General features: G+C 33.1%; 4 protein-coding genes and 2 long non-coding RNA genes across 7 annotated transcripts; 3 read left to right on the forward strand and 3 right to left on the reverse strand.

Annotated features, from left to right (window-relative positions):
- The first annotated feature begins 789 nt into the window (after positions 1 to 789).
- On the forward strand, positions 790 to 2,446 carry LOC129874074 (polygalacturonase-like). Its single transcript, XM_055949300.1, has 4 exons — positions 790 to 1,343; positions 1,502 to 1,791; positions 1,884 to 2,112; positions 2,207 to 2,446. The coding sequence occupies exons 1-4, from the start codon at positions 903 to 905 to the stop codon at positions 2,423 to 2,425; spliced, it is 1,179 nt and encodes a 392-aa protein (XP_055805275.1). The 5' UTR covers positions 790 to 902; the 3' UTR covers positions 2,426 to 2,446.
- A 15,131-nt stretch (positions 2,447 to 17,577) lies between these two features.
- Positions 17,578 to 21,137, reverse strand: LOC129873979 (senescence-associated carboxylesterase 101-like). The gene is made up of 4 exons (XM_055949187.1): positions 20,943 to 21,137; positions 20,474 to 20,825; positions 18,679 to 19,236; positions 17,578 to 18,505 (listed from the first exon to the last, which is right to left on the reverse strand). Exons 1-4 carry the CDS (start codon positions 20,957 to 20,959, stop codon positions 17,702 to 17,704), a joined length of 1,731 nt encoding a protein of 576 aa, XP_055805162.1. The 5' UTR covers positions 20,960 to 21,137; the 3' UTR covers positions 17,578 to 17,701.
- Positions 21,138 to 32,958: 11,821 nt separating this feature from the next.
- On the forward strand, positions 32,959 to 43,134 carry LOC129875252 (DNA repair protein UVH3). Of its 2 annotated transcripts, XM_055950705.1 has the most exons (16): positions 32,959 to 33,294; positions 33,374 to 33,624; positions 34,098 to 34,267; positions 34,399 to 34,516; positions 34,859 to 34,936; positions 35,061 to 35,114; positions 35,594 to 35,778; positions 35,882 to 37,595; positions 39,049 to 39,243; positions 39,671 to 39,756; positions 39,957 to 40,236; positions 40,333 to 40,469; positions 40,558 to 40,642; positions 40,968 to 41,498; positions 42,179 to 42,886; positions 43,028 to 43,134. In XM_055950705.1, the coding sequence occupies exons 1-15, from the start codon at positions 33,207 to 33,209 to the stop codon at positions 42,863 to 42,865; spliced, it is 4,659 nt and encodes a 1,552-aa protein (XP_055806680.1). In that variant the 5' UTR covers positions 32,959 to 33,206; the 3' UTR covers positions 42,866 to 42,886; positions 43,028 to 43,134. The 2 variants fall into 2 exon arrangements, with proteins under 2 accessions (XP_055806680.1, XP_055806679.1); XM_055950704.1 differs by having other exon boundaries at positions 32,960 to 33,294; positions 42,179 to 43,134.
- Positions 43,135 to 47,181: 4,047 nt separating this feature from the next.
- Positions 47,182 to 49,130, forward strand: LOC129875147 (RING-H2 finger protein ATL46-like). Its single transcript, XM_055950584.1, has one exon. It carries the CDS (start codon positions 47,780 to 47,782, stop codon positions 48,941 to 48,943), a length of 1,164 nt encoding a protein of 387 aa, XP_055806559.1. The 5' UTR covers positions 47,182 to 47,779; the 3' UTR covers positions 48,944 to 49,130.
- Positions 49,131 to 52,431: 3,301 nt separating this feature from the next.
- Positions 52,432 to 54,865, reverse strand: LOC129874302 (uncharacterized). The gene is made up of 3 exons (XR_008762870.1): positions 54,807 to 54,865; positions 54,582 to 54,653; positions 52,432 to 54,296 (listed from the first exon to the last, which is right to left on the reverse strand). It is a non-coding gene; the product is annotated as an uncharacterized LOC129874302 (long non-coding RNA).
- A 782-nt stretch (positions 54,866 to 55,647) lies between these two features.
- On the reverse strand, positions 55,648 to 58,224 carry LOC129873638 (uncharacterized). The gene is made up of 3 exons (XR_008762733.1): positions 57,858 to 58,224; positions 56,895 to 56,945; positions 55,648 to 55,804 (listed from the first exon to the last, which is right to left on the reverse strand). It is a non-coding gene; the product is annotated as an uncharacterized LOC129873638 (long non-coding RNA).
- Between the last annotated feature and the right edge of the window lie 13,865 nt (positions 58,225 to 72,089).

A 72,089-nucleotide genomic window follows, 5' to 3' on the forward strand; every position in this document is an offset into this window, starting at 1 on the left:
AAAATGTGCCACATAAATTGAAACAGGTGAAATATATAAAAAGTCAGTACATAAATGTTGTAAATTTGATGTGCGACTTGACTATTTCAAAGCCACCTAGCTAGGGAGTTAGGACAATTGCCATCTTCAGATATATCTATAATGCATCCTAAAGTCCACTTTTATTTGGGTTCTGAGTTTTGAACAAGCATGTTATTACTTCTAAGTTGTAAATACTTCAACCATGTGGTTAATTCCATGCATGTGATGCTTAAACAAAACTATAGCTCCCAAATACCTAGTAGCCTATAATTCCTTATAGACTCCCAAATTAATCCATATGAGTACCACAAATTAAATAAGCTCTTTATCCATAAACAATTTATAGTCAACTTAGGATAAATCTATTCGAACTTGAAATAGTACTATAGCTACCTAATGACTTAGCTCCTAATTCATTCGTAAGCAGTTGGCTATCTAGATATGTCAATATCAATGGTGATCCATTATTTCGAATTAATTCTATGAATGTAATGTTATTTTGCCAAAAATTGGCTACATAAGCATTTTGAAGCAAGTGGGAAGAGGAAGGTTGCAAAACGTTATTTTTCAATGTTTGTAACACAACTAGGTGTCAACAATTGCCAACTCCATGTGATTGCATATGTTGGATAGTTATCTGAAGCCTTATTTTCCCAAATACCCAACATGACCAAATATGAAGAAAATTAACCTAACTTTCATTGAAGTCTAAAATTAAGCAACAATTAAAAATCTTTACATTCATGAAAGTACAACGTGAAATCTAATTCACTCAGCCTATAAATACCCCTCTAAACTGCTTCAATTCCTCATCACCTCCATTTATAATTTGATCAGTTCCTTCCAAAAGCTTTAATTTGTAGCAATTTCTCCTTGGCAAAATGAGTCCCTTAGCAATTTTTTCACTTTTCTTCCTCTTCATATTCAACTCATCATTAGCAGCAAATACCAATAATATGTACAATGTCCAAAATTATGGAGCAAAATCCAATGGAAAAACTGATTCATCAAAAGCCTTTTTGAGTGCATGGGCAGTAGCCTGTGCTTCTACTACCCCCTCCACTATTTATGTGCCACGTGGAAATTACTTGATTCACAATGCATACTTCAATGGACAAACATGCAAGAGCAAGGCTATTACTATGCGCATTGATGGGACTCTCTTAGCTCCCTCGGATTATAATGTGATTGGCAATTTCGAAAATTGGATAAAGTTTGAAAAAGTCAACAGCGTTTCCATCTATGGTGGAACCTTTGATGGTCAAGGTTCTGGTCTTTGGAATTGCAAGAATTCCAACAAGAATTGCCCTAAGGGGACTACGGTTCGTTAAGTTTTCCATGGAAAATGTTTTTCATTGTTTGACATTATGAATAAAAACTATATTCCGAAAACATATCCATAGTGCCAAAGAAAGAATTGAATATTATGTCAAACTAGCAAAATCACCTCTTTCTAATTTTACGTTAAATTTTTGTGCAGGCATTGACTTTTCACAACTCAAACAATATTATAATGAGTGGAGTAACTGTACAAAATAGTCAAATGTTTCAAATTTTGGTAGACGAATGTCGTAACGTGAAACTACAAGGAGTGAAGATATTTGCTCCAGGAAATAGTCCCAACACTGACGGAGTTCATGTAAAATTATCATCAGGAGTTAGTATTATGAACTCACATATTGGTACTGGAGATGACTGTATCTCTATCGGCCCTGGAAATTCTAACTTATGGATTGAAGGCATTGCTTGTGGCCCTGGCCATGGAATAAGGTTTGAAACTTAACATAAAATTTATATTTATTAAAATGTATTTATTTATCTTTTTAACTAAAATGTATGTCCAAAACTTAACGTTGTCGCAGCATTGGAAGTTTAGGCTGGAAACAGCAAGAGTTAGGAGTCCAAAATGTGACAGTTAAGAGTGTGACTTTCACTGGAACAACAAATGGTGTGAGAGTGAAAACTTGGGCAAGGCCTAGCAATGGCTTTGTTAGAGGTGTTCTCTATCAACATATTGTTATGGTTAATGTTAAAAACCCAATAATAATTGATCAAAATTATTGCCCTAATCATGAAAGTTGTCCTCATCAGGTATTGATTAAACAAATTGTAATTTATTTATAACACTAGATCATGTTCCCTTACCTTATTAATCTAATTATATTGTTGCTTTTTTTCTTTTTAGGGGTCAGGTATAAAAATAAGTGATGTGACATATGAAGACATACGTGGAACATCGGCTACAGAAGTTGCAGTGAAACTTGACTGTAGCAAAACTAATCCATGTAGCGGCATAACACTTGAAGATGTGAATCTTAGTTACAAAAATCAACCGACTCAAGCTTCATGTGTTAATGCTAGAGGAAGAGTTTCTGGTTTAGAAAAACCTACCAATTGCTTATAAAAAAAAGATTAGATAATAATTTGTTTGTATAATATCATACGAATGAAACTAAAATTGTGATTATATTATAAGAATATTTGATTGTATGTACTACCTCATGTATCAAATATTAATGTTAAATGAAATGTATCGCATTTCTATTGTTATGATAAAAAAAATCACCTAATTTTCCAGCTCGTACGAATTTTTTTTTACTAATTTACCAAATTTGGCCCTAATTAAACTCTGTTTTTCTTATCAATCTATTTATTTGTCCTCTCAAATTAACAACATCACTATTCACTTGTTCCAATTCCACTTTTAAAAAATGACTTCAATTAATAATTGCTCGGAACAGCTTGAAAAAATAAGTACTATAGCATAATTCCTTCCTATATATCTCATAAAGGCATCAAAGTGAGTTCAAAATCACACAATGAAAGAGGGGAAAATCACAAGTTTTAAAAAAAATAGGAAGTTTTTTTTTTGAGAAAAATGTTTTTTTTTTGTTACCATTTTCGAAAGTAATAGAAAAGTAGGACGAAAGACGATGGAACAAAAGAGAGAGACTTATGATTTAAAGTTTTCAAGTTCGAAATATTTGTGTACGTGTTGCCAATTCTTCGTCAAAATTATTTAGTGAAGCTTATTAAACCTGGGTTTGAGCGGGCAAATCTTTACAAAAGAATGCTTGAAATTGGTAAAATGTCTTTGAAGATTCTACTTCTAATTATCTGTGCTTAATTTGGTTGAAGTGTTATCATTCTCTGTTGTGCTATGTGTAGAAATTCTGATCCAACACCATATAATAAGTTTTGTCTTTCATTGGCATGTGATGTATATGGCTTGTCAATAATATTGGTTGTAACATGTAATTAATACAAGCTTGGACTTTCAATATTTGCTTGAATGTTATTATTAGTTTCATATATTTGGCACCATGTAGACAAAAAGTCTTAGTTATTCATTCTGATTAAGGCAGCTGAACTTTTTTTTTTTAGTCCATTACTATTTGTGACGGATTTAATTTGACCTTTATCATGTCAAATATTTTGTGATGAATTAGCAAAATTCGTTTCTAATTGAGACGTCGTCACAAATCTATCACAAGCATTGGTGACAGACTCATTATCACAAAAAAAAATCATGAAGATCGAGAAGTTATCACAAATTTGAATTTGTGATGGAACTGCGACAGATTCTATTTTTTCTTGTAGTGCATAAAAGTCTCACATATTCTTATTTACATTCTACACACCTCAATAGTAATAAAATTATACTAATGAATAACAACAAAATCAAAATATGTATTAATTTTTCATGAAACCACTGATTATAACAGTATGAAAAGAGCAGAGAAAGAGAATTTACCTTAGTGTTGCAGGAAGATGATGACGGCTCGACTGAATAAGTGAAAGTGATTAAAAATAATTTAGCTTGAAACTGAGAAGTTTGAAGCCAAAATTGCAAAGCAGAACCCCATCATTGTTATAGAAAACAAGAAAAATATAAGGGATCCACTTGTCCCTTTTTAAAAAAATATCAAGACGTGAATAATTTTCTCTCCTCATTCTTTTCAAGTAATTTTTTAGTAGGTCAACGATTCACTCATGAATTAATGGATAAAATTGGTAAATAGCCATTTTTAACATTTGCTATTAAATATTAGTCATTATTTTAAAAATTATTAATGTTTTCAGTAGGTCAACTGTTCTCTGTTTCAATTTGTTTGATTTATTTTTTTTAGTCCCGTTTTAAAAAAGAATAATCTTTTTTTCTTTTTAGCAATTTTTTAATTTCAATTTTCTATATGACATATTTAAAATCATAAGATTAAAAAAAAATTAATACATTTAACATATCTTTAATTTTAAGATCATAAAATTCAAAATCTTTTTTTTATTTTCTTAAACTCTGTATCAACTTAAAATAGGCCAAACAAAGTATTATATTTAGATTTTAGATGAGAGCCAAAACTCGCTGTACTGTACTTGTAAGTTGTTGCAGCTTACAGTTTGCAGCGTGCAAATAGAGCCAAACGTATCGTTGTTGAGGGGAATTGTTCATTCTCTGTTTCGCCATTTCTGTGACTCAGATATCTCTTTTGTAGTTGTACTACCTTTTTTTTTTTCGTTCTAATTTATATGTCACTGTTTAATTTGACATAAAATCTATGAAAAAAGTTAACTGTTTGAAATTTATAATGTAAGAGAAATATTAAATATTTATGTAGCTATATATTTAACTTAATCACAACATTATAAAAGGAAATGTTAGACCTGTTACTATGAATTATCTTTCTCTAACTTTGACAAAATCAAATTGATTTTCAGAAATAATTTTGGGCAATATGCAATTGATTCTCAAAAGCAGGGATGTTAAACAAGATCTTGTTAGACTAATGGGTCTAAGTTTAGAGAAGCAACCGGGTGAGGCCACTTTGGGAATAAGTATCTATTTATTAGCTTAGCCCAAAGTATTTCACCTCATCAATAATTTAGTTGATATATAGTTCAAATTAATCAATGAAAAATTATATTAAAATATTTTTTTATTTTTTATTTGATATATTATATATATTCATAATAATAAAAAATATTATTTACTAAATATTTACAAAAGAATAAATAAGGTGATGAAAACTTAGTAAGAATTTAGGACGTTGAATTATAACCTGCATTTTAGTCTATTTCATCTTAATTAACACTTTGGGTTGATGAATATAACTTATTCATATATTAACTCAATTTATTTATATCCGCTCAAAGTTCAATGATCCATATGACACCTCTAATGAGATTAAATGATTGTTTACGGTAAATTCTCTCTGGTCATTTGCATTTCTTCCCCTATTTAATTAGAGAAAACTACATAAATTGAATCCATTAGTAAAACTATTTACCTAAATTAGACCCAACTTAAACTATTTAATAAATTTTACCTAAATCTCATAGTGATTTTTCTCAATTACACTCTATTCCTACTCTTTTAAAAACTACCCAAAATCTCTTTTTTTTTGTGGAATCCGGATACATCACGTACATCCTAATACATCACATAAAGTGATGTATCCGACTAATTCATCGCGTAAAGTTATGCATCAGACGTCTTGATACACCACGTAAATGATGTATCCAATCGATATATCGCGTAAAGTGATGTATCTGACGTCCTGATACATCACGTAAATTGATGTATCCGATCGATACATCGTGTATAGTGATGTATCAGAGAATAGGAAAGAATAAAGATTTTTGTAATTTTTTTAAATGGTACGGAATTTTAGAGAATATGGTAAAATAAGTTGTGTATTTAGGTAATTTTTTCCTTAATGAACTCATGGCCCAAAATATTTACGCACCTACCCAACTTTCTCTTTTCTTATTTCGCGCATAACATAAGCATCACAACTATGAATTAATTCTCTGTGATACTCCGTTGGTATATTGATACCATATCGATATCATATAGGACTGAGGTTAATCCTCTGTGATACTCCGACTGTATATTGATATCCTATCGGTATCATATATGATTGAGCTGTTTTTTAAGAAATAAACAAGAAACAATTAAGAGAAATTATGAAAGTCACAATTTTATTTATTAAACTCTAAATTAGTAATATATATATATATATATATATATATATATATATATATATATATATTTATAATTTTCTTTCTCTTATTGCAATAAAATTGTATCTAAATGATGACTCTTTATAAACTGTTTTTAAATTAACACTACTAGAAAAATGTAAATTACCTGGGGATTCTATTTGGAGATTTTTTCCGCAGAAATTTCGGATTTTCATGCGAAAATATGAAAATTTTGAATTCTAGAATTTATTACATGAAAAAATATTTCCCCCGAAAAATTGGTAGTTAAATTTGACGCCATTTGACGCAAAACTGTTACCTGGGAAATTATTTGGGGCGACTAATTTGCAAGTACCATTTTTATAGGTAAATTCGCAAGTAATTAACAAAAACTAATTTATTTGTCAATTTGTATGAAAATCCAAAGTTACTTACAGATTTAGCTAGGGATACTTACTGGGGGATTTACCTAGGGATATTTTTTATCTGTGATATTACATGGAGATTAAGTTATACGAATTTTGCTGGAGATTTATTTCCTAAGAATTTACGTGGAAATTTTATACGTGTGTGAATTTAGCTGAGATTTTTTGGGGAAAACTTACTTGTAAATATGCATACGGAAAAATTTACAGAGAAATCACATTGCCGCAATTTTAGCTGGAAATTTTTACCTAAAAGTATTTTATTTGGAGATTTACGTGAAAATATTTAAAGAAATTAAAATTATAATAATATAAAAAAGATAATGACATCATAAATGAATTTTATTGTTAAATATTTACTTTTTATTTCCAAGTCAAATAAATTATTATATAATAATATCACTCTAATAAGGTGTTAAAAAGAAAAGGTATAAAATAACACTTGAATTATCATACTTAATTAATTTAATTATTTATAGAAATTCCATGCACATTTATCATTTTTTTAAAAAAAATTATATGTAGTTAAAATTTAATTCCATATAAGAATCAATGGTCACATATTACAAATCATAAAATTATATGGCTACTTAATGATCTAGTAGAAAAATAACCATCTTCAATGATACATGTTCTAAATAGAAAAATCTCCTTTTTGATAACAAACGTGGACAGAGATTTCATCTAAAATATTTATCCTTATTTCTAAAATTCATTAAAAAAAATAAACACATAAAACCTTTTTATTTACAATTTTAATTTGCCTAAGTCTAAAATAAAAATTTGGGGTAGTGAAAGAAGAAGGAAAAATATGGGAGAAGATTAAAAGATGGGAAATCAAACTCCACCAACAAACTAAAAGTTCATGTGTGTGTGTCTGTGCGTGTATATATAGGTTATATAATTTCTTTTTATATGATTTATTTTTATTCTATTTGTGTTCTTCCTTCTAAAATAAGTGCTGAGTTTTTAAGATTTTGTTCCATAAAGGTAAAAATATATATTGTATTTACATTAAATAAATTAATGCAAAACATATGAAAATATTATAAAATCTTAACGATAAATAACTAAACAATAAAGTAGAAGCCTACTATATGATCTTAAGGAAAGTTAGTAAACATATATTTTGCAAATCTCAAATAAGTATTGTCTTTTTATTTTTATGATATACTGCTTCTTTATTTTAATTGCAGTATTATTATTGAGTTCTTTTTGAAATCCAAGAAATAAAATGTAAGTTAAGGCACAAATGTATATGGTAGTTTTATGCAAGTTTTTTGGGAGAAAAATAAAAAAAACCTCATTTCTTTTTTTAATCTTGCAAGAAAAATATTATGGGCATTTCGTGTTTATATATTACTATTTCTTATCATTATCCTTTGAAATTAGTAACTCTTATTTATGTATCTGGTCTAAACAAAATGTGTGCATTTCATGAAGTTTAAAATAAATAAAAGGAAAGTACTAATAATTTTCTCACAACTATCTTAATTAGTTAAATCGGAAACAACCGTCCTATCTTGGTAGAAGTCAGGTCTACGTACACTTTATCCTCTCCAAACCTCACGTTGTGAAATTTCACTGGGTCGTTGTTGCTGTTGTTATTGTTGTTGTTGTATCTTAATTAGTTAAATGTTACATCATATTACATAGAAAACTTTTCGTTTTCTATATTTCATTACATTCTTATTGAGTAATACTTAATATATAATTGCAATAGAGAAAAAGGAATAATTATATTAGACATATTAAATTATTTTACCTCATAAAATTAAACTATGCATCTAATAATCTTCATTATAGATCTTTTTTCTACAAAATCAAATTAAAAAAGACAAAAAAATGACAAATCAAAAAGACAAAAGATGAAGCATAAGGAAAAATGAAAATAAAATAATCATCATATAAGTCTCAAAATAGATTTTTATAAGAGTGATTTTAAGTTGTCATCAATTTATATATTAAATTATTTAAGGATTATGAATATGAAAAGTTAGGAGCTATGAACATTATTAATATTAATTAAGAGTAGAATTTATGTATTAAGGAGATGATTTTATAAAATAAAATAATTGAATGAAATGAGAGAAAAGGCCAAAAAAAAAAGAAAAAAATAAATATAAATGGAGGCCATAAAGAGGTATCACGTCACCTTGTCTATGATCCTCCTTTATATATATATATATATAGATTGGGTTTCTTCCGGTTGTGGGCGGGTAAGGTATGTGGTGTGCATCTATTTGTGTTAAATCAACTAAAATAATAATTAATAGGGACATAATAATAAGAAGAACACATACTAACAAAAAATAATTAGGGGTATATCCAGAAAGCACTATAGTAAAACTAACATACGGAGAAATTAAATTAGAAACAAAACAATTATTGTTCTTTTGTTGCGGAATTGACTTGCAAAAACAATCGCTAGAAATTTTTTATCACCAATTTTTAGCGAAAAATTCTTGCAGACTTCTAGTATTTTTTTGCAAGAAAATCCGCAAGTAATTTACCTGTAGAATCAAAATCCCCAAATAATTTATTTGGGGATTTTAAAATCCCCAAGTAATAATTACCTACGAAGGTATTTTCATCGAATTTATTTTGATAGAAAAATACGGAGAAAGCTTAGTTACCTACGAATTTTCGTATATAATTCCTAGGAAAATATCCAAGTAATTCACACTTTTTTGGTAGTGTAAAATATTGAAAGATTGAAACATATATCAATGGTACAATGACAATATGTAGATATACCGTAATGGTATCATGCATGATTGAATAATCTCATCGAATGACTGAAGCAAACCTCAATGAAAACACTGCTCAGTTACTCTTTGATACCACCAGAATATATTATTCTTTGATGGTAACAAGGAGGAAGAAGCAGTCTTTCAATGAAGTTGTTGTTCAGTTACTTCTTGATACCATCAGAGTATATTCATATACTGTAAGATATTGTAATGGTATCAAAGAGGAAAAAAAGAGTGGACGCTGATGTTAGCGTCCGCAAATTTAAAATAAAAAAGGGTATAAAAGTAATGAGGTATTTATAGGTAAATATTTTATTTTTTGGGTTATAAGTGTTCTTTTTACATTTAATTATACGAATTTTTAACTTTTCTCTCTTAAAATAAATATTTTCTCTATCTCAATTTATGTGATGTAGTTTAACTTGATATAAATTTACGATTTTTTTTTTAAGAAAAATATTATTTTTAAAATTTATAGTTTAAAATAAGTCATAGATATTTATATGACTATAAATTATTTCATTAATAAAATTTATCAATTATGTCATTAAAAATAAAATGATCATCTTTAAATTTAATAAAGTAAATATAAAAATATACTATTTATTTTTTAAAACCGACTAAAAAGATAAATGATCATATAAATTAGAGGACAGGAAGTAGCTATTTTACGAAACATAAATTTTAAATTATACTTCACACTTAAAATTTATAAATCACGGTAGACATAAATTTAATTTTTGAAAGGCAAAAAATAAAAATAAAGATAAAAATTAAGGATTAGCAAAACGATAAAATTAAACATTTAAACTAACATTTGTATAAGCAAAATAAAAAACAACTAAACTAAGAATCCGTATGAATTGACTTATAAATTGCTATTTAGCTTTTTTGAGTGTTTAATTAATTAATTTAAAATTATTTTATATTTAAAATAATTTTTTAAAAAATAATTAAATTTATTTGACTTAACTTATTTAAAAAAAGGTAAATAAAATCACCGGGTAAGTAAATGAACAGAGTGCACGAAAAACATTGAGAAGGTGGAGACTATCATATCTCTTTCTGACCCTTTTATATTCCCTACTGCCTAACTTTCAACCCCCAAAACCAAAAGTAATCATCATGTTTTCTGAATCATCATCATCAACACCACCTAAACCTTACTTCTTTCACCGCCCTCATCATTGTTCCCACCACCAGTATTTCAAAACATCATCATTATTGAAGAACAATAATAATACTCGTCAGAAAAAACGTGGTGCTGGACATGATGTTTATATTCACGATGATGATGATGACGAAGAAGAAGAAATTAGAATGGAGAGTATTAATTGCTAATTGATTTGGATCTCTCTTGCAAGAGTTTGAATGAATCACTCTTTCTAAAGTCACTTTTTTCCTTTGTGGGGAATCAAGCTTCCTGGTCCGATCCCTTTGCTATTTCAAGCAAACTCATCACTTTTTTCTACTATTAGCTACTAGATCTCGCTTCTGGGATACTCAAACTAGAAGAAGAACGTTTTGCTAACTTCTATATATCTGCAGGTGGGTTTAATTTGTTGTATTTATTTGCTTTTTTTTTCAGAAGTTTTTAGGTGTGTGGTGTTGGTGAAGTTTTTAAATGGATCTGTTGTATCCTAATGGTATCCATCTCTTAATTAATTATATTCACAAATGTTTTTGTTATTCATAACATAGATCGATCTTCAATATATTATATATCATGATGAGAAATGAAGTTATTATAATCAAATATCAATTTAGGGTTTTATTTAATTAGATGCTGATTAAAAAGATCTCACTAAAGTACCTTGTATATATCTATGTATTATTACTTTTGTTGTAACTTGTAACGTATGATTAGCTTTGCTTAGGCAAAACGTGTATTATTATTGTATGAAAAGATCAACAAAGTACGCATCCTTTGAATTCTTAGATTTTTAGACTTGTCTAAGTATAGTCATATGTATTAGGGAACATGTTTGGGGTTTAGATCCATGATTAAGAAGAAGAAATATAATCACTGGGGTCGTCTTGGTACATGATTAGTAATTATTGATGTAGCAAATTACCGAACAAATCGAAATAGTACTAACCATTCATCTTTGGAAGTAATTAAATGATATTCGTGAGCTGTTGTCATATAGTAGGCGTGATAGGATAAGCAAAGGTCATTTTATGAATTGGAAACCTCAAGGATTATTTTATCCCATCTATATTCTTCATTCAATTGATAAGATAAAATAATTTTGAAATTAGCTAATACTTCAAATTAAATATGAATAAATTTCATCTTGAAGTTTCTTTTATCTCACTTATCAAACGATTCCTCAGTAATAATTCTTGGACTTATTGAGATAATGGTAAGAGTCATTGGAATTAGTTCCAATGGCCAGGCAACAGATTTGAACTTTCAGGTGGTGATTTTGGCTTTACGTGTGGTTGGTTGGGTTTTTTGCCATTATGTTCATCATTATATACCCCACGATGTGGGATTTGAATTTCACTGGGTTGTTGTTGTTATGTTCATCATTATGTAGTACGCGTGGATCTATTTATGTTGCTGGGATTGCTTTGAGCCTTGAGGATCATAATGTAAATACGTATATGAATATGGGATGCATGTTTGAGTTAATATAGAATTGTAGATGAAGGACTAGGGGTATAAGCTAGTACGACAAATACCTACTCGTACGTACGTCTTGTTTTCATCCATTCATATTTGTTAGAACCTGCAATCATCTCATTTAATTTAAAAGTCTAAGATGTTATACGAAATACACTTCTAAAATTACTTATTATGTATGTTTTAAGTATTTCTCCACATACAGATTTGATTTTTTTCATGGGTAAAGTATGTAGAAATTCTTTTGGTAATAGATGGTGTGAGAGTCGAACACATGAACTTTGCTTGCTAATTTGGTATTATATTGAATCTATGATTATCTCATCTTAGAAGCTTGAGTTATTAAAGAAATTAATCCTAGTTTTAAGTTACTTAGTGAGATAACTATCCAGTTTGGCAGTTCAGAGCAAAAAAAATTTACTCCATCAATATTAGCCCAACTCATTATATGTTACGATATTAGACCTAAATCTTTTTTCTATTATAAAGTGGCTAAGCTTCTTGAGTTCTTTCGTTCGAATCCTCATCAATAAAGTGAGTTTAGATAGTCAATTAATTGACCTACTAATTTAAAGCTTCCTTCTCTCTACTTCGTGTTTCTCCAAGTTTGCTTCTCCTGTCAAATTTATATGTACAAAGAGGGGCATATTTTACATCTTAATAATTAATAGTGTACAAAAGTAAAAATGGAGAAGGAATCTAAAAGGGCAAAAATACAATTAATAAATTTTATCCTCCTACATATATAAATTAGCTTACAAAAAAAAAATGGGGTTCTTTATATCGAATCCAAATGGAAGGCATTTGCCATTTATCAATAATAAAAGAACCTTCAGGATTTTTAGGCATTTGATAGAAGTCAATGTAGATGATTGAAATTGATGGAAGCTTTGGTTATCCCACTAAAACACAATGTCCTCTATATCTCTTCTTAGTTTCTTGTTGTAAGGAGCCCTCTCCTTAATCAAATTATGGACTACCAAAGAATTTATGTTCTTAATAAAATCTTGAAGACCATGATTAACGACGCCAAGTTCACACCCAAATGCCTTCATCTCTGCTATATCATTATTATCATAATGTATAGGGACAAACAAATCAAATAACATCTAATTGTAAGTGAATAAAAATTACTTTAGTTGAAGTTATACGTGAAATTTAGAAATAATAGTTACTATTATATAGAAATATCAAGATTCTTTATTTTTTTTACCGTTAAAAAAAGACCTCAAGCGTCAACAAGTGAATAATCAACACCAATATGTCCACTCCGTATTTTGTGCTAATTAAATGATACTCTCTCCGTTCCTTTCGTTTCTTAATTCTTTTCTTTTTAGTTGCAATGATAAGATTTTGCACAATTTTTGAGAAAATATTAATTAAGAGTATTATTTAATTAATATATCTCTTATTAATTCTATAACTTTTAATTATTTTATGTGTTTGTTAATTTTAGAATAATTAATGTTAAAGGCAAAGTTGAAAAAAGACAATTAATTCTCTCTTGATTGTATAAATTGACAACGACAAACATTTTTAGTATAAATGACAACCAATATGAAACGGGAGGAGTATATGAGAAAGGGATTTGAAGAGTTAAAATGGAACATAATTAAAGTCACCAAGTGTCAAAATAAAAATCGAAGGCAAGTTAAAGGAGTTGTCTATATGTATTTGGCCCCTAAAAAGTAAGGATATATAATACATAAATGTGTCATTTAATTTGATCTTAATTAACATTCATATTCTTCAATTTTGAGTGTGCACAAGTAGACACATGCGTTCTCAAGTTAAAAAATACGTTTATGAATTTATGAACAAAAACATGCATGTATTTGGCTCACTGCTTTCATGAGTGTACGAGTGTATCAGTACTCACTGCTGGCTAATTGCTTCTCAGTGTACTGTGTAAGCACTAATCCTTCCTTTTTCGATGTGGACGAATTTCCTTCTCATGTGTGCAATTAGTGTTTTTTTGTTCTCTGGTGTCTATATAGTAGTATGTCTTTTTCAAAAAAGTTGATGCCATTAAATTCAAAAAGTTTTGCTTTTTCTGGTACAATGGAGAGAACCATATTGTTTTGAGTCCATAAATATATATATCATCATATCTTGTTAATTTCTTTTTCTGCTTCTTTCCGTTTTACGAGATGTGAGAGTGTTTGTTATTTAGTGCATATATATCCTGAGACCAATTCACGAAAGTAGGTACTCAAATAAGACATGTGGATTTAAAGTTTTGATTTGAAATCAGTTTTTATTTATAAAAATTGAACAAAAAGCAGAATTTTAATTTTAAGTTTGTACTTTTTATTTTTTAAGTATTAATAAAATTGATCTATAAATTTAAATTTTATATATAAAAAAATCATGAAGGAAGTCTTGGAGTAACTAGTAAAATTGTTGTCATGTGATCAGGAGGTCACGGGTTTAAGCCTTGGAAACAGCCTCTGACAGAAATGCAAAGTAAGGCTGCGTACAATAGACCCTTGTGGTCGGGCTCTTTCCTGGACCCTGCGCATATCGGGTGCTTAAGTGCACCGGACTGCCCTTTATATATAAAAAATCATCATTCATTACTAAAATATATTTATTAGAAATCTGTTACTTCCATAAAATCACCGTTTCCAAATTTTGATAGTTTTTATAAATTGCGAAATTTTCAGAATATAAGAAAAATATAAATTTCGAAATTTAAATTACATGTTCAAATGAAATTTCAACTTTAAATTATTCTAATTTAAAATGGTCATATCCAAACAGGCCCTCTTAAGATGTAGTGTTTGATATGGAGGAAACCAATCTTTTCATGTTTGATTGGTTGACCATATTTTTAAAGAAAAAAAATTCTCTAGAAAATAAATTTATTAAAAATAAAAAAAATGAATTTCCAACTAAGGAAAACAAGATGTTGTTTTCATTTTTCTTTTTTTATCCCTCAATGGGAAGAAAAGAGCATCCATCCTTTTTGTTTTCTTAGTGCCTTGAACCCACGATCATAGGATTAAAGGTGAGTAGTGTTTATCATTTGAACAATTTTTCTTACTAGAAAACAAGTTTCATGAATAGTATATACATTAATTATATCTCTTTTGTACCCCTATAGCCCCCCATCCTCACCGTACCCCTCTATCCCCAACCCCAAAGGATTTGCCTTCGATAATATAAAATAATTTTAGAATAATATTTTTTGTTTATGTATTAAGGAGTAGAAAAAAAATAAAAAATTTATTTATTTATTCAAAAGAACATTTTTCATAAAAATATATTTTTTTCCATACCATACACACCCTTTAAACTCCTCATCGAGTCATGAAGCTTCTTCTAGTAATTGAGTACTTCCACCATGCCAACCGATTGATATCCTGTGGAAGAAGCAAATTTCCAATTATTAGGATTTGAAAATGTTTTGACATGTCCATCCCCCAATATAGAGGTGGAGTCAACTAACTCATGATATAGTTTGGACAGGTAGAGAAAGTATGAAATTTTTAGCTAATTCATTATTAAATATTTATTGATTTAGCTAAATAAAATTAGCATGAATTTTTTGTTGTTTAGCTACAAAATTTTATGTGTCAGCTAATTCTTTATTTTCCAGTACCAATTGTACTCACTGCTTATCATCATTACCTAGCTTATGGCTCCCTACTGTCGACAGCTTTTTCTCTTTTACACTTCACACCATTCATATACACGTCAAAAGATTAATTTCGATGTACTTATAAAGGTGTCGAAAATATTTATATAATTATATCAACTTTGCAACGTAATTATATATATAGTTAGATATCTATGATAAATATATTACTCAATCGGTCGAGCTAGCTAGTAAAAATGATGATTAAACTGCTATATATATATATCATTAACTAAAATTTATTTGCGATGTTTAGTTTGTTTATACGACTTAAATATATATATATATATATATATATATATATATATATATATATATATATATATATTTCTCATGAGTAATTAAATCTCAAGAAGATTTATATATAGAAATGAGCAGACTTTTAGGCACTACTAGAATTTGGAAATGAAGTATCTTTTTCTTAGATAACGAATTGACTTTTTTAAGTGTATATTATAAAATATAAATGGGGATAGAGAACTACGTTGCTCTTTCCTGCTTGGTCTTTAAAGACAAACACATGCATTGAACATTGGAATGAAAATTGTCTTTTAGATCCTCCATTGCTCCATCACCACTAAAACCACAATTTTTTTTACACTATCACCACAAAATTCTCCTACACTTTATTTGGATGGTTGTTACGTATTGTTTCATAATGTATCGTATTATATTGTATTGTATTGTATCATATTATATTATTTTAATGAATATAGTGTTTGGATAGATTGTATCGTTCTCCGTCGTTACATAATATCATACCTCTATGATTTGAATGATAAACTTACAAAAAAAAGTAGAGTATGGGGTAAAGCTACTCAGAAAATGTAGGAAAAAAGATGAAATATAATTATTAAATGATAAATAAAGAAAAAATGAGAAGAAAATATTAAGGCAACAACGCGATACACCAAATCGGTCGTTACCTAACGATGGATTTAAACGATATGATACAATATAATTTAAATAACAATCAAAACAAACATTGTATTTAGACTAACAATACAATAAAATACAACAGGCAACAACCATCCAAACAAGGTGGTTCATCAGTGCAAAAAAATTATTCAAACTCCAATCTTGAAATCGCAATAAAATTCGGATCTGAACATCTTAATAAATAGTTTTTTGAGTGGGTTGGTTTGTATTCATTAGAAACACCTAGATGAAGAGGATGATTGTAGGTGGAGGTGGACTAGTTTGGAGTTAAATTTCAGTTCCATAGTCGACTGGAAAAACATTATCTCGACAAAATATATCACGTGTATATATCGTGTATATCATTGATCATACCCATATTTTCATGGATATAAGTGTGATATACATGATATATAGGAGATACAAGGGGATATACACGGATGGAATTGTTTTCAACCTCGAGTTTTTAATTTGAAAATCGTAATATTCAAGCTTCTTAAGATATTACGGCCAAAAAGTAAAATCCATTCTTTTTTGGGGTACTACAGATAAAACTTCATTAACTAAACAGGAATGTAACGTTACAGGAAGTACGCACAGACCTATTTGGTATACAATATATGTTCACATGTCAATCTTATAAAGTTATGCAAGTGTAGTTAACAATAACTACCATTTTAAGTAGGGCTGTACAGGGCAAATCGATAAACCACACCAAATCGACAAACCGAACCAAACCGAAAAAAAATCCGACTAGTGGTTTGGTTTGACTTGATTTGGTGTTTGAAAAAAAACCCGACCATTATAGGGTTGGTTTGATTTTAACTAAAAAAAAGTCAAACCGAACCCAAACCGACCCGATTATAGATATACTACTTTTAAATTATGTTATACATAAAAATATTTATTAAAATGTAATTTATAAAAAAAAATTAAAAATTTTTCATAATTTTTGTTTTCTTTCTTACATTTAGATTTGGACTTGAGAAGCCCTCAAGTCTTCTCAAGTCCAAATCTAAATAATATACAAAAAAAGCTCATCTTATAAAGTTATATTATAAAGTTAAAACTTCAAACAATATTCTGCCTCCATCTTATATGTTGATATTTTGTACTAAAACTCTTTTTAAGAAGCACTGCTCTGTGTTTTTTATTAGATACTATGAAAAATCCGAAAAACCCAAAAAAATCTGAAAAACCCGAGAAAAATTGATATCGAAAAACCCGACTTTTATTGATTTGGTTTGGTTTATAGATTTAATAACCCAACACAAATGATTTGATTTGGTTTGTAAAAAATCCGAATCAACCCGGTCTATGTACACCCCTAATTTTAAGCATAACTTTGATATTCTTCATTTTCCATGTAAAAGGCCAAAGGCAAATTACTCAAACAGCTTAGAATATCTTGCCTATATTCTTGCCACCACTTCATGAAGCTACAATGAGGCTGGAAAATCTCAGAGGATGCTGAATAGCTCCTTATCAAACTCATTGTATATTCCCCAAAATTAGCCAAATACGCTCTCGAATTTTCCTTCTCTTCTGGACTGCCTTCTCTCAGTCTTGTGGAACTTATAATAGCTTCCTCCACATATGCCCAAAAGCAAGAATCCTCGGTGAGGCTAACAGACTTCCTTCTATTGTTACCACTTCCAGACGGTTTGTCTTCTATCATCCATTTCTCTAACTGTTTATAGTGCTCAGATCTTCCGAGATTTACATAGTCTCTGTTCCCTGATTTCATATAGTATTCAGCTATGTCGAGTGGTTCGACCATCCTTCTATAGTTTGTCCCTGCATAAAGCCAACGAGTACGAAAAGCTGCCTCCTCTTTTTGTGGCATTTTCTCTACTTCTGCAACCATTATTTTCCAGTATTTAGTGAGGGTTCTTTGGTGCTTGACAATTTCTTGTCTGCTTTTGACTGCATCCCTGCTTCGTGACCCGCTGCATTTGAAACTATCATAGTAGCCTCCTTCATTCAGGGTTACTTTCTTGTAGCACTCTAGCCAAGCCATAGCTTCTTTCATTTTGTTTAGCTTCTTGCCAGGATCGAAGGCATTCCTCTTCTTTGAGAAAGATTCTTCCACTCTTTCCTTCACTTTGTTCCTAAGAGAGCTCATGTTACTTCTGTGCTGCCACGACCAATATATGCATATACAAGTTAGAAGAAAAGAAAAAAAAGGTTTAGAAACAAATTCTAAAAGTTTTACGAACATTATCTCTATTGATTTCCTTTTCATTCAACTTTAGCTCAAGATAAAGGGAAACTATACTTGCTTGCACTTTAGGGGTAAGTTTATTTTACCTGTCCAATTCTGATTGCTTCTAGTTGTAGATTGATGCCTGCTTGGAGTTGATTCACTATAAAGTCACACAGCTGAGAAGTTCCCTTACAGATTACTCTATGCTTGAGGTGTTCCAAAACCTGCTCATAGTCGAAATGCAAGAAACCATTGTCCTGGTGTGGGCTATTTGAGTTCATTTCCGTCATAAGATCCAAAACTGATTCAGGTTCCTCAAAACAAGAGCAGTCTGAATCTGAGCACAGCAGAAACATACCGAATGGCTTGAAAATACAAGATTGAGGAGTAGAACCAGTAAAGCCATTAGTAGGTGAAATTAAAAATCTTGGGATTGGATCTTGGTTTGAGACTACGTGCAAGAAGCTTGAATTCCATGATGGACGTTCTGATATGGCTTGTTGCAGGCCACTGTCACCAAGAAGGGGTGAACCAAACGTGATGCAAGTGGGACGCTTATTATTGTCCTTTGGAGAAATGTTAAGTAGCCAGAGAGTGAATAGAGATGCCACAGAACCTCCCAAAGAAAGTCCAGTGATTATTAGAGGACTGAAACTGTCCAACTGCACTCAAGCAGAATGAACAAAATATCAACATGAATAATATGAATAACAACGCTACTGCATCCCTAACTAACACCATAAAATCAATGCTTCAGACATAAGTAAGTTTTGGTCTCATAAAAGAGTTTCAAGTTCTCTATAAAAAAAAGGGCAGCTCGGTACACTAAAGCTCTCGTTATGCGCAGGGTCCGGAAAAGGGCCCGACCACAAGGGTCTATTGTACGCAACTTTACCTTGCATTTCTGCCAGATGTTGTTTCCAAGGTTGTTTCAAGTTCTCTATCTTGTCTAAATTTCCAGCATTACCATGTTAACATGATTCAAGGTATTCGAGTTTTTATTTTTCTGTTAGTTTACAGATATCATATAACTGCACAATTACGACAAAGTTTATAGGCGAACTAATACTAATAAAAAGACACATTTCTTATATGGCAACTGAAAAGAAGCTTAGGATTTGTAAATTAAAAAGGAGATTTCTTCTTTAGCACCAGAATCTAACCAATCTAAAGACTCTAGTTATTTATCTTATGCAAATTTATAGAGCCACTTAAATGTAACACTCAGTTTAACATAGTGCATTGAAACCACATAATTCTTCATTTTAAACTTCCATCTCTCTTTATTTCTTGGAGATACTATGGTCAACAGTCAATAATTCACATGGCAAGACTAAGAGCCGTTTGGATTGGCTTATAAGTTGCTTATCAGTTGTTTTCAACTTTTTTTAGTGTTTGGCTGGCCAACTTAAAGTCATTTTGTGCTTAAAATAAGCCTCAATAAATAGTTGAGTTTATTTGGATGAACTTATTTTAAACAGTTTATAAGTTGAAAACAGCTTATAAGTCAACAAAAAAGAGTTGGTCTGCACCTACTTTTTTTTAAAACTTATAAGCAGTTTTCAACTTATAAGCTGCTTAAAAATAAGTCAATCCAAACAGGCTATAAATAACTAAATGCTCACTGTGATTCAATTTCTTTGTCTTACTTTCTTTGTAGTTCGTTAAAAAAAAAAAAAGTTTTTTTCTTTTTGATAGTTTTACATGTGACATGCTTAAGACTATTAAATAACATTTTGAGTACATTGTATGTGTCTTTAGTTTAAGACAATAAAAATTCTTTCTACTTTCCTAAACTCCATATCAAGTTAAAACGAAACAAACAAATTGAAACTGGGGTAGTAACATCTAGCACAAGTAGGGAAAGCTCAAGAGAAATCACAAGGAATATTATAATACCTGTTCTTTGAGGGCAGAGAGCTCATTCAGTAATGAGGCAAACAGGATTATTGCTGCTTTGTCAACTGAGAAATGAGGGTTGACTTTGGTAGAAATGAAGTCAAAAGGAGATTGGGAACCTTTAAGAGCTTCTGAAGAGACCATTTCTTTCTGAACAGAACAAGTAGGAGAGGATACAAAAGCAACAATAGCACCATTTGAATGATATGGGTAAACTTTAAGCAAAATAGGAACAGAGTTAGTTGGATTGTTCAAATACATATGACTGTTAAGGTCAGAGATTCTTGACCAAGAATCATGCAGTAGATCTGAGCTCACCAACAAATTTGCCAATTCTTGGCCACTGCTGAACCTGTGGAACAAGAATTTGAAAAGTTATGTAAAACAATCTTGAGAAATAAAGCAAAAAGCTTTGAACTTTTTGTAGTATATGCAATTGAAAACATAAAAGAATAAAATTGCCACTCACAAGGGAAACTGGCTCATCTTCTTGGCCTTTGGAGAATTTGATAAATCCCTGAAGGCCTAGCTAGCATCTAATATAAGTATAGTAGTAGAAGATATTGGACAAGAAGTTAACATACAAGGTTGGCAAATGAGGGGGGGAAAAAGGTTGGCAAATGAGAAAGGAATGAGGAAAGTAGATGTAAAGAACAAGAAGTGAATGTGTGGTTTAATTCTTGATTTTCCTTAAAATCCCACTCTCCAAGTCTACAAGTATAGCTAATACTCTATTTACGTATTGACATGACATAAATTTTTTAAAAAGAAAATATTTTTAAAATTTATAATTTAAAACAAACTTATATTTATATGGCTGTAAATTACTATATTAAGATTTTAAAAATAATAATTTTTAGTCAAATTATTTGTAGTTATAGAAGAAAATTACTTTTACTTTAAGATAAACTGAAAATGAAATGTTAGTCACGTGAATTAGGACAGAGAGTATACATGAATAGTCGTAATTGAGAAATCTCAACAATAGTTCAATTAATTGACTAACTCAATTTTTGACTTATTGATAAAAAAATTTAATCCCACTTTATAATTTCCTCTCCGATTCCTCTTCCCCTCCCCCGGACACCAATAAAAATAAAAAAGAGAGAGCAGTCGTAATCAGTTAAACTTCGTAGATGTTTCGTGCTCAGATTCAGTTTCATCATTCTTCCAATCTTGAAGACATTTTTCTTCTCCAAGTTGAACAAGTCCTACACAAGTTAAATTATTGCCTAGTGTACTATGTAGACTTGAATTTGATAATTTGGGGAGGGGTTGGTGGGAGCAAAAGGATGATTCCATGATATTTAATTTTAAAGATGCAGGTACTAATATGAAGATAGTGAGTAATATATTTCTTTATATTTAACAATGTAAAAGCAAATCATATTTTATACTCTATGATATTCTAAAATTAAAACACACTTATTATGGTGTTTTATTCAACTTTTGAAAGGAGAGAGAAGTAGACTCGTATAGTCGTCTTATTTTAAAATCTAGTAGTATCACAACTACAATGATTGTAACATAAAGCATAAAGTAGAATTTCTGCATGTCACGACATAATTTTCAAAGGATATAAGCCAATTAATTAGTTTGAAGAAGTTGCACTCTAACTTCCGTCTGCATATATATCACATTATAACATGAATAGTCTCCAATATTCCACTAGGGATAACCAGTAACTCATATCCCTAGGTTTGTTTGGTTTGAATATAAATTATAATGGGATAAATTGTGATGAAATTATTTTTTATTGAGTGTTTGATTTGTTGCATTTAAAATAATATGCATTATGTAAATTTTAAGAATAAATTATTTGTTTATGAAAATATCTTTTATGAATATGAAAAGTGATGTATAAAAAGGATTTAAAGGAATATTTTTGCCGTTTACCTACTTTATCCTGGATTAAGTTATCCCGAGATTACTATACCACTCAAAAGGAAGGATAACTTATCCTAGTCATAATTATTAATACTGGGATAAGTTATCCATACTTTGTAACCAAACAAACAATTGAAGGTTACTAAAAATTTATCCCAAAACTATTTTATCTTATCCACCACACCAAACAACCCCTTATTGTTAATTTGTGGCTCCGGTGTTTACATCAAGCTAAATTGGTATCATAGATAAATAATAGATTAAGGTGATCATATATACTATTGATTAATATTGTTTGGACTATTCAAAAATATCTACATATGAACGACAAATGTCATGCGTTCATTGGCCGTAAGTTTTTTGGTCATTGAAATCTTCAAACTTAGTGTGGTATATGAAACAATCATGATATAACTATAGTTTTTATTAATAAAAATACAGAAGAAAAAAAGGTCACGGAATATTTTACATTTCATCATTTTTTAAATTAATTTTTTTAACTCATTGCTGAATGATCCCTAAATTAGCTCTGAATAGTACTCAACTACTCATAGAGTACCAAAACATATATGTAACTGGTGAAAACATGACAAGACAATATAACATGTGAAATTCTAAAACGATTCAAAAGAATAGATTCAAACTTGATCTAAAATACAAATTAGAGAAACAAGGAGATGACATGCTGATAAAACCAATGATGGGTCAAGTTGGACGAATTGGACTATGACCTATTATTTAGCACAATTTAAAAAATTTGATGTGAAATTTAAAATTTTAGTAATATGTATAAGTTTGAAACTAAAAAAATGATGGGTCAAGTTGGATTAATTGCACTATAACCTATTGTTTAGCTCATTTTAGTCTATTTCAACTTTGAGCAGGGTTGACAATGACCCATTTATTACTTATGCTCAGCTTGTAATCGTAGAGCCTGAGCTAGATGATTTGCCTCCATTCAAAATATATTAGGGGCTTTCGCTTTTGTCAGATTTAAAGTTGTATTAAAAGTCCTCCATCTCAAATTCCATCATCGCAGCTATTCAGTTACACACATATTACATATTTGGCTAATTATATAAAATGGTGTCAAATTAACACAATCAAACCTTACTCCATATGTTTAAAATGATACAAATTTTAGTTGAAGTGTCTAAGTAAAATTTTATATCAATATATGACTTCATTTCTAATTTTACTACACTACATGACACATACATACATGTAAAAGCATTTTCGATCATAATTCAATCATTTTATATAATTAAAACTATGCAAAAACATAACATTTAAATTAGTACCCATCGATAAGTGAAAATACATAAAGGTAACATTTTTTTTCTATTCATACATGTCACACGAGTGTTCACGGATTTCAACCCCAAAAGATTTATTACTACCTGTGTGAATTGAACGAACTTAAAAGTACAACCAGCTTAAGCTGGTTTTCCACCGATTTTTTAGTGTTCGTCCATTTCTAGCAAAGTCTAAAGGACATATTCGTTGCCGATTTTGGGTTCTGATGGAAGATACTGCTGAGGTTATACACCAAGTACACACGTGATTCTGCTCTTAAGAAGTGTACGCGCAATTCAGCTCTGGAAAAACTCCCTGAGGTCCAGAGAGAGATGAAGTTTATAGTCAACCTCTGCCTCTCAGATTTATGGAACCTCTGTGACACATAAAGAAATATCCAATCTAAACAAGTCTCGATAATGTTATACCCTGGAAATTTTCAAAAATATCCCTAGAGGATAACACACCCACATAACATATCATCTCTAACTTTTTTGGCCAATCTGAGGTTGGAATATCGATCAGGAGGAAAAATCATATGAAGAAGTGGTCTCGATTAAATTTTAAGCCACCCGGGTCAAAAAATAATTTTTCGAGGCAAAAGCAGCTTAACCAGAATAGTGCGCGACATGTCCGCGTCACGAATCTTCCCCCACCTAGTTCATTTTCTCACTCTGTTCATAAAAAGCATTTGACAAGTGCGTTATATGTGTCGCGTGACTTTTGTATATAAATTGCATTTGACAAATGAGATTTATGTGTATTTTTTTCATACGTTTTTCAATTTCATTGAGGGGCATTTTGGTCTTTTTCTCACCCCGCCTATACTTAACCTATGACTTATATACGTAGTTTCGACCTTATAAGGGTTTCTCAATCCATTCCTTAGACTTTTTACGCATTCAAGCAAAAAAAACTAGGGCTAAGGAAAGGAGAAAGGGCTAGGGTTCAAGAATTTCAAGCCAGAATCTTGCTAGTTTGATTGCCTGTCTTCATCCCAGGTATGTAAGGCTTTGGATTGAGTTAGTCCACGTGCCCTACATCTAAATTCTATCGATTTTTGAGAATGAGTTAAGTCTAACCTAGTTTCTTGAATTCTGAATGAGTTAACTCTTCTTCTATTGAGTTTCGTATAATTATGCATTGAGATTATCATTATTTTCTATCTCTCAATTGAGTGGAATTGTTGTTCATGGCTACTTTCCCATGAACTCTAGTTGATTTGATGATCATGACTTTTACATGTATATTTTGAGTTAAGATAATGACTTTTATGCACTGACAAAGAGAGTGATTTGAACTAATAGTGTGTATATATATTATTGAGTCTAAATGAGTATGAGAGTCGAGCATAATTGATTGAAATTGAGAAATAGTTTTGATGAGATGTGAATGATCTTGAAGACATATTTTACTGAAAGAACTTGATGATTTGAGCATGAGCAGTGATTTCAAATGAGTTTGAGATTTCATATGAATTGAGTTCTTGAGTCATTCACGATTTTATTGAGTTTTAAAGCATTATTTGTGAAAGTCTTAAATAAGCATTAGTAGAACATGAGTTGAGTTTGAAAGGTTCTTAAACTTCTATTATTTTGAACATGAGTATTTCAAGTATAAATGATTGTTTGAGATAGAGTTTTGAGAAGATTTGATTGAGTTGATAGCATGTTTTTTTAAATGAAAAAGCATGATGATTTGAGATAAGACTGAGTTTGAAAAGGGTCCAATGAAACCAGATGAGATGATTTGAATATTTTACCTGATAGATATGAACATCATATATATTGGAAGTAGTATTGAGCAACGATTTGGGTAAGAGTATAGTTACAACTCAAATTCCATGAACTACGTAGCCAGCGTAGGATGAATGGTTAAACCTCTTAAGTCCTAAAACGATAGACTTTGATTGATTGTGGATCTAATTATTGTAATTCGTCCCTTACATGTACATCACTCGCTCATATGATTATGGTTGTCAGTTAGAGAAACTCTCAAATAATAATACAAAATGAATGATTTGATTTGATTGAGATTGCATACGATTTTAAAAACTACAATTGAGTCAATTGAAAGACATTGCATATTTTTTTAACTTGGGTCTTTATTGAGTTGAGTTATTTTCAGGGCTGAGTCCCTTGAGTTGAGTTTAATATCTTTGAGTAAGTTTCCTTTCATCTATATTACGTACTCATACATTCCACGTACTAACGTTTATTTAGAACTGCATCGTTTAATGATGCAGAGACAGGCTCTAGAGATCGTCAACAGTCGCACCATTGAAGATATGTTCATATTCAGTTGATTGGTGAGTCTTCCCCTACATTCGGAGGATACCAATTATGGCATTCTAGCTTTGAGTTTAGTCTTTTTATTTTGCTTTGAGGTAGCTATAAACCTGTCATTGGCACCATTTAAACAGTAGCGACAGATGCTTTATAGACTAGATAGAGATGGGTTGTTTGAGTATTTCTATTCCTTAAATTGTTCTTGTGAGACTATTCTCATGACATAGATTGGAGTTTGATTTGTTGGCCTATGACCGCTCGTTCTTGAGTTGGATTGTTGATCCGATTTACCCACCTATTTATCTCTTTATTATAAGTCTTTTATTGACTGAATGAATGGACAGATATGTGATTAGGCCAAGTGGTTCTCTTAGGAGCCAGTAATGGTTTTTGAGTGCTGGCACGTCTAGGGTACTCTTTCGAGGCGTGATAAACTTGGTATCATAACACAGAGTTCAAGAGTCCTAGAGTGTCTATGAAGTCTTTTCTAGTACAGTCTTACTTGTGGGTGTGTCGTACACCAGATTATAATCAGGAGGCTATAAGACATTAGGAATTATTTCAGTTCTTTCATATTCTGAATTCATGCGATAGAGTTTAAATCTATAAAAGTTCTCTTCTTATTCGTTCGTTGCTCAAATCCGTCTGACTACCTCTCATACTCAAGGTGGTTAGAACAATAAATCTCAGATTCTTATTGATGAATTACTTCCAGATAAAGTATTTAGAGAGTAAAGGGATGACACCAGGCTCAAGAGTAGCCGATTAGTGTGCTTAAGTCTATTAATTCGAAAGAATACACTCTTATTCATTTGAATAGTCCATTGAGCCAAAGCAAGATATACTCCCAGACTTTTCTCCTTAAACCTTGCTTCAGATGTTATCTTTGAGAGGAAAATTATGTCTTAAATTGCTTAGTGTTACCACCCCAGAGAATGTGATTTGAGGTATTATAAGCAATAATTGGTAGAATTATCGTAGAGCTAGAAAAGTGGAGTTAAAGAGTAGAAACCAAATAGTAAGAAGGGTGGTCGGATGAGGCATGTAACTATAGTTATGTACCTATAAGGTATGATGGGGTCATAAGTAAAGTCCCTTTTGATTTTGACTAAAGAGTAGTAAGTATCGTCTAACTTTCATGATAAGAGGAAAAGTAAGAGTTGTCAGTTAGAATGAGTTAGAGTAAGAGTTGTCAGTTAGAATGAGTTAGAGTAAACTCGAACCAAGAGAGAAGTTTTATGTTGAGGTGTCTTTGTGTTAGTAAAGACCTAATATATGTGTTGAACGAAGGAAGGAGTAGTCATGAAATGATATATCTAAGCTAGGCTTATGATTTTGAATAGAAAGCCCCATGTTATTTAGAGGGATATGAATATAATTAGGGAATGAGGTGTAATAAATGGGTAAATAGTACTTAGGTTATGAAAGAAGACAAGGTGATGAATTATAATTAGACAGTTAGTGAGACGGGGGTCGATTACTTGTCATGAGTTCTTAGTAGGAGATTATTTCGTAATTTCAGCTAGTAGTTGTAAGTTGGTATAGTATATGAGCAGTGTGTGATATGAGTGTTAGTACTACACCCTAAGCTTGAAATTGAGATGAGTGGTGTAAAGAAAAAGGGGATAGCATTATGAGTGTGATAGTGCTGGTTTTAAGATTTGATTTAGTAGGCTTGACATGACGTATGTGAAAGATCAGGATATCACCTTGTAAGAAGTGTAATTCTAAGAGTGTGGTGTATGTGACCCTTAGATGAAAATAGTTAATTGAGGCTAAGTCATTTGGTAAGAAGAGGCTTAAGATGTGTATCCGATGTAAAATAAAGTTGTATGAGGCTCTAATTTTATGAGTTGCTTTGGATAACTAGTTAGTATCCTTTAGCTGCTAATTTGGAGAAGGTTGGATGTGAGTTTTTCTTTTTATTTAGTATCCATAAGAATTGGGTCGGAGGGAGGTATATATAGATAATGATGAGTCTTCTGCTATAGTTCAAGTTTCCTTCAACTAAGTTAGGAATATGTGAACCTAGAAGATGAGTGTTAGCTGGCTAAAGAAAAGAGGTTAGATCATAAGAATTAGAGAAAGTGGATGTGTATGCCAATAAGAGCAGCAAGTATAGAAAGATGCCTAAAAGATAAAAGGAACTTAAGAGAAGTATCTTAGAATGAGGCCCAGTAGAGTTTGGTATCTTCGGGTATAGTATAATCGGAGGGTTTAAGCGTACTTGTGAATAGTAATACTCAATCATGTGGAGCAGTGTTCTTATAGTTAAGTGTAGAAAATCAGTCCGCAGACTCAGAGTAGTGACCTTCGAGCTAAGGGGGATATGATGAGGTAATGAACTAAAGTGGATCTTGAGTTTTAAGAAGTGATGAGTTGACCAGGATAAGACATCAGTAATTTCCATCTCTTATATTTCTTATACTGTAGTCGAGGTGATACCATACACTTTTCATGTGTATGAGAGCCATATCCGTGGCTCAGACCCATGTACTTTATATTTATTCATATTCATGCTCGGCTCCTAAAGTGAGAAGTGCTAACTTCCTTCAGCAATCTCGATCTTATTCCTTGAATCTATGAATTTCCAGTCATATGTTATATGGGACATGATAAATGCTTTCATGTTTCAGAGTACGCTCAATTTCATAAACCCGTGATAGGATTTAAAAGGCTAGTGAGATCATGTTACATTATGAATGTTCTCGGATTAGATTTCTTGAATGAATCATACTTATGATCTGTCGCTCTAAGCCCTTCTAGTGATTTTTTCTTTTCAATATTGATAGCGATGTTAATGATAGTAGATGAATGGTGGTAGATGGGAGAGAGTGGATTGTTATGATGTCCTTATTCTATTTAATGTTATAGACGTGGAGGAAAAGCGAGATGGGATCTTGTTGTGCGAAATAGATAGGTAGGAGTATTTGAGTGTACCTCTTGGTAAAAGTTAATACAATTGTCAGTATAGAGGTGAAAAGATTGGCGTGTGAATTCTTAAGAGATATTGACTTCAAAGAATTCATAAAGTGATTTCAATGATAGGCTTGCATGTGTGGTGGCCATTATATGAGTAATTGCAGTAGGCTATTGATGATTTCATGTTGAAGGTTTTTATTTCAAGTAAGGGTATTGGGATGGTTATAGAACTAGGCTTGAAGGTGATAAGGATGATATGTGGATGAATACACGATGCATTAAGTGCTTCTTGATTTGGACTCGAGGTTGGTTGAATGTAATGGAAATGAATAGTACTCTTGAGATGAGGTTCTCTATAAAGGTATAAAATATGAAGCTTGTGGTTTAGATTAGCATAATTATATTATGTGTAGTACCTTACGACTTAGCATTAGGCTTGAACATAATAAGAGCATGCAGTTAGACTTGGAGTCCTAGGCCTTGGTGAAGGTAGCCATATGTATCCTTATGGGAGTTATGAGTTGCAGCCGAGAAAGAGTTGTATATAGAAAAAAGAGTATTTAATCTCAAAAGCTATCAGTCATGTCGCTTAATTCATAGTGACCATACTTTTATATCAGGATCATAAGGCTCTTTTCCGAAGTTATAAGAAATTTCGATGAAAATATTAGAGATTATAGCCCTTCTCTCATTTTTTGTTTCAATGTTGATGTTGAAGGTAATATTCCTATTTCTATCTCTAAGATAGTACCTTTTTGAGTTTGAGTAATTAAGTGAGTTATTCACGAGCTTGGGTCTTTGAGTTCTTGTATTGCATTCGTGCCTTCCGATGATTATATTGATGGTAATATTCATTTTTCCTATCTTAGAGTTGATGTTCATTCCGAGTTTAAGTGCATGATGAGTATTCTTGCGTCCGAGTAATGATGGGTTGATTGTTTGAGTGTTTGAGTATCTGAGTTCTTGATTTGCGCTCGTGCCTTGTGCAATTTCATAGATTGGTCATCATTCGAGGATGAATGATTCCAAGGGGGAGATATTGTTATACCCCAAAAACTTTTAAAATACCCCTAGAAGATAGCTCACCCGCAAAACTTATAATTCTTAATTTTTTTTGCCAATTCGAGGTCAGAATATCGATCAGAGGAAAATCATGTGGAAAAGTGGTCTCGATTTAATTTTAGGCCAACCGAATCAAAAGATAATTTTTCGGGACAAAAATAGCCTAACCAGAAGAGTGCGCGATAGGTACGCATTGCGGACCTACCCCCACCTAGTTCATTTTCTTACTTTGTTCATAAAAAACATTTGGCAAGTGCGTTTTATGTGTTGCGCGATTTTTGTACATAAATTGCACAAATGCAATTTATGTGTTATTTTTTGTATGCTTTTCAATTTAAGTGAGGAGCATTCCAGTCTTTTTTTCACCCCTCTTATACTTAACTCATGACTGATATAAGCAGTTTTCGACCTTATAAGGATTTCTAAACCCATTCCTTAGACTTTTTACACACTCAAGCAAAAGAAACTAGGACTAAGAAGAGGAGAAAGAGCTAGGGTTTAAGGATTTCAAGTCAGAATCTTGCCAGTTTGATTGTCTAGCTTCATCCCAGGTATGTAAGGCAAATCACAACGTTGGATTGAGTTCATCCACACGCCCTACATCTATATTCTACCGATTTTTGAGAATGAGTTAAGACTAACCCAGTTTCTTGAATTGCGAATGAGTTAATTCTTCTTCTATTGAGTTCCGTATAATTATGCATTGAGATTATCATTACTTTTTATCTCTCAATTGAGTGAAATTGTTGATCATGGATACTTTCCCATGAACCCTGGTTGATTTTATGATCATGACTTTTACATGCATATTTTGAGTAAAGATAATGAATTTATGCACTGACGAAGAGAGTAATTATATATATATATTATTGAGTCTAAATTAGTATGAGAGTTGAGCATGATTGATTGAAATTGAGAAATAGTTTTGATGAGATGTGAATGATCTTGAAAGCATATTTTACTGAAAGAATTTGATGATTTGAGCATGAGTAGTGATTTCAAATGAGTTTGAGTTTTCATATGAATTGAGTTCTTGAGTCATTCATGATTTTATTGAGTCTTCAAGCATGACTTGTGAAAGTCTTAAATAAACATGAGTTGAGTTTAAAAGGTTCTTAAAATTTTATTATTTTGAACATAAGTATTTCGAGTATAAATAGTTGTTTGAGATAGAGTTTTGAGGAGATTTGATTGAGCTTGATAACATGCTTTTTTAAATGAAAAAGCATGATGATTTGAGATGAGACTGAGTTTTGAAAAGGGTTCAATGAGACCAAATGAGATGATTTGAATATTTTACTAGATAGCTATGAGCATCATATATTTAGGGAGTAGTATTGGACATCGATTTGGGTAAGAGTATAGTTTTAACTCAAATCTCATGAACTACGTAACCAGCGTAGGATGGATGGTTAAACCTCTTAAGTCCCAAAATGATGGACTTTGATTGATTGTGGATCCAATGATAATGATTCGTCCCTTACCCTGGTAAAGTATTGAACGGGTGTGGCAACGTCACCGCTTTGTTGTACATCACTCGTTCATATGGTGATGGTTGTCAGTTAGAGAAACTCCCTGATAATAATACAAAATGAATGATTTGATTGAGATTGCATACGATTGAGTCGATTTGAAAAACTTTGATTGAGTCAATGAAAGTCATTGCATATTTTTGAACTTGAATCTTTATTGATTTGAGTAATTTTCAGAGTTGAGTCCCTTGAGTTGAGTTGAATATCTTTGAGTAAGTTTCTTTTCAACGATATTACATACTCGTACATTCCACGTACTGACGTCTATTTGAAACTGCATAATTTAATGTTGCAGAGACATGTTCTAGAGATCATCAACAGGCGCATCGTTGAGGATCTGTTCACATTCAGCTGATTAGTGAGTCCTCCCCTGCATTCGGAGGATACCACTTATGTCATTCTTGCTTTAAGTTTAGCCTTTTTATTTTGATTTGAGATAGCCATAAACCTGTCATTGGCACCATTTAGACTGTAGTGATAGAAGCTTCATAGACTAGATTGAGATGGATTGATTGAATATTTCAATTCCTTAAATTGTTCTTGTGAGACTATTCTCATGACATAGATTGAAGTTTGATTTGTTGGCCTATGACCTTTCTTTCTTGAGTTAGATTATTGATCGGATTTGCCCACCTATTTATATCTTTATTTTAAGCTTTCTGCCGATTGAATGAATAAACGGATATGTGACCAAGCCAAGTAATTTGCTTGGAAATTAATAATGATTTCTGAGTGTCGGTCACATTTAGGGTAATGATAATTGTCTATCCACTATTATTAGTGTGGATTCTCACCTTAAGTAGAAACATAAAATATTGAGTTATTCTATCCGCGGGACTCGTGCTATTTAATATTAGTTTCTAAAAAATAAAACATGAAAATTGATTGAATGCCTCAAATTTTACGTGCCTAGTATTATCATATATCATTTTCCCAAAGAAATAGGACAAGATTTAAATTAAATCATGTGATATTTTTTTTTTAATTAACATTTTTTTTAAATCATGTGATATGCAATAATATTGATATATGAAAAATATTTTTATATCAATTCATGGTTTAGAGTTTAGTCATGTGAAATAAAATAATAAAATAAAATCATTTCAAAATGCTCACAGTCTTTAACAACAATAAATATATACATTAATTAAGAGAGTTAATTTTTTACGGACATTAGTTAATTTTCATTGAAGACTTTAGTAGAATTTACAAAAAGTGCTAAGCTATAATTATCACTAAAAACTTATTTAGCGGCAATTAAACTATTGTCATTAATTAAAAATATCTAAAAAATATTTTTTTTTTACGTAGTATAATGATCACTTGCCCTCCATAGCACCCCGACGAATTTTGAAATATTTGAATGTTATTAAGAAGTGCAATACGTGCTAACTAAATTAATTTACGTACAAACAAGAGCTAATGATAAGAAGGATATTACGTGAAAACAATGATAAGCATATAAATGTATTGGAATTGATGTTAGTGTTCAAAGAGAACCCTAAGGTTAGAAGAAGTTGAAAACAATAGGAAGGACTTAAATTTCAAGCGAACATGTACCAAATCAGGTCATTATTACCTAAATGGTCCTTGAACTTTGTGTTAAGGGGAAAAAATCAAGCTGCCCAATTTGCCCCTGCAACGACCAACCGACTTCCCGTTCCATTTTTCAACCTATTTGTACGAACTTGGCGGCAATACTTTGAAAGTGTAGCACGATCTTTGACAGTTTAGTGGCAAGCTGAAATGGGTGTTCAAGGTCTCTGGGATCTCATCGCCCCCGTTGGTCGCCGCGTCTCCGTCGAGACCCTCGCTGGGAAAAAGCTGGCAATCGGTAACTTCAGCTTCCTTTAACCCTAACCCTAATTAATACTAGTCACTGATCATACTGTGTGAAAATTGTTATTTATCAGATGCGAGTATATGGATTATACAATTCATGAAAGCAATGCGAGATGAAAAGGGAGAAATGGTGCGGAATGCTCACATTTTAGGATTTTTCCGTCGAATTTGCAAGCTACTCTACCTTCGGACTAAGCCAGTGTTTGTATTTGACGGAGGCACGCCCGCCCTGAAGCGCAGAACAGTGATCGCACGTCGCCGCCAGCGGGAAAATGCTCAGGCCAAAATTAGGAAGACGGCTGAAAAATTGCTCCTTAATCATGTGAGTCCCTCAATTATTTGGAGTTATGTGTTGAAGACCTAGAACATATGAGTGTACCATTTTTAGAACAACTTAAGTTTTTTGATAAGAAGGGTCACACATTTCAATATGCTATAGGTGTTTTAGTCACTAACAAAGTATTTTCACGGCTTAGGAGCATGTTACAAACCTAAACAACCTTTCTCCTTATCTGTAGGATGAGATGGTCCATCAAAGTGAACAATATGTTTGTTTTTCTATTCTTGGTCACATAAGTGCTTGTGATCAATGCCGTGGTGGATTATCATGCGGGCAGATGAGAGAACCGATAATAAAACCATTATTTCCTTGATTCTCTGTTTTGTTGACAATGGAAATTGGTCGTGTGTTATCTAACTTAAAATGCACTCAATTCATCAGGAACCTCATTCTGTTAAGTATTTTACAGTTTGCATGATGTTGAATAACTTTTCTTTATCCATTTCTAATTGCAGCTTAAAGCAATGAGGCTCAAAGTGTTGTCTGTGGATCTGGAGAACCAGAGGAAACTGAATGATGCAAAGGGTAAAAAGGTTATCACAGAAGCAACTGGAACTATGGAGAACATGGCCGAAGGAAATGGCTTGGTTACAGAAAATTATGACAAAGAAGCACTGGATGAGATGTAAGTTATAGTAGTCAGTTGTGTGATCGTTTTTTATTTTTTGACAAGTTACATAATTGTATGACCTTGTCGCTTTCTACTTGAATGTGGAAATAAAAGATTCTGACACTCAGTTTGACAAGTTAATTAAGGTTGGCAGCTTCTATTCAAGCAGAGGAAGACTGGAATTTTGCTGATGATGCATCAACATTTTGTGCTGCAGCTCCTACTGAAAATGATAACACCGATGAAGACGAAGAGATGATACTGGTTAGCATCAACTGCTTGTTGATTTCATTTTCATCTTTACATGTCAGATTCAGATTGTGCATGGTGCTAGTGACCACTTTATTTGAGTAGGAAAATGATTTCGACGCTTTTGGTCTCAATACACCTATAGTTGTGTGTGTTATAAAGCTAACAGGTCCGTTGATGCCTCTGGTGCTGGAAATCTAAATAATTTTTGGGTTAGGATTATGCATTCATTTTCTACTATTTCAATCCACGGACTTGATTGCATACATGTAATTGTGATGCTTGTGTTATTATTTGACGAGGTTATGAATAGATTTTTTCTCTTACTAACCCCCAAACTCTGTATGCAATGTGCAGCCAGCAACACAAGGAAAAGTTGATCCTTCTGTTTTAGCTGCTTTACCTCCATCTATGCAACTTGATCTCCTTGGTCAGGTAATGGTTGTTCTTTTACTTGCGGAAGCAGTATCCAGTTAGTACTCCCTCAAAAGGGAGACAAACGAACTGTGTGCGCTGAATTTTCTCTCTTTGTGTTATCAATTAATAAATTGTTTGCCAGATGAGGGAGAGATTGATGGCTGAGAACAGACAAAAGTATCAGAAGGTCAAGAAGGTACATCATTAAGTTTTCTTGCACATCAGTGCATAATGATTACACTTTCTGCAATTGTTTCTCTGGTTTTTCGGGCTTGTATCTTCTTGTGATATGTACCTTTTGTAGTTTAAAGTACAAAATTTATAGTTTGCGCACAGCATTTCATGTTTGAGAACACAATATCTCAATATTATATACTAGTCCTTGTTTGTGAGTTACATTAGATGGATCATGATGATGTCTCCTAAACGATCTATTTATAAAAAGTTTTTCGTCAGGTTGATGGTTTAGTTAGTACTTCTCTCACATGTTACGTAATTTGTGATGATAGACTTCTGACATTCTTTAGTCCTTTTCCAGGACTACTGGGCTTACAATTTTTTCTGTTATATTGTTCAATTATGTCAGTTGTGGTTGCAAGGTTAAGAACTGATGCTGTGTGCCTTTTGATACATTCTTTATCTTTTTCATTCTAATTCTCTAGATGCATCTCTCAGGCCCCGGAAAAGTTCTCAGAACTGCAAATACAAGCTTATCTGAAAACTGTTGCTTTTCGACGCGAGATAGGTGAAGTGCAGAAAGCTGCTGCTGGAAGGGGAATAGGTGGTGTGCGTACTTCAAGGATTGCTTCTGAAGCAAATAGGGAATTTATTTTCTCCTCATCTTTTACTGGGGACAAAGAGTTAGTAACAATCATTTGGTTTACTCAAGTGATTCATTCATTTTCCTTTCCTTGCTTAAATCATCATTGTCCACTAAAAAAATTGCATGTTGGTGTTTATCAGTGTCCTTGCATCTGCTGGAGAAGATCAAATTAGTAAGAAGTCAAGTGAAGTACAAACAGAAAATAATTTGGCAAATGTTGCGAGTGATGCTTCTACAAGGAAATCTAGTAATGTGCTTGAATCGATTGTGACTGAGCCTGAAAGGGCATTTAACGATGATGTGGAAACATATCTGGATGAGAGGGGTAATCTTCGGGTCAGCAGACTGAGAGCCATGGGTGTTCGTATGACTCGAGATTTACAGAGAAATTTAGATATGATGAAAGAGATCGAGGAGGAGAGTATGTCCAGAAACAAAGATTTTAGCGATGTGCCTACTATAAGTGACACTGATGTACATACCCCTGGAAATGTCTCTGATACAATTTCGCATCTGAACTCATCCAATCCAGATGATGATGGGAAGGCTTGTTTAAACAACAAACATGAAGAGTCTGAGTTGAGAAGTGGGACTACAATTCAGATATCTTTTGAAGATAATTTTGAACATGATTGTGCCAATGATGATGATGATATATTTGCGTGTTTAGTGGCAGGTGATCCAGCGATGGAATTTCCAATGGATCTTTCCCCCTCCAAGAAACAGTCTCTAGATTCTGCTTCGGACGTTGAGTGGGAGGAGGGAGTGGTTGAAGAGAAGGGTGACTTGCTAAGTAATAACTCTCAAGGGGAAGGTCAGGCTCCACTGGAGAAAGATGGCCTGGATGATGAGGCTGAAATAGAATGGGAAGAAGGATGTTTAGACATTTGCGAGGAGCCTCCCTTACTTCCACTGGATTCAAGAAGTGCTTATAAAGGTGCTTTGGAAGAAGAAGTCAATTATCAGGAAGCAGTAAGGAGGAGTCTTGAGGATATGAGAGATCATAGATACATAGATAAATCTCATGAGAAAGAGATGTCCGAAGAAGCTATTCAAATAGTTTCTCAGGGTATAAGTATTGAATCTGTTAGTCAAGAGAACAACTGTCTAAAGGTACACGAAATTCTTCAACAGAAAGATTTACCATCTGAAATTCAGACTGCTGACTTGCATGATACTGTACTTGAGATGGATATTCCAGGGAGTAATAACTGTTTGGGGACCCATTTGAGAGAACAATTTCAAGCTAATTCTGGTTACGGAAATATGCAGATTGAAAAAGAAATCAGTCAGGCTGACAGTAATTTGCAGACTGAAAAAGCAACCACTCATACTAACAGAAATTTGCATTGTGACATACATATGGAACCGACCATTCCACTTGATGGATCAGAGGTTGACATGATTAAAAAGAAGATAACAGATACCACTGTTGAGGTTTCGAGTAACAGCAACACAAAAAGTGTTTCAGATGTTACTTCTATTGAACAATCAACTTTTAATGAATCACCAAATGCAATAACCACTGATGCCCAACAATATGAATCTGGCGCAGCCACACATCATTATACACATGAGTCGACAGAACTCACCAAAGCTTTCACCAAGGATTTTACAACTGATATCAATAGTGCACAAAACCTAGACGTGGAAAGTGCTTGTGATGGCCCATTATTTGAGAGATTGGGCAATTTGGATTCTGCAAGTGGAAAAGAAGATCGAAAAGTTATGATGGCTAGTTTGGAGGAGGAGATGCATGTATTGGATAAAGAGCGTGAAAAACTAGGAGATGAGCAGAGAAAGCTTGAGCGTAATGCAGAGGCTGTTAGCTCTGAAATGTTTGCTGAGTGTCAGGTAGGTTTTAGATGATTTTTTTTTTCAATGCAATTATAAACCTACTTTATTTCCCAATAACACATTTTCTTAGTTGGAAGTTGTTTTATCACTAGGGAGTAGGAATTTTTGGTTGAGGTGTTCCTTGGCCATTTTATTTAGTTTCTCTCAATTTTGCCGGAATGTGCTAGGTGGGTGTGATTACAAATTGATCCTTAGTGATATCAGTTCAGTTTTGTTATTGTCATGCCATAAAGTTAGGGATGACAATGAGGTAGGGTGGTGCGGGTTCGGGGCGGGTTTAGAGCTATGCGGTGCGGGTTGAAGTAATTATTTTTAAAATTAATCCGTGCAGGGTGGGTTGCGGGTTTAAGGTACCAAATAATAACCTAAAGAAAATTAAATCTTTGTAATTACTAAAAATCAAAGATATAAACTTTTTATATTAAACTTTGACTTTAGTTTTAACTTTTTTTAAAAAAAATTAAACTAGATGTGTCGAGTGAATTGTTAGTTGTTGAAATGTTAATTAGAAACAATTAAGAAATAATTGTTGAAATGTTAACTAGAAACAATTAATTAGTAGTTGATGTTGATTAGTGGAAAAATGGAAAAAAATATGAATTTTATTTTTCATATTAAACTCAATTAAAAAATAAAAAAAAGGGCAGCCCGGTGCACTAAAGCTCCCGCTATGCGCAGGGTCCGGGGAAGGGTCCGACCACAAGGGTCTATTGTACGCAGCCTTACCTTGCATTTCTGCCAGAGGCTGTTTCCAAGGCTTGAACCCGTGACCTTCTGGTCACATGACAACAACTTTACCGGTTACTCTAAGACTCCCCTTCAATTAAAAAAAAAAACTTAAAAATTTATGCTGGGTGAGGCGGGTTGAAAATGAAATAAATTGTCATGCGGGGCGGGGCAATTTAAAAAATTTGCAGGTTGAGCTCAACCGCCCCGCCCCGCCCCATTGTCATCCCTACATACAGTCTGTTCTATCTCAATGATTTTTTTGCACCAACTCTTTGGGTGTAATGTTTCTAGGATATAAGATCATGCCTTTTGGATGTAATGCTTCTAGGCTAAGATTATGCTTTGTATTGGAGTATCTCTTATTTAAATCACGTAATTAATTGGTGTATCCTGGTTAGTTTATCAACTTGACATCCGAACGTGCACGTAATTAATTGGTGTATCCTGGTTAGTTTATCAACTTGACATCCGAACGTGCGTGATTGTTTTTTGCTTAGTGACTTAGGCTTTTATAGCAGATTATAGAAATATCTTTGAACAAATATTTATATAGATATATCTTTCCTTATCAAAAAAGTACCTTTTCTTTTTCCTGCTCCAGCTTGCTGGTCCGGAGTCATCTTCTTTGTTGTTGTCCTCGATTCCTTTTCCCTAATGTTTTTTGGTGAAATGGTATTATTATTAGTTCAATTCGTCTGATTTACCTCTTTCTCTATGTTAGGAGTTGCTCCAAATGTTTGGCTTGCCATATATCATAGCTCCAATGGAAGCGGAAGCCCAATGTGCTTACATGGAACTTACAAATCTTGTTGATGGTGTGGTTACTGACGACTCTGATGCATTCCTGTTTGGTGCTCGAAGTGTATACAAGAATATTTTTGATGATCGCAAATATGTGGAGACATACTTTATGAAGGTTCATCATCGATTCACCAGTGTTTTGGATACTCTTCTTTCCCTTAAGTTTGTCTCTCTGCAACTAGGTTTCTACAGCTACAGTTGTTTAGGTCATTTTCTTAACGATCCCCCCCCCCCCCCTTCCACTGCAATGCTTGTAGTAAGAGGAATTGTTTTTCTTTTTGTGATCACTATCACAACCACTTCCCACCCCACCCCGCCCAAAAGAAAAAGAATAAAAAATGAGTGTAAGAAAAGAAAAAGGGTTTTGAGGTTGGTGGTACTCTAGGCCAAAAAAAAAAACGAATAAAAAATGAGATTAAGAAAAGAAAAAGGTTTTGAGGTTGGTGGTACACTATGGGACCAATGTTTCATTTCTTAGAGAAGATTGTAGTTTCCTTTCATTTATAATACTTGTGGTTGATCACAAATCTGCTGTTCATTAGGATGTGGAGAATGAGCTTGGGTTGGATAGAGAAAAAATAATTCGTATGGCATTGCTCCTTGGGAGCGATTATACTGAAGGAGTGAGGTAAGCCTGTTTCTATGGCTCTTTTACAAAGTGTTATATCCTGCTAACCAGGTATCTCTGCCTCTCTTGTTGACTCCGACAATTAGTCTTGTTTGCATATTCTCATCAGGAGCAATATATAGTATAGTTCTTTTACATGAAGCATTTAATTATGTCTGAGATATTTGGAAGTCCTCATCCATTCTTTCTTCATGGTGCAGTGGGATCGGTATTGTTAATGCCATTGAAGTTGTGAATGCATTTCCTGAGGAAGACGGTCTTCAGAAATTTCGTGAGTGGGTGGAATCGCCAGATCCATCCATTCTCGGGGTGCTTGAAGCACAGGCAGGTTCCAGCTCTAGGAAGAGAGGGTGTAAAGTTGGTGATCCTGATATGAATTGCTCAACCAGCAATTTGGAAGGCAATACCGCGGCCAATGAAAATGTCCCCGAGTCCGAGGACAGAGCTGAAAAGTTGAGGCAAATTTTCATGAATAAACATGTAAACCAATTGTGCCTTTTTGGTTCAAATCTATTTGTCTATTTGATTGGAAAAGCATGACCTCACTCTTTCTTTATGCTGGGATCGTGTTCACAGAGAAATATTAGTAAAAACTGGCATATTCCTTCCTCGTTTCCGAGTAATGCTGTAATTTCAGCATATACGTCTCCGCGAGTTGACAAGTCAACAGAGCCTTTCGCATGGGGGAAGCCTGATGTTTCTGTTCTTCGCAAGTGAGTTATACACTATATTTTCCTTCGAAAGGTCTAATGAAGATTTAGGATTTATATATGACTCTTAATGAACATTTACTTGTTGCAGAGTTTGTTGGGAGAAATTCGGCTGGAGCAGCCAGAAGGCAGATGAATTGCTATTACCGGTCCTGCAAGAGCACAACAAACATGAGGTTGATCCTTTTTCATATTCTTCTACCTCTGTCTTATTCAAACAGTCTTTCTTGCTATCGAAATCTAAAATAAATAAATATATGGAAATAAATTGTGTCCACCGAAATAAAACAAATGGATAGAGTAACCATGTCAATTGGCGTGATCCATTCGAAATAAAGGATTGGTTTATATGATAAGAAAAATATCAATATATCACTTTTGTATTGTTTCTGAATGATCTGCACTTACTATTTACTTCATTTTGTGGTAATTTGTCTGATTGGAGAAAGAGGAAGCTGATGAAGACCTTTTCTCTCACTGTTCCTTTGTGTATTGATGTAGACACAACTTCGACTGGAAGCCTTCTACTCTTTCAATGAGAGATTTGCAAAAATCCGTAGCAAGAGGATAAATAAGGCTGTTAAATATATGACTGGGAACAAATCCAGTCATTTAATGGATAGAAGTGTACAAGATGCTCCTGGAAGCTTTAAAAAAAGAGTAGTAAAATCTAATGATATGAACGAGGAAAAGATAGAGGATCCTCCGAGGGGACTAGAGTCTGCTGGTGCTGATTATGAGGAGACTACAACAAAAAGAAGATCAGTTGGAAAGCAGTCAAGAAAAAGGAAAGGAGGGCATCTGCAGCCTGAACATTTGGAACCACCAGAGGGAGCAGGAAGCAAGCGAAACACCAGTAAGAAATCAAGTGGTAGTATAGGACGACGGATAGAAACAGCTCGATCGGTGCGGAAGGCAAGTAAAAAATCCTGTTCCAGATCCTCCAAAACAAGCTCCGAGGGGGAAAAAGATAGTGATATAGAGCAACAATTACAAATCGAGAATCTTGAAAAGCCAAATCAAGCCAGAAGAGTACGTCCTTTTCCTGCAATATTAATTGTAGTTTAACTCTTAATGACCACACCTTTTTGAGCGAAATTTACAGACATTAACAATAGCTTTTGAGAGCTCATCTAGATACTATATTTTGTGATAGTATAGGGAAGGTACTCACTGCATTGGTGCTAATGTCAAGTCACCTTTGCCTTGTTTAGTGTTCCCCTAACCTCTACTGAATTCCTATCCATAAAGAATTAGAGTTGAATTATTCCATTCTCTCAGGTCTAATACTTTCAAAGCCACTTCTGGAAGTCCTATGTTTATGTTTATGATATTTTGTTTCTGCAAGTCCTATATGTATGGTGTTCATAATATCTTGTTACATGTGATGTATGAAATATTACTCATGGTTCGTATTACATGTGAAAATTGTTGATGACATGGTTTGGTCGCATGTTGTCTTAAATTCTTGATTCGTTTGTGATCACTAGAATTTGCAATTTCAACATTCTCTCTGGAGTTGATTGCTAGTATATGCATGTATTTTGAACAAAATCACATACTTTTAAACAAAATGACAGTAATTTTTTCTGCATATTCACTGTTCAGGGGAAGGGAACTTTCTCTCTATTATCAATTTCTGTTTTATTTACTTGAAACTTCTCCAGTTCATGACTAATATTTTTTCCATTTCGTTCTAATTGAAATTTCAGTCAGAGCGTCATCGGAAAATAGTAAATTACTGTGAGAAGAGAGATGATGAGTCTGACAAAGCTGACAAAGATGATGGAGATTCTACTACTGAAAAGTTAGAAAGGAGAGAATCAGGAGCAGATGTGGGCATAGCTGAACGTTATCCTGCTGATTCTAGTAAGATGAATGAGAATGATGCAAGTAATGATTACTTCCCACAAGAACTATCAAACCTTGAAACAAGTGCTGGTGTTGATACAGGTGGGGCAGAGATGGAAGCTACTGTTCAGCCAAGTTTTGATGAAACATATGATCCTATTCCTGGGGATCTTTTGTCTAAGGAGTACCTTAAAATGGGGGGTGGGTTTTGCTTAGAGGAAAATGATGGAGATATGGAGCATGAGATAAATGCTTCTAGCCCTATCTTATCAGTTGAGTGTTCAGATATTTATAATTCTTCTCAGCTTTTGGGAGATGAGAATTGTAGTAATGCTTCAAACCAATTGGTTTCTCGCCCCTCAAGGAAAACAAGTGAGAAGCATTGTGAAGCATGGATAGGTGCATCTGAAATTGAGCAAGATTTAAGTAACACAACTAATATTAAGGTATCACCACACCTAGAAAATATGGAGAACAATGATTATGTGTCCAGTTCGGTATTTCTTCGTGCAATGCCAAATTTGAGGAAGCGGAAGAAGAATAGCTGACGATACCAGTGCTCGGTGTAGGTAATCCTTTGTATATGAAGTAGGTTAGCATGTAATTCCTTCTCATATTTCGCATTAAATGCCTGCATCACGTGGGACTTCCCACCTTGTATGATTTTTGTATAAGCAGATTAATTATTGAATCCATCTGTCTTGCAACAGATAAGGTTCCAAGTTGCATAGCTGGTGCTTACTGCTTAGTGATGAACTAACATGTATTCATGAGTGTTACAAAGTTGTTCATGTACATGACTTTTTGGTCTTGCTAATACTTATTGCCAGAAGTTCAAAGAGAAGAAGTATCTTTCTGTATTTCTGGCAAGAACTATCATCCTTATACTTCTTCTCCCGATTTCCTAGATTCGTGATGGGTTATTAATAGTTTTGGGAGATAACAAGTTCTATGTTACAGAAACCTCAAACAACTGGAAATAGGGCTCTTACAAAGGTGGGCTGATGGGACGTCTGGTGACTTTCACCGGTTAGTTTATTTCCTTTTGAGTCCATATTTGATGGTTATCATCAGAGGTGATGTCCGAGGTAAGTTTACTTAAATATTTTAGTTGGAGGTTCCACATGGTTTTTCTTTGTAATGATGGCAGGAAGTAGTGTCATTCTTTACTCGCATATTTGTGTGTATCAGTGATTAATGCTGCTGTCTCTATAGATGGCCAATCCTACATAAGCATCTTTCGTATTCTTGATCTATCTAGTACCCACATGTGTACACAAGAAAAGTAGCCACTATGTAGGATTGGCCATCTATAGAGAAAAGGGAAACAGAATATCATAACTTCTTCCCATTGCTGTGGGAGGAAGAATTAAACAATTGAGGACTTTGTTTTTTCTCGCAATGTTTTAGTATATTTGTCAAATGCATTGGTTATAGTTGAAAAAATCGTGATGAGGACCTGTTCCAAGTTGTCGCCCTACATGAAAAAAGCTACAACAGAAAATAACAAATGCATATGTTGGGACATGAATCAAGCAAACTCTATTTCTAAATTGTGTTTGGGGGTGGTGTTGGTCACAGTTGGTGGGACGGTTGCTCCCCACTACCAATTGTCTCTGGATAAATTGAACTTAATAGCTAATAGTGTCTGTATCAAAGCAATGAATACAAGATGTGCATGTTATACACACATTTATCACTTACCAATTACCATAATTAGGTGACGTGTATTTCCACACTAATTAGTGAAGTTACATTAATTGATTTGTTACAAAATTATACTTGGTGCAAGTACCGAGTATTTTCCTGTGGTCTCTGTGAATGTATTGATGATTGTGGATAATCCTTACAAGTGGCAAAAGGTTGTGGCTGAATTAGAATATTTTATCACACTTTGAATGGCCCAAAAAAGAGCTCTTCAAACATTAAAGATTAGATAGTCGCAAACCAAATTATGGAAGCCATGAAACAATATTTTCGATGCACGCAATAGTCTAACTTAGAACTTCATAAAATTATATATATGACGGGCTAAGTATGGTAAGATCTAAAAATATGGATTCATTTTGGTTATAAGCTTGAGCCAAGTGATGTTGAGAGTAACATTCTCAAATATAAATATACTATTAATTAATGATGATTAACATTAAAAGTTTATGCGCAAACGTATATCACTCATCTTTTTAATTCACTATAAGATGGATAATTTTACTTTGTTTAAATAAGGTGATTCACATGTGTCAATATATACCATCTTTCTTCATTTTAAAAGTCGGCAAAATAAAATTTATTTCATTCATCACCGTCTATTTTGTTACTTCCTCCATTCCATATTAAGGAAATTTTTGAGGAATTTTTTATTGTTCAAAATTCAAGATAGATGTTTGAATTTTTTTTTATATTTTTCCTTTCATTTATTGAAGTTTTCTATTTTTTAGGAGATAAATTTCATTACTTGCAAAGTTATATTTATGATTTTACAAAGACCAATAGTGAAAAGTATGGTTTAAATTATGTCTTTGAATATTTTTCTTAATATGTGTGCATTGCTTCATAAATTCACTTAATATGAAATGGAGGGAGTACTTATTTAATTCAATTTTCCAAGATTTGGCTTTAAGTTTTATCTTATTTAACGATGAAACAAATACATATCAGCCAGTCGTATACAATTTTACTCTAATCTAAAAAGTAACTACAGTACTAATTTTTTCAGTTTTAAATGCTATATATTAATGCACTCGAATTGAATTCCAAAAAAATTGTCCCAGTTGGAATGACTTTATAACTTAGAGTCCGTTTGGATTGACTTATAAGTTGTTTTCAACTTTTTTGAATGTTTGGCTGGTCAATAGATTGATAAAAGTACCATGTGAAATCTTCAATTCTTTTTTGACATCTTTTTCTTTGCTTTGACTGCTTAAAGTCATTTTGTATTTAAAATAAGCCATTGATGGACTTATTTTAAGCAACAAACAGCTTATAAGTCAAAAAAAATAAGCAGTTTTCAACTTATAAGTTATTTAAACAGAGAAGGGTCTAAAATGCCCCTCAACTATTCAAATTAGTACAAAACTACCTTTCATCCACCTTTCGGTCCCCAAATACCCCATGACGTCAACCTTTTGGCTCAAAAATACCTTTGATATTAATCATTTGGCTCATATTTGCCCTTATTTTTGACAACTCTCCTAACGTAAAATCATTAAATATTTATTTATTATGTTGTCTAATCTGAGTGAGCCAAATTTAAACTATTCTCAAATAAATAACAAAAATCACATATAATTCATATTTTGACCTAATACGCTTGAAAATAATATTTCAAAAAATATTAATTTCATGATATCTTTCTATTGGCCTATTTTAGATTAATACCCAATTCATTATAACTCAATTCATAACTGGGGATCTATCTAAAATTCATGCATGAATGTCCATTTAAAAAAATATTATTATATTTTATTAACATAAAATTTTCTATTAATTATTCAATTGTCTTGTCCATTCCCTCTTTTTATTCTTTTTTAATTTCTTATTCTTAATTAGAATATCAGAGACTCAAACTTAAAATGAACCTAGATATTCATATTCTTTTAATTTATATTATTATTATGGTGGGGGTAAGGGTGTGGATAGGAGAAAAGATTATTTTTTTATTCGTTTTTTTTTTAATTTTGGGTACATGCAAAAGAAAAGATGCTATTAAATTATCTTCTAATTGAACTGATTATTTCTATATGAATGTCTTCATTATTTTCTTTCTTTTTTCTCCCTTATTTTGTCATAAGTTTAAAAAAATTAAAATTTAAAATTGTGGACAAGATTTCAAGAAAAAAAAAGTGGAAGAGAGAGGAAGTGAAGGAATGGCAAGGTGATATTACTATTTAACGGATAAGAACCTAAATTACTCTTAAACTATAGGATGTGGTACAATATTGCCTTTTCATCCACCTGATGAGTGTGACCGTTAAAAATAAAGATATTTTTTAGCCAAGAGGTTGACGTCAGGAATATTTGGGAGCCAAAAGGTGGATAGAGAATAATTTTATACCAATTCAAATAGTTAAAGGGCATTTTAGGCCTTTCTCTGTTATTTAAAATAAATCCATCCAAACAACACTTGGTCTGCAATTCATTTATTTTGTGCATTTTATTGTAATTTATCTTTACCCAAATGGTGTAGCATGAAAAGATTAATATAATGTTCTTTCCTTCTACGTGTAAGGTAAGTTACATATATATAATTTTTATTTTTATTATTACTGTTATTTTAGACTCACTGTGTAACACTAATTTAGAAATTAGGTACATATCATGTCTATAGTAAGCTTAGACTGATTGTTCAATAAGTAAATTACCTTAAGTAATATGAATTGTGTTGGTATATTAAAACTGTCTATCTATATAATTTTAACTAGTAGAAGAACTTCCTCAGTTCAATAATGTTCCAAAATGCCCTGTTAATTTTGTGATCTTTAACATATCATATGATAGATTAAATAAGGAAAAAAATATTCTTCTCTTATGAAAATTAAAAAGAAAAAACAAAACAAACAAATCAAAGAGCGAATAAAAGAAAAGTTCTAAAGAGAGGGAGTCGCTTAATTCATCATCTGGGCCCCTTCCGAGATCTAAATGAGGCCCACGTTACAAAACGGGCCTAGCGGGAAACGTAAATAAAGCCCATTGTTACCAAAATTTACGCGCGTTATATTTGGTGCGTGCGAATATTTCAAACTTGTTTTTTCTTACTACTTTCTCTTTTTCCTTCTCTCTTTTCTCTTTCTCTTTTCTGCTTTTTCCTTTTGATTTTATCGGGAAGTAAAAAGAGCAAATTGTGCTGTTTCTTTTTGGCATTCTTTACTCTTTATTCTTGGAGACTAGCGACTAGTCCCTGCCTGCCTTTGGCTTTGGCTCTAGCTCTTCCAAATCTGTCTCTTTCTTTTTCCAGTTCAGAACACCCCCCAAATTTGTCAGTATATATATATATATATATATATAGTTGTATGTATACTTATCTTGGCCAAGAGCTGTATGAGATATTCAGAGAAACATAGAGAGTTGTTCATGCTCAAAGATTCAAACTTTCCTCTCTTTTTTTCTTCCCATATAAGAGGTTCTAAGATCCACCTTAATCCTGGATTCTTGTTTTTGCTGGGGCAAGAAAAGATTCCATTTTTTCAAAGGGTCTTTGAGTATTCAGTCTTGGTTGCTAATAGTGGCTACTTGGGTGTTTTGTCAGCTAAAGAATTGGCCTTTTATCTTTTTCTGTCTTGGTAATTTGTCATCATCTTTCTGTTATTGTACAATTCTTGAACAAATTGCTGCTTTAAGAACCGGCCAGCTTGCTGCAAGGCTGCAACCTCTAATGCTTTGAAGGAAGTCTTTTATTCTTGAGATAAGTGAAATTCTTTTAAGAAATTCCAACTTTGGTTTCTTGGAATGTGCCAAGAATCAAGATGGTCTGTTTATTTACAGAAGTTAGAGCACGAAGTTTGGATTTTGGGCATACCCATTTGAAAATGTCTTGGATTCACCATAAAAAAAGTGGTGTCTTTGCACATGCCCCTTCTCCATCTTCCCCATCTCATTCTTCATTTGGTGCAAGTTCTAATTTTCACAAAGCACCAAGCCTTCCTCCATCTTCTTCTGGGAACAAATTTAGTCCAGCTGTTCTTATCATTATAGTCATACTAGCTGTTATCTTTTTCATATCAGGTCTTCTCCACTTGCTTGTTAGATTTCTTATTAAACACCCTTCTTCTTCTTCCTCACCATCATCATCTCAGTCTAATAGACAGCCAGAAGTTTCTAGCTCTGAGGCCCTGCAAAGACAATTGCAGCAGCTTTTCCATCAACATGACTCTGGTCTTGATCAAGCTTTTATTGATGCATTACCTGTCTTTGTGTACAAAGAGGTTGTTGGTCCTACTAAAGAGCCCTTTGATTGTGCTGTTTGTTTGTGTGAATTCTCTGAAAAGGACAAGTTGAGATTACTCCCAACTTGCAGCCATGCTTTTCATATCAACTGCATAGATACTTGGCTCGTAACAAATTCAACATGCCCCTTATGTAGAGGAACCCTTTTCGATCCCGGATTCTTAACTGGTTTTGATTTTGATGACTCCATAGAAGAAGATGGATGTGCTGGTAATAGAGATCATGTGCTGTCTGCTGCTCAGAAAACAATTGAAATTGAGGAAAGTGTAGTGGATAAAGCAACCTTTCCTGTTAGACTTGGTAAATTTAAAAAATTAAATGTTGGGGCAGAGGAGGGAGAAGGAGAGAGTAGTAGTAGTAATTTGGATGCTAGGAGATGCTATTCATTGGGATCATATCAGTATGTGGTTGGTGATTTTAATCTTATGGTAGACTTGAGCAGTGAGCAAAACACGTACAATGTGAAGCTTGCCAAGTTGCGTGAACGGTGTGCCAGTTTATCAATAGAAGGTGATGGGGAAGGGAAAAGGATAGGTATTGGAACGAAGACGGATAGCTTCTCCTTTTCCAAGATTTGGCTTTGGTCGAAGAAGGGTAAATTTGCAAGTTCTTCAGAATCTCAATTGGAGAATCCACGTCCTAATATGGACTTTCCATGGTTGGCAAAAACAGAAGGCAATTAAAGGGCATTCTGGTTTGGTTTCTTTGTTGATCTTTTTGTTATATGATGGCATAGATGTAATGAGATTCCTTGAGATGCTACATGTTAAAAAGCTTAGATTGTTGAGTTGATCCATACTTGTATGCTGTGATTGCTTGTATTTGATTTTTATCTCTTGTAGTCCTACAACATATTCATCTCTTCTTGAACCGATTTTCTATTGGAAACAGTTAAAGTCCACGTACATTCCGCCCTTTTTTTTTCGGACCAGTCGTGGGATGATACTGAGTATGTTGTTGTTGAAGTCCTACGACAGCTGCCAAAGTTACTTCATATCAATATGGTTAAGAAGCATTCATATATTCAGAAGTATGAGGTTCTATCTTTACAGATGATTAGGTAGGGTCAGAGTTGATGCACGATATTGCCTATGTAACAAACGACCTTTAACATGACTAGAAATTGGAAATATAGCTCCTTTAGAAGTATCCTGTCTGTCCTCAACCATATAAAGCTTGTGTGCTGTTTAATGTTTTTAGAAAAGAAAGGTAGTCTAGATTCTGAGAACAACTGACTGCTGTATTTTCCTCATTGTTTTAAACAATTTTTGAGTTAGAGTTGCGTATCGATTGATTTAGTTCGATTTTGAAGTTTTTCGATTTGACTTATTGATTATTGGTTTAAAGGCATGTCAAACTGTTATAAAATTATTAAGATATTGACTTATCGATTATTGATTTATCAATTATTGGTTCGTTATTGGTTTAACTATTAAGATTTGATTTAAAAAACCATTAAAAATCACTTAGAAATAAGATACAAGTCAAATGAATTATGCACATGAGTTGATAAATTGTGTCTTGTTCAAAAGCAAATGTAAAATATTGTATAATAATCAAAAATTTGAGATAGCAAAAAATAAAAGTATAAAATCTAAACCTAAGTGAAGAATTTTATATATCGAATGTTGGTAATAAATATAAATTATTAAGTTACTATTCGGTTATCGGTTAAATCGTTAAAAAAAAATTAAACTGTTAAGAATCGATAATTTGATAATAAAAAATTAAAACTATTACCAAAATCACTAAACGAATAATTTAATACTGATAAATTAATATCTTTTTTTTTATTCAATTTATCGATTGACTGTGAGCGACTTATTTTAAATCTCAAAAAAGTGAAACTCCACTAGGTTATCTTGATTCCTAGTAAATGAAAGAAAGATTCTCTTTGTTAGCTGTTTGAACATAATTTTGTTTGTGATGTGATAGTGGTGGGATCCAAGAAAGCTGTTTCTGTAGGATTAACCCTTTACTGGAAACCACGAATAGTGGCATCACCATGTCATTTGACTTCTTGAAATAGTCACGGTTAGATTTCACCCTACTATCTTTATTTTATATTTTTTTGTTCTGCTGCCAAGTAACACTAAACATGGTTAATCTTTACAATTACTAGGTTGATCCCTTGACTATGCCATTAACTCTACTTGGGCGGAAGATGTAAATATATCCTTCAACTTTTGTGATTTAGAGTTATATATCACTTGTTAAATAAGTGGCGTACATATATCTTTGCTTTTTAATAAAGGTAACATATATATATCCTCCGAAAGTAAATGTTTGTATGATTTAACTTATTTTAAACAGTCTATAAGTTGAAAATAATTTATAAATTAAAAAAAAATAAGTTGAGGTAGTTCAATTTATTTTTTTGGGCTTATAAACTATTTTCAATTTATAAGCTGTTTTAGATAAATTAAGCCAAACAAACTTTCAACTTATTTTTTTAGCTTATAAACAACTTATAAGCTAAGTCAAATAGATTCAATTATTTTATGGATTTATTTTAAGCACAAAATAATTTTAAGTTGATCAGTCAAATACTCAAAAAAATTAAAAATAATTTATAAAAAATTTATAAGTCGATCCAAACGGACTCTAAATATAATTAGTGTTACTTTGAATTATGGAAATTAATCATAGTTTGATAGTTAAAGTATGGTGAATCATTGTGGGAGTTGGGTGCTCAATTCGAAGTGACAATATTTCTGCTTCCTGGTCTTGTTATATATATTACGGTATAATAAAAGCAGAAATTAAGCAGCTACATGACGGATGGAAAAGAGAAGAATTGAATAGTAAGTTTGGTGTATTCACGTGGATGGCCTACCAAAAATATGCATCACTCCAGCCATTTGGTAAAGAGAGCAATATTTTCGTAAAAACTTATTCTCAGTGTTTTCAACAAGGTCAAACTCATTGGTGACCCCTTAAAGTTGGCATCAACTTTCACTTAGACACTTAAACCAGGAGATGTTTATTTTAAACACCTAATGTAAGGGTCTGATGTGTCATGTTGACACTTTTTAAATAATCTGAAGTTGGAGTCAAGAACGTGTATTACACTTTCGTCCATATGGATTAGTTGACCAATTATATCATGTCAACACTGTCTTCTTTACACGTCATATAGCTTTAAGATTAAATGGTCAAAAGTTGATCTTCAACACCATTTTCTCTCCATTGTCTCTTCAGTTCAAAGGCGAAACCCATCTTCAAGTTCACCGATCAAAACCTAGGTAAGTATATGAAAGTTCAATCTTTCTTGATTTTCATTCAATTCTTAGTTAGTACTAACTGTTATGTTAGTTTATGTTGCCAATTTCCAGGTTTAAAGGTTGAAATCAAGTGTTGGAGATTGCATTTTTGTTGGGCGTTTTGACATTTCTATCAACTACTTCTTGTGTTTGCATGTTTCATCCTTGAAGAAGAAGGTGTATGTTCTGGTTGTGTCCACTCTCTGTTAGCATTTTTCCACTAAGTTTTTTTTTTTGAAATTGCACTGATAAAGTAAGGGGCTTTTTGAGTATTTCCTTGTGTTGGGGTCTTCTTTTTGAGATATGGACGACTATATATTGACATGTTTTCATCATGGGGGTCATGTTATCGCAGACCCTAACCCTATTTACAGAGGATAAATAGATGTATTTGCCATTGTCATTGATAAATATCATTTTAGCCTTGTCGAGTTTCTTTTATACATTGAAGACCTTGGGTACACAAATGTGAAGGGTTTTTACAGTCAAAATGAAATTAACAATGAATATGTTCAAGTTACTTCTGATATTCAGTTGTTAGACTATGTGAAAAACTTAATAGCTGGTGATGAATTTCATGTTTATGTGGTCCATGAAATTGATGAGTTAGAGAAATTGTCAACTCCAGCTGGTCTTTTAGCATGGCCAGACTCTGTTGATATTGGAAATGTGGAGAATGAGGCTGTTTCAGATGTGAATGAGACTGAGGATATTTCAGATGTGAATGAGTCAGATTTGCATAGTAGTGACCAGATATAAATGTCATTCCTGATGAAGATGGTTCAGATGTTGATGAAGAATTGAGATCTTTTAGATCTGAAATGAGGAATAAAAGAAATCTTAATCCTAAGAGAAAAAAGAAAGTACCTGAAGAAATACCAGTAGGTGAAGCTGGTATTGATAGAGGCTTTGAAGATATTGAAAGAAATAAGAAGGATAGATATGTTGGTAGATTAGGAGGAGATGAAGAGTATATTGATAACTCAGACTGTGATAGTGATAATAGCACAGATGTGGTAGATGTAGAAGTTGTTAGGGGTGTTGATCAATCAGGAAGAAGGAAGAGTAAAAATGTCAGGTATGATGTTGAATGTGAAGTTACTATTTTTGAACTTGAAATGATTTTTAAAAATGCTAAACAATTTAGAAAGGCTTTGATAAATTATGCAGTAGGAAATAATTATCAGATTAAGTTAAGGCTTAATGAAATTCATAGAGTGAGGGCTAAATGTAAATTCAAAGAAAAATGCAAATGGTTGTGTTATGGTGCAATTGATAGAGATTATGATAACTTTTTGATCAAGAACTACCATCCTATACATAAGTGTTCTCCATCAAATAAGAACAAAATGTGTACAAGTAAATTCCTAACAAACAAATTCAAGGATGAAATAACTAAACAATCATCCATAAAGATTTGGGAAATACAAGAATTGTGCAGGGAGAAGTTAGAATTGTATGTGGGTAGGACCATCTGTTACAAGGCAAAGCTAATGATTCTTAGAGAATCCATGGGTGACTGGAATATGAAATTTGCAAGATTATGTGATTATGCTGAGGTTATAAAATAGACCAATCTTGATAGTTTTATTTTTTTAATAATGGATAGAGAAACTGCACCAGAAAAGAATTTGTTTGTATACTTCTATGTGTGCTTGGATGCATTGAAAAGGGGGTGGAAGGAAGGATGTAGAAGAATAATAGGATTTGATGGATGTTTCTTAAAGGGTGCTTGCAAGGGTGAACTTCTAGTAACAGTTGGCAAGAATGGAAACAATTAGATGTTTCCTATAGCCTAGGCAGTTGTAGATAAGGAAACTACGCATAGTTGGAGTTTCTTTATCAATTACTTGAAAGAGGACATGTAGTTGGGTACTGGACAAGGTCTTACTGTGATGGCAGATATGCAAAAGGTAATTACCTATTACATTTGCTAAAGCTATTAGATTATCTATTAAGTATTGAATTGCATTTTATTTTCTTTGCAGGGTTTTCATGCAACTGTTGATGAACTGCTACCAAATGCTGAAGTTAGAAGGTGTGCTAGACATATTTGGTCTAATTGGAATCAAACCTGAAAGGGAGAGAAAAGGAGAAAACAATTTTGGAGATGTTCAAAGGCAAGTTTCGAAGTGAAGTTCAAGGATGAGCTTCATAAAATGAGCAAACTTGGTAATGATATTTGTGCTGACTTATTGCATTATCCAAAAGTGTCATGGGTTAGGGAATTCTTTCAAGAGCATTTCAAATGTGATGTAGTTGAAAATAACATGTGTGAGACCTTTAACTCATGGATCATATCATGTAGACACAAATCTATAATAATCATGCTGGAGAAAATTAAGAGAAAGATAATGACAAGAACTATGAAAATGATTAAGTTTGCCAACACCTGAATATCTGATATTGCACCTATGGTGCTAGACTTATCTTAGAGGAGAATAAGGACAAGTCTAGGACATGCAAGGTGCTTTGGAATGCTGATGTTGGGTTTGAGATTGGAGAAAGAGAGTACAAGTATACAGTTAACTTGGCTGATAGAGTTTGTAGTTGTAGAACTTGACAACTGAGAGGCATTTCATGCCAACATGCTATTTCTGCTTTGTGCCACATAGAACAGGAGCCTGACCCTCTTGTGGAGCATTGGTATAAGAAGGATACCTTCTTAAAGGCTTATAGTCATTTCATCCAACCAATTTCAAATATGAAGATGTGGCCTGAAACTAACAATCCAAGGATTTAACCTCTTGAACCTAACCAATGCTTGACAGACCTGCAAGAAATAGAAGAAAGGACAAAGATGAACCAAGAAAGAAGTATGGAAAAATGTCCAAACAAAGGGTGAAACAGACTTGCTCCATATGTAAACAATAAGGTCATAACAAGAGATATTGTAAGGTAACATAATTTATACTTGCTTATGTCTTTTTTAATCACTTATTGAATTTTTAATGAATATATATTTTGTGCTTAAATATTCAGGTTGCTGGTCAAAGTTCAGAAGCAGCTAGCCATACTTCACAATTTACTGGTCAAAGCTCACAAGGAAGTAGCCAACCTGAACCAAAAAACTTCAGCCAACCTGAACCAAAAAACTTCAGCCAACCTGAACCAACAACATTCAGCCAACCTGCATCAACAACATCAAGCAAGCATGTTTCCTCAACAACAGTTTGTGCTGATACAAGTAGAGTTAAGAGGGTGAATGATACAAGCTCAAGCCAACCACCATCATATGTAGATACAAGTATTTCTTTTACAAGAGGAATAGCAAGTCAACTACCTCGGAGGAGAAAAGAGACTATTGGATAAAAGAGAGGAGTTGCAGCAACTGGAGAAAACTCTGCAAGAAGGGGGACAAAAAAACCATCATATGGTGGATCAAGTAATGTTGGATTTGACATATTCACAAGTGCAAGTGGAACCCAGATACTCTATGTATGTTGTTTTCTCCTTTGGTTACATACTAATCTTCACAAGTGCTGCTTACTTACTAATTTTGATTTCTCTTTTTCTGTAAAAACAGTCAGGGACTTCAAGTCAAAGAATTCTACCAACAGGTTCAAATTTTAAGGATGCAAGTTCAACATGCATAGACCTTGGTTTTAAGCCTAGAGATTTGAGATGGAAAAATAGAAATGCTGTCACTACCTCTCAGTTGCAACAAATGGCAAACAAAAAGAAGAAGTAACAACAGCACTAGCTTTGAATACTTTTTGCTATGTAACGTAATAAACACTTTTGAGGATTGTAACCTTGTTAAACCAATCCACTGATCGTGGTATTTAGCATAATGCTAACTTTGAGTTCATTATGAATTATGTTTTTGAGTTACATTGTGATATTGTTAAATATTTTTGGTATTAAATTATTGTCACGACCCAACCCCGTAGGCCGTGACTGGTGCCCAAGTTGGGCACCCAAACGTACCCTTATCCCAAATTTGGCTATTTTTTTTTTCGAATAAACAAATGTAGTGATTAGTAGAAATTACTAAATATATCATAAAAGTAGATATACGCACGAGAGTTGAAAGGTTGTCACAACACACACAAAGATCCAAACCATATATCCAAAACCCACGACATAACTCTGTCTACAGACCTCTACAGATGATAGCATAGTCATATGACGAAACAAGGCCCCGTCGTACCCCTGACCAACATATCCAAATATACAGAGATAAAGTCAGTACCAAAATACAAGCTCCGAACAAGGGAGCACTGTCAACGACGCAGCAAATATCCTAAACAGGTGGATCAGCAAATCGAACTTCGGTACCTGCGGGCATGTAACGCAGCCCCCCCGAAGAAAGGGGGTCAGTACGAAAAATGTACCGAATATGTAAAGTATGAATTGTAATAAATAAAATCATAATCTGAATAGTATGTGCAGAAAATAAAATAAATGTTCAGAATTTCAAAATACTTTTCATAATCCCAAATCATATATGCAAATACATATGCCGTATCCGGCCCCATTTTATGGGACTCGGTGAACAAAACGTGGTCGCCCTCCTGTCATTGGCGCCACAGCACATCATAACACCAGAGTAGGGAATATCTCCGTAACAAATCATATCATATCAGATGGCCATATCAAATCATATCATATAACAAACATATATGTACATGGCACAGCATAACTCCGTGGCATAACATTTACCACCCCATGTACATGTCATACCTGCCCCCTCACGTCGGGACACGGCGAACAATGCAGAGAAATACGCACGAAAACATATCCTGGCCCAGGCTCAGTGAAAGAAGCATTGAGGCATCCACGAGTGGAGTAGTGAGAAACTAAATGCAATTTAAATTACAAAATATTTATACAGACTCGATGGCATAATTTCGATAACAAATCATAAAAGGAAACTTGAATAATAATAATAGTACAAGTACTTCCAATATCACAATAGTCTACGTAAAAATAGTATTTTCCGAATTATCTCCGTACTTCCAAATATATTATGGGAATTATCAGAATAATTATTCATATAATATTAGGAAGCATAGCAAAGAGTTTCTTTCAAATTCTACCTACCGTAATTCAAACGGAATAACGAAGAAAAATTCAGAATAGTGGGGACCACCTCGGTCAAATGAGGTGGCGTATACAAATCACGTGCGTTAGACTTCATAACATTATTTAGAAGAGTTTCAAGGTATTCGGAATTCATTTGTGCAAAATCTAGAAGTTTAGACAATTTTTTCCAAAACTATTCATAATTACCTAATTCAATTCTATTGAATAGAAAAGGGAAATTTTCGAGCGTCGATTCCGACGAGTAGAGTGATCCCCGAGGTTCGTATTCACTCCTATTACATCTAGGACATGCCAAGAGAAGAAAATGTAAAGCTTTACATACCTTTTTGGCCTTTTACGGTTGTCCAAGTTCAATTTCCATTTTCTCCAAAATCTACAATTGGTCACATTTACCAATTACTATTCATAAGACTTTAAGAATTCATTTTTTCCAATACTTGTCTACAAAAATTTTGGCAGTATCTCCCCTATATATATGACAACCCCGAGATTACAACTCGGCCACAATATCAACAACCAAGCCAACAACAACATCAATTTCATCAATAATCAATTTAAACACACCATAACATAAATTGGTGTAATTTTCCAATTAGTGCAACAACTTTCAACCAAACTTTGCATTTCCAAATAAATATGAATATCTCATATCCATAATTAATTTCAACTCATTCCAACATAAGTGAAAAATATTCCAAGTAAGTTATCCAATTTTCATCAATTCCATATTTCACTCAAAATTTCATAAATACAACAAAAATATTACAATTCATTTTCTTCTTTCAACTTCATCATCAAATTCATTTCCTTCTTTCAACTTCATAATCAACAACAACAATCCATACTTTTAATAACTTACCTCCATATTCTTATAATATTATACTAAAATTACATAATTCCTATAATCCATTTTAATACCAACTTACACCATTTAAACTTCATTTATATCCCAAAAACCATAACCACAACTAACAAATTATACAAACATAATTTTTTTCCCATTACATCACCTAACCCATTTTTCCAACTTTAATAAATTTCATCCAACTTCCATTTTCAACATCAATTAACTATCATAACTACTACTCAACTACTACCCAAAAATACTACATAAAAATACTACACAAAAATTCAAGTCTTCTTGCCAACAATCTTACATACACATAACTTATTCATATGTCCAAATCCAACCATATAACTTCCATATTTCCATGGATTCTACACATCTCTACTTACTACAACATAAACAAACTTCATAACACAAAGAAATTGGATTAATTCTTACCTTTTCCTTCCAACTTCTTCACTTTACCAAAGCTTCAAATCAACCAAACAAGCCTCCTATCTTCCAAAAAAACTACACCATGTTGTAGAGCACCCTTGACTTAGTAGGAATACTAGAAAATTATAATTTTTGGGATGAAATTTGAAGGGGTAATTTTTTGATCTTCTTGTCCGATTTTCTCTCTTGATTTCTCTTCTTTCCTTTGCTCTTCTTCTTTCTCAAATTGTGTAGAGAATTCTAGGATTTTATGACTAAGGCTCCCATGTGAAATTTCCATTTTGCCCCTCACCTTTCCTAATATTTCCAAGTTGAAATTCCACCTTTGCCCTTAACCTTTTATAGTATTTCCATATGTAAAATTCCAAGTATACCCCTAACCTTTTATAGTATTTCCACGTGTGAAATTCCAATTTTATCCCTAACCTTTTATGGTATTTCCACATGTAAAATTCCAATTTTACCCCTAACCTTTTATGGTATTTCCACATGAGTAATTCCAATTTTGTCCTTAATCTTTTATGGTATTTCCACATGAGAAATTTCAATTTTTACCCTTAATAAATTTCCAATATTTCCACATTTCAATTTAGTCATAAGAATTTTGTATCCAACAAGGTCAACCATAGCCTTGCCCTTGACTTATTACCATTATCCCCAAATTGTCCTAATGTGAAAAATACGGGTCATAACAATTATCATGTCACATAATGCAATTGTCGCCTTGTTTCTCAAATAGAGATGCTGGAGAATACCATTGATGAAGGCAATGAAAAGCTACCACAATATCCAACAATTTGTAGGATTTTAAACTTTTAATAAGTGAAATATGTATTCACTTCAACAAGTTGTGAATTGTATACAACAATAACATCAAAATACATACAAATGTGGCCCTAGCTAGAAATTTACAGCAACAACAACAACATGAAGATTCATTTCATCCAAAACATAGACAACTTTACAACAACACCAACATTAAAATAATACTACACCACCACCTATACCTGATAGACCACCACCTATGCCTGAACAACACAACACATTTTAACAATTATGCTTCAATCTCCATATTCCAAACATTACCAATCCAGTAGCGATCACACCAACAATAAGTATATTTTTTGCTTGATTTATTTTTTCATCAAAAGCCTTGACTTTCTTCAACAAACCCCAGATCACCTTATTTGCTTGAGGAGGGTGTCGATCTTCATACCAATAAAAAAAATCACAATCACTCATTTTCTACAAAATCAATCAGAAAAAAAATTTAGAAGCCCACAATTAACAAAAAATATTTATTCCTCTTTTGTTGTACTTACCGAAAATAAATGAAGCTTTAAGATTCACATTGAATAAAAGTTGCAATATATGAGTAAAAATATTAACATAAAGAATTACTTTACCTTTGAAAGTTAACAAGTAAAAAATCTACGACCTGGATTTAGTTGGGTCTAAGAAGTCTTTAATAGTGCTTCATTACCACATTTACAATATCGACAATCATCCAAAGAGTCCACGAAAGAGTTGGAGAAGCTCGACATGGAAGTGTAGGAGAAGAGTGACATGAAAGAGAGAAAAACAAAGAACAAGAGAGAAAACTGATTTTTGCCTTTTTCTTTTTTCAAATTATAGAAACAAACTAAGAAATTAGGGCAAAATTGAAGAAGAAAGGGCATAAATATATAGATAAGAGAGATATGACCGTTATAGGCCTTGTTTGATGCCACATCAGATGAAAAAATAGCTTTTACGCGCCTCAAGTAGGTGGAAAACACGCGAGATGCCAGCTGTTTAAAAAGTGTCAACATGACACATCAGACCCTTACATTAGGTGTCTAAAATGAACATCTCCTGATTTAGGTGCCTAAGTGAAAGTTGGTGCCAACTTTATGGGATCATCGATGAATTTGTCCTTTCAACAAACAAATAAATGTGCGTGTTTGCGTGTAATTTTTTTTATCACTTAACTATAATAATTTACCAAATGTTGGACGATAACTATTTTACCAAATGTTGTGCTGTTCAAACAGATCATTTCAAATTTTACTTGGTTCAAAATAAATTATTTTGTCTATCAGTGTTAGTTTCAAATTAACCCTATGAACATTTATTCTTCATATTATATGAATCATATATATATATATATATATATAAAATAAACACAAAAACTGAGAATAGGTGAACAATAATTAAAAAGTCGTAAAAAATTTAAAAAAGATGACAAGAATTGTTTAAGCATTTATTTATAATAAATAAAATAACACATGTACACAACAATATGCTAAGTACCAGATTTCAAAAAATAAAAGTCATATTCAGTTGCAGACAGAATGAAGAGAAATATTTCGGACCTTAGACAGGTAACTAGACGTACTAAACGTACACTGATGAAATCATCAACTTTAAATTATCTAAAATATAAACACGATTTGCTGATTTTCATATTTTTAAGATTTCACTTAATTAAATAAAGTAAAATACTTTTTCTCAAAATAGGGAAAATAAATGAGATATTCAATTTAAGATAAAAGAAAATAAAATACTACAAAGTAATGGCTCTAATATACAGGTTTACTCTACGAGATTTTTTTTTCTTTTCTTTTACCTATACAGATAATATTTTATAATTTGTTTATGCAATTTCATTACATGAAAAATTTATTAAAAATTTTGAGAAGTTCATATCTAAATTCAGACAAAACAGATGTTAATTTGTACTCTGCATAAAATTATTATTTGTGATAGTATTTGTTTGACATAAATATTGTAAATGATACTCCTAAGTCCTAACAGAAAGTAATCTATCAATAGCAAAATAAAATAAGCAAATACAATAAGCTTTCGTAAGAAACTCTTCACATATCTGTACTGCATTATTTGTGATAGTATTTGATTGTGTTTGTTTTATCGAGTAATTACTTAATTAGCATATAATTGAATGTAATTAAAGAAAATAATTATACTCCTCAATTTCTAACGGGAGGAAATAATTACAAGTTTAGTTTTTCAAATTTGCTTTCATTTTATTTTGTCAAAGATATTGTTCTTTTAATTATTTTTTGTCTTCTATTATTTTTCTTCTCATTTGTCAACCTTTCAGGTGCGTTACTTCTGGTGCTTTTATGTAATTTACAACTTCTCATTTTTTTTTTTTGGATAATAGGATATATTATATATATAGTTAATAGGTTACAAACTTAGAAGTCGTTGCTACATTGTCATTGTTACTAGTAATTACAAATAAATCGTCAAAACAGGCTAACTTGTTACAAATAGTCTTTAATACAGTTTAGTAAAAGTCACCCCTTCTTGATCCGCCCTGATTACAGGTACGATAGGATTTGACGGAATTGGCATGATATTTGCTTGGATGGACGTACGGTGTTAGCTTTGAACCTATTCTGGATTTAAAAAATGGCTACTTTATTGGCTTAACGAAAACTATAGCAAATTACTAGACTCTCCAACTTTTTCAAAAGCAACCTGTAAGATATAATAATAGAAGCATAAATAGGTTGTGCATCTTCCATGGCTTCAAGTACAGACATGGTGTGATTATAAGTAGGGTGTTCATGGATCGATTTGGGTCAGTTATTGATTAAAACTAAAATCAAATCAATTTAATCAGCTTTAAAATTATTAAAATCAAACCAAATCAAATAAAATATATATCTATCAATTTGGTTGTTATCGGTTTTGATTTGGTTTGGTTTGGTTATTCGGTTATTAACAATACACAAAAATAGAAGAAACAATTCATTCAAAAGAGAAAAAATAAATTGTCTTCGTGCCATTTTGGATCTTATAATTCTTATACCAAAACTTTAATTATGTTTAACTTCTTGCTTATAATGTTAGCTAAATCAATGTATTAAACAACATAAACTTACTGTATAATGCATAAACTAATGATGTGATTGTACAAATAAAAGAAACATCATACCTTACTATTTTAAGGAAGCGTGTTGCATTTTTTTGCCTAGAAAAGTGTTTATAAAAAACAATATATTATGTATATATAATTATAAAAAAAATATGTATATAATTTATCAGTTTAGTTATTTCTTGGGTTTTTCTGAATGAAACCAAAACCAAACTAAATATTATCGATTTTTAAAAATGTAAAACCAAATAAAATCAAACCAAACCAAATAAAAAATCAGTTTATTTGATCAATTTGGTTTGTTTTTTCGATTTGGATAGATTTTTATCCAAACCGTGAACACCCCTAATTATAAGCATTGTTACTCTAATGTGTGTTGACACCCAATTTTGGCCCTCCACAACGCAAATTAGCTATCAAGTTTCTTTGAATTTCGAACATTTTGAAATAATTGGATTTTATAAAAATAAAGATATTTTCATGTTATTCTTAATTATTTTTATCTTTTTATAAATTTTAGTATAATATACATATTTCTATATAACTATATCTTTGATTACTATTTATGTAGTTATTCGAAAATCATCTCAAAAAGATTTTATTTTTAACTAAATACAATGTTAGTTAGGTTAGTTTAATTATAGTCTGCATTTTTGAAATTTTTAGGTTTTTCGAAAAAAATAAAAATTTTCCAATCTCCCACATCGAAAATCCTAGACGGATTTGGAATTTTTGGAGCCTATATAAAAGCTCATATTCTTATTAAAAAGAGAAAAGAAGTGGGCGACTTTTTTAGCTACTCCAAAGTTAGAAATTTTCTTAACTTGGCTAGGATTTTGGACTTTTGTCCCAGTCTAAAAGTTGTGAAAATTTCTAGTTTTCAATCTATATTTTTCTTTGAGGAAAATAGGAGATTGAAGTCGAAATTTAGGCTGAGAACAGTGTTCTTATAACATCAAACCCACGAAGGTTCGAGTCTAAATTTTCAATTTTTCTTTTTGTAGATTGGAGTTCCATCAAGCTCTTGGTTGGTGGTGAAGTTGTTTTCCGCTCGTCGTCTTCAGTCTCACTGCCCGGAAAGAGGTAAAATCTTTTCTCAGCTTTATTTCATGTTTTATATTTAGTTGATTCGTAATCTTATTTTTTTTTAGTTAGCATGTATTAAGAATAATTAGATTAATGATAGAAATTTCTTATAGTTAACATGTGTTAGGATTAATTAGCTATCATGTGTTAAGACTATTTCATGAAAGCTCTTAGTTTTGTATATTATTTTTCAAGTAGTTTTCTTTGATAATATAGATTTTCATGTTTTCAATTCTTTTTTTAACATTATTTAGATAACAAAAATATACTTAAAATTATTATTTAATTAGAACTCTCATGGCCTAATTGATTTAATTCTTTCTTTAAAATTTGAGCAGTAAAGCGTATATATCAAATGCGTGTTCTTTAGTTACTTGAATATATTTCTTCTTTCCTTTTCTTTGTCTACATATAATATATGTTGTTAGTCATATCTAGGATGCTCATCAATTTGATACCTTTAACATATCATAATATATTTCTTGGTTTAGCTTAAAATGAGTAGATGCTTATGCAATTTTATTTTGGTGCATGTGATATCGATTCAAGTCTATCTTTGGACTCTATCCTTACATATTGTTGAGTTTTGAGTCTCTCATCATCTTGCTCAAATTTCTGAAAAGTTGATACATAGAAAAAAAGCTAATATACACGATTTGAATATTGATATTGGGTTGTATACACGGAATAGAGGTGGAAAAAGTGTTGTATACACTGATATATAATATATATACAATACAATATGTAAGAAAATAATATTGTATACATTGATATATAGTGTATATACAGTCTGATTTACATTGATATACAACAAATACAAGCAACAAACATGCGATATACAGTGTGTATACAGTTTGATATACAAAATAATGTTGTATATATTGTATATATAATCCAATATACAGTGTATAGACAACTGCAATATACAGTGGAATTGGGCTTAAGGCTCAAAATGCAGATGGCCCAACAGCTTAGTCGAGGCGTACAGAAACTAAGTGTCAGGCCATATTTTCATGTGTTATTTATTGTTTATTTATATTGGTTCGGGTTGTAATAATTTATTTACTTATGTTAATTATGGTTGCTTAGATATTAATTTTAATTTATTTTAACTTAATTAGATTTCCCTAAAGATAAACCAATTCATGTTAATTTACTCTTTAAATGATTTTCTACCTTTACTTAGTCATTTGATAAATTTTTACTTTTTTTTATATACATGTATATTATTTTCAACGTTTAACTTTCATCATTTTTTCTAAAAAATAATTTTAAAGTCTTTGTTTTCTTTTAAATTAATATTTTCAAAAGTTAGTCAAATAATTTTTTAAATCGTCGGATAACCGCGCGTTAGTGGCCACTTTGAATGCTTAACACCTTCTCAAAGTGAAAATAAGAACCTAATACCTTTTTCTCTGAATTTTTAAGACTTAAATATGTAAGATTTTTTAAATTAAGTTTTCTTAATTTCTTTAAAAATTAAGTGGCGACTCTTCTTTTCTAAAGTTGATATTTTCTCTATAAAGTTAAAATTAATTTTAATCCGTCTTTTTCCGACATTACAATGTGTCCAAGAGGAGGAGTATTTGGGATCCATCTATATATGGCACCATAAGCTAGTGAATTCTTCTTTATTTTTTCTGTTTTTCTTAGTTGTGCTATTGCAAGCTTTAATGATTTTTTTACATTATAAAATGTATCTTATTAAATTTGTTATGTGAAACAAGTATTTTATTTGATGATTATGAAAGTTTCAAACATAATATCTGTTCATTCAAACGTAATATTTGTAATGCGTGGACTGTGGAGTATAAGCATATATCTTTTATAAATATTAATTAAAATTCATAATAAGTTTAATACTAAGAATCATAAAAGTCAGACACGTCTAATTTAAATTATGTATTGCCTCTATTTATAACAATTTCTTTTATATAGATCATCTTCTAAATAGATGGATAAGTAGGGTATGTATTTGTTTAATCTAATCTTGTAAGATCTTTAAAAACTAGGTAATTAAATATATAGATTTGTTACGCTTGTTGTCATGACTCAAATACGGATGTGATGGAACTCATCTCAACCCACCGAGACAAGTCAGCCTAATACCCAACGGAAAATAGATGCGGAAGAAAATAAAATAAATAAAAATTTAACTTAATCGAAAACACGTAAAACAGATTCAACTCCCCCAAGATTGGTTGTCATATGTACAAGCCACTAATACATTACCGAAGTACGAAAGAAAATACAGTCACGATGTCTTTGTCTCTAGAATAGGACTTAAACATATTAAAAGAGTAAGAGGTGTCTGCTAGATGGATGTAACATCTACCTCAACACTCGAGATGATAGCCTCGGACGTGGTATAAAACGTGAGAAGATCAAGCAGGTCCGAGCTCACAACCTACAAAAGTGTAGAAGCAAGGGGTGAGTACCAAACAACACGGTATTCAGCAAGTGGATAACTAAAACTAAGCAAAGCTTAATAGATACAAGTACTCCTGTCATCCCAACCGAACCTCCTTAACTACAACCTGCATAAAATTAGCCCAACTCTACACTCTACACAATAATAATAATACAGTCCACAAATGCTCATCAGTAGTCTCATCAAGTGGATCATATCAAGTCAAGTTCAACATATACACAAAGCAATAAGTGGTAAACATGAATTTCACAAATATCAATAAAATGCGATGCACTGCAATGAGATGATGCATGTCTTTTCTATCGGTACACATCCGCTGAATTATAGTCCGGAATCCATGGGGGACATTTCTGTCCATGTAACCCACCACGGAGCTTGTGACCCATCCCCTCAATATACATATCCTGCCACGGAGCGTGTGGCCCAATCCCTGTGTTTCATAATACCTTCCACGGAGAGTGTGGCCCGACCCATTTATTTTATATCATTTTCAGTCTCAGCACGGTAGATCAGAACTCATGCAATCAATTTATGTTCGTATGATTCACGATAATAACATGCCAACAACAATGACTTTTCCTATCTCATATCAACATAGTCATTTCACATGTCCAAAATAAATACATAATCTCATCTCTATTTTTAAGGTCAATCATACAGTCAATAATCCAGTCCAATTCTCATTACTTCCCAGTGCACATAATACGGAAATACAAGCATCTACAAACTTAAACTGAGGTTTAAAAATTCACCTTCCTCAATTAAATTGAATAATTACTTTAAAACTTAAGCCTTTTGTAACACTTTCGAATGATCAAAATCTGTTCAAATACATAATCTTCATAAGAATACAAATCCATTGACACCCATATTGCTATATTTATTTTGAGATAAAAAATTGGGTCAAAAAGTCATCTCGAGTCATTAAAGTCAAATCGGAAAATTTTTTTCCGATTATTTTCACTCATGATAAAATAAACTCACATGTCAAATTTCAGCTAAAACGGATCGTTATTCGATCCCAAATCAAAATTTTATGTGAAGAACCCTAGGGTCATATTTTTTTATTTCAGTGTTATTTCTCTATCAATATATCCTAAAAATATGTTCATAATCACATAAAAATTTAATGAAAAGGATGAGAATAATTACCTTGACGCTTTGAAATGAAAATCCCTATTTTTCTTTTCTCCTTTAATTTTCTTTTCCTCTTTCTTTTCTTTCTTCCTCCATGTTTATTTTTCTAGTTTCTATGTTCGTTTCTCATTTTCTCATTTACATCTGATGGCTTAATGTGATTATATATATATATATATATATATATATATATATATATATATATATATATATATATATATATATATATATATATATATATATATATATATATATATATATTTCTTTTATTATTATTTATTTTCTTTTTTTTAATTAATCATGTACTAAAAATAACAAACCCTACTAACCTATTTTATTAAATATAAAAAAGTGGTATAAGTATTAAATAAATTAATATTTTAGCCCACCAATTAAATTAATACTCTAAAATTATCCCTCAACTAATTAACCGAAGTTACCGAAAGGTCCAAAATTTTTAACTTAAATTTACGAAAAGGGTCTTCTATGAAAAGAGGAGGAGTCGTTCTCAAAATGAATTAACGGGTCATTACATTATCCACCACTAAAAACCATGTTCGTCCTCGAACATAAAGTAAAAGAAAGTACCTGAAGCTTCGAAAAGCTGAGGATATTTAGCACACATATCAACCTCCGTCTCCCACGTCGCCTCTCCGACAGAACGGTGCTTCCATTGTACTTTTACTAAAGCTATCTCCTTGGTTCTACGCTTATGAACCTACCTATCTAGAATAACTATAGGCTCTTCCTCAAATGTCAGGTCTGGACCCAACTCCACTAAATCGAGTGATAACACATGGGATTCATCAAGAACATACTTCCGGAGCATAGAAACATGAAACACGTTATGCACGGCCGATAAGCTAGGTGGTAAGGCCAATTTATAAGCTACCTCTCTCACTCACGCCAAAACCTCAAATGAGCCAATAAATCGAGGTCTGAGCTTGCCCCTTCTCCCGAACCGCATCACGCCCTTCATGGACGACACTCGAAGCCAAACATGATCACCCACCATGAACTTCAATGGTCGAACTCTCCGATTTGCATAACTCTTCTGCCTACTCTGGGCTGTCAAGAGTCTACCCTGAATCCTAGGAACCTGCTCCATAACATCTCTAAGCAAGTCTGTCTAAGGAGTCCATCTCAGCTAAGTCAAACCATTCAATAGGGGATCGACACCGCCTACCATACAAAGCCTCAAATGGAGCCATCTGGATACTGGAGTGATAACTATTGTTGTAGGCAAACTACGCTAGGGGAAAGTGTTGATCCCATCTAGCACCAAAATCAATACCACAAGCTCGGAGCATGTCCTCCAACACCTTGATTGTCCGCTCGGAATGACCATCGGTCTGTGGGTGAAAAGTTGTACTCATATCAAGTCTAGTTCCCAAACCATGCTGTAATTCCTGCCAAAAGTGCGAAGTAAATACTGAACCTCGATCCAAAATAATGGATACTGGGACACCATGAAGCCGAACGATATGACTAATATACAACTGGGCTAGCTTATCCGCTGTGTACCTCACCTTAACAAGAATAAAATGGACAGACTTTGTCAGTCTGTCAACAACCGCCCATATAGAATCATAACCACCCACGGTGGGAGGTAAACCCACAACAAAGCCCCTGGTGATCATCTCCCACTTCCAAGTGGGAATAGGCATCCTCTGACTCATAATCCCAGGCCGCTGGTGCTCACACTTTACCTGCTGGCAAGTCAAACACTTGGACGCGAACTCTGTGATATCCTTCTTCTCGAATGATACATATCTTCTCATCCTCAAACTGCCTCTCCTAAATCTGCCCAACCAAGGAAGAACGTGCCTCCACAAAGGCAAGAACACCACCATCCTCTGAAATATGTAATCGGACAAGGCTATTAGCCAGCCTCTGAACATCTTTAGCTAATGGTCGCTACTCAACTCGGATCGCGGCAAGACTCCCCATACTAGAGGACTTCCTACTTAAGGTATCTGCTATCACATTGGCTTTTCTTGGGTGATACAAGATAGTCATGTCGTAGTCCTTCAGTAACTCAAGCCATCTACGTTGCCTCAAGTTCAGATCCCTCTGACTGAATATATACTGAAGACTCCTATGATTGGTGAAGACCTCAAAATGCACATCGTATAGGTAATGACGCCACAACTTAAGCATAAAAACCACGACCGCTAACTCCAAATCATGTGTAGGATAGTTTTTCTCATGGGCCTTCAACTGTCTCGAGGTATAGGCAACCACTTTCCCCATCTACATCAACACACCGCCTAATCCAACACCGAAAGCATTACAATATACAGTAAATCCCACACCTTCCTCGGGTAGCGGCAAAACAGGAGCCAAAGTCAATAAAGTCTTGAGCTTTTGGAAGCTCTCTTCACACTCGTCAGACCAATGAAAATCCACGGCCTTCTGAGTTAATCTAGTCAATGGAGCTTCAATAGTGGAGAAGACCTACACAAACCGTCTGTAATAACGGCTAACCCCACAAAAGTACGAATCTCAGTAGGAGAAGTAGGCCTTGTCCAACCTCTAACTGCCTCAATCTTAGCTGGATCCACTCTAATCCCCTCTTTGGACACCATGTGTGCTAAGAATGTCAGAGAATCAAGCCAAAATTCATACTTGGAGAACTTTGCATACAACTTTTCTTTTCTCAACTTCTGAAGTACCAACCTCAAATGACGGACATGATTTTCCTCAGTCTTGGAATACACCAAGATGTCATCAATGAATACTATCACAAAAGAATCTAAGTACAAGCGAAACACTCCGTTCATCAACTCTATGAATGTTGCGGGGGCGTTGGTCAACCCAAATGACATCACCAAGAATTCGTAGTGACCATAACGAGTCTAAAAAGCTATCTTAGGGATATCTGACGCCTTAATCTTCAACAAATGATAACCGGACCTCAAGTCTATTTTGGAAAACAATGCCGCTCCCTGTAGCTGATCAAATAAATCATCAATACGGGGAAGAGAATACTTATTTTTAACACTTACCTTGTTCAACTGCCTGTAATCGATACACATCCTCATAGTCCTATCTTTCTTATTTACAAACAGAACTGGTGCACCCCAAGGCGACATACTAGGGCGAATAAACCCCTTACTCAACAAGTCTTGCAACTGATTCTTCAACTCCTTCAACTCAACTAGAGACATGCGATATGGAGGAATAGAAATGGGTTTAGTGCCAGGTTCTAAGTTAATAGCAAAATCAATGTCCCTATCCAGAGGAACACCAGGAAGATCAGTAGGAAATACATCAGAAAACTCTCTAACCACTAGAACAGTCTCTATAGGAGGTGATTCAACATTGGCATCCTGAATAAAGGCCAAATAAGACATACACCCTCTAGAAATCAACCTTTGAGCATGAATATATGAGATAACCTTACTGGAATAAAAGTCACTAGTACCATTCCACTCAATCTTCGGGGCACCAGGTATCGCTAAGGTAACAGTTTTAGCATAACAATCGAGAATAGTACGATGGGGAGAAAGCCAATCCATTCCCAATATCACATCAAAATCTACCATCCCCAGAATATTTGTATCTACCCAAGTATCATACCCAGCCAAAGAAATAAGACAAGATCGATATACTCGATCCACCACTAAGGGTTCACCCACGGGTGAAGAAACATGAACGGGCACGGATATATGATCACATATCAAATCAAAGTCAGATGCAAAATATGCAGACACATAGGAAAATATAGACCCTGGATCAAATAATACAAATGCAGGTCAACGGCAGACTGGGACAATACCTGTGATAACTGCGTTGGAAGCCTCAGCCTCGGGTCTTCCTGGAAAAGCATAACACTGAGCTCTCCTACCACCTCTGACATGTCCAACACCTCTACCTCCTCACTGAGGGACTATAGCACCAGCATCCCTGCCAGGAGTGCGACCACCTCTACTAGTCTGGGCTCTACCTCAACCTCTGATCGGCGGCACTGGTCCTTTAACTAAAACTAAAGAACTAGGTTGGGTTCCTCCTCGACCCTGAGATGTACAATGCCATGAAAGATGATCCGAATCACCACAAGTATAACATGCTCTCCCGTGCGAAAACCTCTGTATGAACCAGAAGAACTTGTATAACAACCCCGACTCATTGGCCTCTACTGTGACTCCTGGTAACTCTGACCTGTACTGTAGGACTCACGAGGTGTCTGACCATCCTTAGAAGCTGGCATAGATGCATGAACTAGTCCTCTACGCTGGAAGGAACCACCTCCTATATAGGACCCTCTACCTAAAGATGAGGTACCCAAAAACTGACCAGAAGCACGAGCCCTCTTAGGGTCCCCGAACTCCTCTCTCTCCATCAACTCCGCCTCCTTGGTAGCACCCACAATGGACTGGAAGGAAGCGCCCTCACAGGCGAGTCAAAAAATTAATGTACGAATCGTAATTGGACAGCCATAGCATGTCTGGACAATTGATAGAAACGAGTCTCATACTCAGCAACTATAAAACCCTCCTGCCTCAAATTCTCGAATCGTAATTGGGTCTCTTCCTTCACACACCAGGGGACGAAATGGTCATAAAAGGCACTAGCAAACTCATCCCAAGTCATCTGGGATGACCCAACTGGCCTGGAACTCAGATACACTCTCCACCACTCTCTGGCTGGCCCACGTAATTGGAGTGTAATATAACGAACTCCGTGAATCTTAGCTAACCCTACTACCTCCAATAACTCTAGACACATGGTCAAGAACTCGTGTGCATCATCAGTTTTCCCACCTTGAAAGTGTGGTGAGTCTATTTTTCAAAAACTCTTATATCGGCGTTACTCGTCGTCAGTCAACATGACTACAAGTGCACCCTGGGCTCCCCCTCCATTCTCATCAGCTCTAGGTCCCACAGGTGGTTGGCCCACCGGAACTTGAACAATTGGAATCTGATGCTGCCCTAGGGTCTGAACTCCTTCTCTGGTCTGAGAACCCTCAGGTGTACCATTCGCCCTCACACTCTAATTAAATCCTTCGAGTGCATCCAATACTCGCATCAAAGTGGCCTGAAGCAGTGGTGCAATACCAAGCTCTAAAGGGATCTGTTCCTCTCTAGCAAGACCTCTAGCTGGTGCCGCTTCTTGGGCACGACCACTGCCTGCTGCCACACCCTGACCATGGCCTCTAGCTCGACCTCTATCTTTACCCCTAGTTGGGGTCCCAATATCAACCTCGGGGAGTGCCTCCCTTCCTCTACTCTAGCCGTAGTTCTGGTCTTAGCCATCTGTTAGAATGGACACGCGAAAATTTAGTACCAACACAAGTAACCACGCATGATATCAAGTGGAAGAACAAAGGAAAAATTTCCTAAAAGTCCTCATAGCCTCTTGGAGATAAGTACAGACGTCTCTGTATCGATCCTCAAGACTCTACTTAGACTCGGCTTGTATATACGTGAGACCTATGAACCTGGGGCTCTAATACTATTTTTGTCACGACCCAAATCCGGGTGTGATGGAACTCATCTCAATCCACCGAGACAAGTCAGCCTAATACCCAATGAAAAGTAGATGCGGAAGAAAATAAAATAAATAAAAATTTAACTTAACCGAAAACACGTAAAACAGATTCAACTCCCCCAAGATTAGTTGTCATATGTACAAGCCACTAATACATTACCGAAGTACGAAAGAAAATACAGCCACAATGTCTTTGTCTCTA

This window comes from Solanum dulcamara, chromosome 11, assembly GCF_947179165.1.
Source record: "Solanum dulcamara chromosome 11, daSolDulc1.2, whole genome shotgun sequence".
Classification (NCBI taxonomy): domain Eukaryota; kingdom Viridiplantae; phylum Streptophyta; class Magnoliopsida; order Solanales; family Solanaceae; genus Solanum; species Solanum dulcamara.

Bases quoted from the DNA above. Each gene is read 5' to 3' on its own strand.
- LOC129873979 (XM_055949187.1), bottom strand. The intron at 19,237-20,473 runs GTATTATAATAT...GCTTGAGTGCAG, and splicing joins TCTCTGCCCTCAAAGAACAG to TTGGACAGTTTCAGTCCTCT. The intron at 18,506-18,678 runs GTAAAATAAACT...TGGTCGTGGCAG, and splicing joins AAGCAATCAGAATTGGACAG to CACAGAAGTAACATGAGCTC.
- LOC129875252 (XM_055950705.1), top strand. From the start codon at position 33,207: ATGGGTGTTCAAGGTCTCTGGGATCTCATCGCCCCCGTTGGTCGCCGC. The intron at 34,937-35,060 runs GTAATGGTTGTT...ATTGTTTGCCAG, and splicing joins AACTTGATCTCCTTGGTCAG to ATGAGGGAGAGATTGATGGC. The intron at 40,470-40,557 runs GTGAGTTATACA...TACTTGTTGCAG, and splicing joins GATGTTTCTGTTCTTCGCAA to AGTTTGTTGGGAGAAATTCG.
- LOC129875147 (XM_055950584.1), top strand. From the start codon at position 47,780: ATGGTCTGTTTATTTACAGAAGTTAGAGCACGAAGTTTGGATTTTGGG.
- LOC129874074 (XM_055949300.1), top strand. From the start codon at position 903: ATGAGTCCCTTAGCAATTTTTTCACTTTTCTTCCTCTTCATATTCAAC. The intron at 1,344-1,501 runs GTTCGTTAAGTT...ATTTTTGTGCAG, and splicing joins ATTGCCCTAAGGGGACTACG to GCATTGACTTTTCACAACTC. The intron at 1,792-1,883 runs GTTTGAAACTTA...ACGTTGTCGCAG, and splicing joins GGCCCTGGCCATGGAATAAG to CATTGGAAGTTTAGGCTGGA.